General features: G+C 48.9%; 4 long non-coding RNA genes across 5 annotated transcripts in view; all 4 read right to left on the minus strand.

Moving 5' to 3' along the window:
- Positions 1-377, minus strand: part of LOC116792182 — a 1,590-nt gene extending 1,213 nt beyond the window's left edge. The window contains exon 1 of the long non-coding RNA XR_004359023.1: positions 5-377. This is a non-coding gene — a long non-coding RNA (uncharacterized LOC116792182). The remainder of the gene's footprint in view (positions 1-4) is intronic.
- A 30,421-nt stretch (positions 378-30,798) lies between these two features.
- Positions 30,799-32,347, minus strand: LOC116792389. The gene is made up of 2 exons (XR_004359108.1): positions 31,920-32,347; positions 30,799-31,434 (listed from the first exon to the last, which is right to left on the minus strand). It is a non-coding gene; the product is annotated as an uncharacterized LOC116792389 (long non-coding RNA).
- Positions 32,348-33,000: 653 nt separating this feature from the next.
- LOC116792391 lies at positions 33,001-56,267 on the minus strand. The gene is made up of 3 exons (XR_004359111.1): positions 56,257-56,267; positions 54,305-54,311; positions 33,001-33,245 (listed from the first exon to the last, which is right to left on the minus strand). It is a non-coding gene; the product is annotated as an uncharacterized LOC116792391 (long non-coding RNA).
- LOC116792390 lies at positions 33,856-35,456 on the minus strand. 2 transcript variants are annotated; one of them, XR_004359110.1, is made up of 2 exons: positions 35,073-35,456; positions 33,856-34,386 (listed from the first exon to the last, which is right to left on the minus strand). It is a non-coding gene; the product is annotated as an uncharacterized LOC116792390 (long non-coding RNA). The 2 variants fall into 2 exon arrangements; XR_004359109.1 differs by lacking the exon at positions 35,073-35,456 and adding an exon at positions 34,487-34,713.
- Positions 56,268-72,089: the final 15,822 nt, after the last annotated feature.

Below are 72,089 nucleotides of genomic sequence, written 5' to 3' on the forward strand. Positions count from 1 at the left end.
ATACCTCTGGAGATCATCTAGTCCAATCTCTGCTGCTCAAAAAGCGGGATTAGGTAGAACGGGTTGCTCACGACTTTGCCTGAGCAAAAGCGTTTTAAGCATCTCCGGGGATGGAGACTCCACAATTTCTCTGGACCAGTCCAGACGAGGACTTCTGAAGTTATTGTTTTCAGTGGGAAGGTAGGGACAGAAAGAAGCGATCCCAAAACTTCAAACCCATCCCCACAGCGGTCCAGAGCAGCTCGAGCCCAGGCTGCTGCCTTCCCAGGGCCGGGCTCTTCTCTCTGCGGGGCACCCAGCAGCCGGCCACTGCCCTGCCCGGCGGCCCCGAGCGCTTCAGGCCCGGCCCGGCCAACGCCTCGCTCTGCGCGGGCGCCGCTTCCCAGCCCGCCCCCGAGCGCCGGGCCCTGCCTCGCGGTCGCCGCCTGGCAGCGCAGACCCCGCACCGCGGGGGGTGTGTGTGTGTGTGTGTGTGTGTGTGTGTGTGTGTGTGTGTGCGCAATGCCAGGGCACATCCGAACCCGGCGGCACGCAGGTGCAAGTTTCTCCGCAGAGGCGAGAAGCTTGCCTGTCGCTTCCCCTGCCTGCAGTCGCCCATGGCCGCGGGAGAGGTAGAAGAGCGGCCGCCCCCCCCCCCCGCCGCGCCCAGCTTACCCCGAGGACGATCTCCGTCGGATGTGCCGCCGTGGGTCGCTTCCGGGGGGGGAAGGCGGCGGCGCAGCCCCGAGAGCATCTCCAGGGCACGGCGGGACCGAGTGGGGCGGGGTCGGGGTCGGGGTCGGGAGCGGGAGCGGGAGCGGGAGCGGAACGGGGCGGCGCCGCGGAGCGGCTGGGGTCCTCCGCCGCGAGGAGGGGCTGCCCCCGAGAGGGAGCTGCCCGCGCCGGTGCCTGCCGCCGCCCACGAACCTGCCGCCCGCGCCCGGCGCCGCCGAGCGCCCCGCCCTGTCCCCACAGCGGGAAGCGGCGCGGCGAGACGGCGCTACGGGCGCGGGGCGGGGTCCGGGTCGCGGCGGAGGTCAGGCAACAGGATAGACGCCTCTCTGAGGCAACGGGGCCTCTCGCCGCCATCTTGAGTGTGGCATGGGGCTAAGTTGCTGTCCTGGCGGCGCCATCTTGAGTGTGGCCCAGAGGCAAACTTCCGGGTAGGGGCCGCCATCTTTAGTGTGGTCTCAGCTGAGTTCCGGTCTCGGCGGCGCCATCTTTACTATGGGCTTGGCGGACTTCCGGCCCGGGGCCTTGGCGGACTTCCGGCCCGGGGCCTTGGCGGACTTCCGGGCCGGGGCCTTGGAGGACTTCCGGGCCGGGGCCTTGGAGGACTTCCGGCCCGGGGCCTTGGAGGACTTCCGGGCCGGGGCCTTGGCGGACTTCCGGCGAGGGGCCTTGGAGGACTTCCGGGCCGGGGCCTTGGCGGACTTCCGGCCCGGGGCCTTGGCGAACTTCCGGCCCGGGGCTTGGCGGACTTCCGGCCCGGGGCCTTGGCGGACTTCCGGCCCGGGGCCTTGGCGGACTTCCGGCCCGGGGCCCTGGAGGACTTCCGGTCGCTCTCTACTTCCGGCGACCGACTTTACCCAAATTAGCGTCCCTCGCTAATTTCTGTGCTTTCGCCCCTAAAAATCTTCATGTTATTCCCCCCCACACACACCCCGGGAGAGACGGGAGACCGCAAGTCCCGCCGTGCCGCCGGAACCGGCCCTTAACTCTGGTAGGGAGCGCTGCACCGGCACGAGAGCCACTGCGCATGCGTCGCCGTTCCCGCGCCTGGCCGCCCTTACTTACCACGTGATCGCCGGCGTCTTGCCAACGACTGCGCAGGCGCCGGCGCCGCCACCTTGGCTTCCCCGCCGCCTGACCGCCCGGCTTCGCTTTCTTACTGCCGCTCCCCCTCTACTTTTTCGGCTCCCTGGGGTTCCCTCACCCACATTTTGGGGCCCCTTTCTCACATTTTAGGGGTGACCCCGCAATTTACGGTTCCGAGGGGGGGGAAGTTGACGGGGTGCCCAAGAAGGGCGTTCTTTTTTCTTTTTTTTTCTCTTTTATTTCATTTTCATTTTATTTCCTTTTTAGTTTTTTTGCTTTTAATTTTTTTAATTTTTCTTTTGTATTTTATGTTTCCTTTTTTATTTCGTTTATTTTTTATTCTCCTCTCCCAGTGCACCCCAGTAACACCCAGTGCTCCCCAACAACCCCCAGTAACACCCAGTGCTCCCCAAAAATTGACCCAAAACCCACCCAAATCGCCCCAAAAACTGACCCCAAAAACTGACCCAAATCATCCCAAAAGCTGACCAGAAACTGACCCAAAACTGACCCCAAAAAATGACCAGAAACTCACCCAAATCACCCCAAAAAATGACCAGAAATTGACCCAAATCTCCCCAAAAAATGACCAGAAAATGACCAGAAACTGACCCAAAACACCCCGAAAAATGCCCCAAAAACTGACTCAAGTCTCCTCAAAAAATGACCCAAAACTCAACCAAATCTTCCCAAAAAATGACCTGAAACTGACCCAAATTACCTCAAAAAATGACCCCAAACTGACCCAAATCACCCCAAAAAATGACCAGAAACTCTCCCAAATCACCCCAAAAAATGACCAGAAACTCACACAGATCTCCCTAAAAAATGACCCAAAACTGACCAAAATCACCTCAAAAACTGACCAGAAACTGACACAAACCTCAACAAAAAATGACCAGAAACTGACCCAAATATCCCCAAAAAATGACCCCAAACTCACCCAAATCTCCCCAGAAAATGGTCCAAAACTGACTCAAATCTCCCCAAAAAATGACCCAGAACTCACCCAAATCTCCCCAGAAAATGGTCCAAAACTCACCCAAATCTCCCCAGAAAATGGTCCAAAACTGACTCAAATCTCCCCAAAAAATGACCCAGAACTCACCAAAATCTCCCCAAAAAATGACCCAGAACTCACCAAAATCTCCCCAAAAAATGACCAGAAACTGACCCAAATCTCCCCAAAAACTGACCCTAAAATGACCCTAAATTTACGGTTCGGGGGGGGGGAGGAGAGGAAACGGGGTGCCCAAGAAGGGGTTTCTTTTTTTTTTTTTTTTCCTCTTTTATTTCATTTTCATTTCATTTCCTTTTTAGATTATTTGCTTTTAATTTTTTTTATTTTTCTTTTGTATTTTATGTTTCCTTTTTTATTTCGTTTATTTTTTATTCTCCTCTCCCAGTGCACCCCAGTAACACCCAGTGCTCCCCAAAAATTGACCCAAACCCCACCCAAATCACCCCAAAAACTGACCCAAAACTGACCCCAAAAACTGACCCAAATCATCCCAAAAGCTGACCAGAAACTGACCCAAAACTGACCCCAAAAAATGACCAGAAACTCACCCAAATCACCCCAAAAAATGACCAGAAATTGACCCAAATCTCCCCAAAAAATGACCAGAAAATGACCAGAAACTGACCCAAAACACCCCGAAAAATGCCCCAAAAACTGACTCAAGTCTCCTCAAAAAATGACCCAAAACTCAACCAAATCTTCCCAAAAAATGACCTGAAACTGACCCAAATTACCTCAAAAAATGACCCCAAACTGACCCAAATCACCCCAAAAAATGACCAGAAACTCTCCCAAATCACCCCAAAAAATGACCAGAAACTCACACAGATCTCCCTAAAAAATGACCCAAAACTGACCAAAATCACCTCAAAAACTGACCAGAAACTGACACAAACCTCAACAAAAAATGACCAGAAACTGACCCAAATATCCCCAAAAAATGACCCCAAACTCACCCAAATCTCCCCAGAAAATGGTCCAAAACTGACTCAAATCTCCCCAAAAAATGACCCCAAACTCACCCAAATCTCCCCAGAAAATGGTCCAAAACTGACTCAAATCTCCCCAAAAAATGACCCAGAACTCACCAAAATCTCCCCAAAAAATGACCCAGAACTCACCAAAATCTCCCCCAAAAATAACCGAAAACTGACCCAAATCTCCCCAAAAAATAACCGAAAACTGACACAAATCTCCCCAAAAACTGACCCTAAAATGACCCTAAATTTACGGTTCGGGGGGGGGAGGAGAGGAAACGGGGTGCCCAAGAAGGGGTTTCTTTTTTTTTTTTTTTCCTCTTTTATTTCATTTTCATTTCATTTCCTTTTTAGATTATTTGCTTTTAATTTTTTTTAATTTTTCTTTTGTATTTTATGTTTCCTTTTTTATTTCGTTTATTTTTTATTCTCCTCTCCCAGTGCACCCCAGTAACACCCAGTGCTCCCCAAAAATTGACCCAAACCCCACCCAAATCACCCCAAAAACTGACCCAAAACTGACCCCAAAAACTGACCCAAATCATCCCAAAAGCTGACCAGAAACTGACCCAAAACTGACCCCAAAAAATGACCAGAAACTCACCCAAATCACCCCAAAAAATGACCAGAAATTGACCCAAATCTCCCCAAAAAATGACCAGAAAATGACCAGAAACTGACCCAAAACACCCCGAAAAATGCCCCAAAAACTGACTCAAGTCTCCTCAAAAAATGACCCAAAACTCAACCAAATCTTCCCAAAAAATGACCTGAAACTGACCCAAATTACCTCAAAAAATGACCCCAAACTGACCCAAATCACCCCAAAAAATGACCAGAAACTCTCCCAAATCACCCCAAAAAATGACCAGAAACTCACACAGATCTCCCTAAAAAATGACCCAAAACTGACCAAAATCACCTCAAAAACTGACCAGAAACTGACACAAACCTCAACAAAAAATGACCAGAAACTGACCCAAATATCCCCAAAAAATGACCCCAAACTCACCCAAATCTCCCCAAAAAATGACCCAGAACTCACCAAAATCTCCCCAAAAAATGACCCAGAACTCACCAAAATCTCCCCAAAAAATGACCCAGAACTCACCAAAATCTCCCCAAAAAATGACCCAGAACTCACCAAATCTCCCCAAAAAATGACCAGAAACTGACCCAAATCTCCCCAAAAAATGACCCAAAAACTGACACAAATCTCCCAAAAAACTGACCCTAAAATGACCCTAAATTTACAGTTCGGGGGGGGGGGGGGGAGGAGAGGAAACGGGGTGCCCAAGAAGGGGTTTCTTTTTTTTTTTTTTCCTCTTTTATTTCATTTTCATTTCATTTCCTTTTTAGATTATTTGCTTTTAATTTTTTTAATTTTTCTTTTGTATTTTATGTTTCCTTTTTTATTTCGTTTATTTTTTATTCTCCTCTCCCAGTGCACCCCAGTAACACCCAGTGCTCCCCAAAAATTGACCCAAACCCCACCCAAATCACCCCAAAAACTGACCCAAAACTGACCCCAAAAACTGACCCAAATCATCCCAAAAGCTGACCAGAAACTGACCCAAAACTGACCCCAAAAAATGACCAGAAACTCACCCAAATCACCCCAAAAAATGACCAGAAATTGACCCAAATCTCCCCAAAAAATGACCAGAAAATGACCAGAAACTGACCCAAAACACCCCGAAAAATGCCCCAAAAACTGACTCAAGTCTCCTCAAAAAATGACCCAAAACTCAACCAAATCTTCCCAAAAAATGACCTGAAACTGACCCAAATTACCTCAAAAAATGACCCCAAACTGACCCAAATCACCCCAAAAAATGACCAGAAACTCTCCCAAATCACCCCAAAAAATGACCAGAAACTCACACAGATCTCCCTAAAAAATGACCCAAAACTGACCAAAATCACCTCAAAAACTGACCAGAAACTGACACAAACCTCAACAAAAAATGACCAGAAACTGACCCAAATATCCCCAAAAAATGACCCCAAACTCACCCAAATCTCCCCAGAAAATGGTCCAAAACTGACTCAAATCTCCCCAAAAAATGACCCAGAACTCACCAAAATCTCCCCAAAAAATGACCCAGAACTCACCAAAATCTCCCCCAAAAATGACCAGAAACTGACCCAAATCTCCCCAAAAAATAACCGAAAACTGACACAAATCTCCCCAAAAACTGACCCTAAAATGACCCTAAATTTACGGTTCGGGGGGGGGAGGAGAGGAAACGGGGTGCCCAAGAAGGGGTTTCTTTTTTTTTTTTTTTCCTCTTTTATTTCATTTTCATTTCATTTCCTTTTTAGATTTTTTGCTTTTAATTTTTTTAATTTTCTTTTGTATTTTATATTTCCTTTTTTATTTCATTTTTTTTTATTCTCTTTATTTTTCATTTTCTCTCCCAGTGCTCCCCAGTAACACCCAGTGCTCCCCAGTAAACACCCAGTGCTCCCCAAAAATTGACGCAAAACCGACCCAAATCATCCCAAAAACTGACTCAAAACTGCCCCCAAAAACTGACCCAAATCATCCCAAAAGCTGACCCAAATCACCCCAAAAAATGACCCAAAACTGCCCCCAAAAACTGACCCAAATCATCCCAAAAACTGACCCAAAACTCTGCATTTATTTGGCATCATTTCCTCTCAAAAACAACATCTCCAATTTAGTTGATTGCTAAAGCCATCATTTTAAAATCATCTCAGGAATCAAAAGGGACTGGAAAACACACAGAAATCATTCCTACACCCACCAAATCCTTAGGAATTGGAACCAGATTCCCTCATCTCTCTCCTTGTTTTTCTTGGCTGGAAAACCTGCTGATCCCCACTGGCTATTTTTAGGCTGGTTTTCTTCCACAGCTCCTTTCTCCCGGCTGAAACCTCTTGGCCATATTCAGGGCTTATCCGGAGGGAAGCCCCTCTGAGGTATTTCCTCTGGTGGCAATTCTTCTGCTGCAATTCTCCTGCCCCAGGAAGTGTTAAAAGACAGACTGCCCGGTGAGCCATGCCCTGAAACAGCAATCAGTTCCAAGACGAGAAAATCTCAGGGTCACACTTAGAAAGCCTGCCACGAGGCCCCCGGAGAAGCCAAGGGGAGCTGGGATTCCCTGGAGTCCCAGGGAACCGAGGGGAAGGTGGGAAAGGGGCAGAGAGCAAACCCCCCCCAGCTGCTTCTCCCTGCAGCCCCCAGTGCAGGTGCAGCAAACACACGCCGGTGTAGAGTTTTTAGGAGAGCTTTAAAATAAAGTAAAACCCAATCAGTTCAACAAAAAATGCTTCTGCAGTCTGTGCTGTCTAACAACTCAAATTGCTCACCAAGAAAATTAGCTAATTTAGAACAACTGAATTGTAGAACCTCAGTGCAGCTGAGGGATTTCATGCCCCCTGTGCCTCTTGCGTCAGGGAAAAGGACTGGCATGCACTGGGAGGGACTGGGGGTAGTAGGGAGGGACTGGGATGGGACTGAGGGCACTGGAGATGGACTTGGGGAGAAGTGGGCTGGCACTGGGGCACTGGACTGCAACTGGGATTCTCGGGGGAGGGACTGGGGGAACTGGGAGGGGACAGGGGTCATTGGGGAGGGATTGGGGACAGTGGGACTACAGGCACCGGGATGGGACTGAGATGTGCTGGGTGGGCACAGGGATGGGACTGAGGTCACTGGGGAGGGAAGTGGGATGGGACTGGGAGCACTGGGAAAGGGAGTGCAGGGACTGGGATAGGACTGGGAAGGGACTGCAAGGGGACTGTGAGAGGACTGGGGAGGGGACTGGAGAGCGTGCCTGGGCCGGGCCTGAGAATCTCTGGGGAGGGACCGGGAGCACTGGGATGGGACTGGTGTGACTGGGATGGGATGCAGTTGTACTGGGAAGGGACTGGGGAGGGACTGGGAATCACTTAGGAGGGACTGGGATGGGACTAGGCAAACTGGGGAAGGTCTGGGTGGCACTGCAGGAGGACACTTGGGAGGGAAAGGAGGTGGTGGGTTGCAGTGGGGGAAGTGGGGAGAGACTGGGATGAGAGTGGGGGCACTGGGGTGGGACTGGGAGCACAGGTGGCACTGGGCTAGGACTGGGGGAAGTGGGGAGGGAGCAGGGAGGGACTGCGAGGGGGCTGGGAAGGGAACTGGGATGGTACTGGGAGAAAGGAGCGGAATGCACTGGGAAGGGAACTGGGAGCAACGGGAAAGCCACTGCAGGGACTGTCATCGGACTGGGGAGGGACTGCAAGGGGACTGTGACAGGACTGGGGAGCGGGCCTGGGATGGACCTGGGATGCACAGGGGAAAAGAAGCGGGATGCCCTGGGGAGGGACTGAGGTGACGGGAGGGATGGGGATGGGTCAGGGGCACTGGGGAAGGACCTGGGCTGGGACTTGGATGTTTTAGGGAGGGAGGGGGATGCATCGGGGAAAAGGACTGGGATGCACCGGGAGAGACTGGGGGCAGCAGGGAGGGATGGGGATGGGACTGGGGACACTGGAGAGGGACTGGGGGCACTTGGGGGAACTGGGCTGGGCCTGGGATTCTCTGGGGAGGGACTGGAGGCACAGGGATAAGATTGAGAGGCACTGGGGAGGCACTAGGACACACTGGGACACCACTGGGATGGGACTGGGATCACCAGGGAGGGACTTGGGATGGGACTGGGGGCAGTGGGAAGGGACTGGGATGGGACTGGGCGAACTGGGGAAGGACCGGGTTGCACTGCAGGAGGACACTTGGGAAGGAATGGGTGCGCTGGCTCGCACTGAGAGAAGTGGGAAGGGACTGGGATGAGAGGGGGGGGCACTGGGGTGGGACTGGGAGCACTGGTGGCACTGGGCTAGGACTGGGGGAACGGGGGAGGGAGCAGGGAGGGACTGGGAAGCGACTGGGATGGGAATGGGATGCACAGGGAAAAGGAGCCCAAGGCACTGGGGAGGGACTGGGGGCAGTGGGGAGGGACTGGGATGGGACTGAGGTCACTGGGGTGGGACTGGTGGCACTGGGAAAGGGAGTGCAGGGACTGGGATAGGACTGGGAAGGGACTGCAAGGGGACTGTGAGAGGACTGGGGAGGGGACTGGAGAGCGTGCCTGGGCCGGGCCTGAGAATCTCTGGGGAGGGACCGGGAGCACTGGGATGGGACTGGTGTGACTGGGATGGGATGCAGTTGTACTGGGAAGGGACTGGGGAGGGACTGGGAATCACTTAGGAGGGACTGGGATGGGACTAGGCAAACTGTGGAAGGTCTGGGTGGCACTGCAGGAGGACACTTGGGAGGGAAAGGAGGTGGTGGGTTGCAGTGGGGGAAGTGGGGAGAGACTGGGATGAGAGTGGGGGCACTGGGGTGGGACTGGGAGCACAGGTGGCACTGGGCTAGGACTGGGGGAAGTGGGGAGGGAGCAGGGAGGGACTGCGAGGGGGCTGGGAAGGGAACTGGGATGGTACTGGGATGGTACTGGGAGAAAGGAGCGGAATGCACTGGGGAGGGACTGGGAGCAACGGGAAAGCCACTGCAGGGACTGTCATCGGACTGGGGAGGGACTGCAAGGGGACTGTGACAGGACTGGGGAGCGGGCCTGGGATGGACCTGGGATGCACAGGGGAAAAGAAGCGGGATGCCCTGGGGAGGGACTGAGGTGACGGGAGGGATGGGGATGGGTCAGGGGCACTGGGGAAGGACCTGGGCTGGGACTTGGATGTTCTAGGGAGGGAGGGGGATGCATCGGGGAAAAGGACTGGGATGCACTGGGAGGGACTGGGGACAGCGGGGAGGGATGGGGATGGGACTGGGGACACTGGAGAGGGACTTGGGGGATTTGGTCTGGGAGTGGGGACACTGGGGTGGGACTGAGATTTTCGCCGGGGGGGAGGGACTGGGAGCACTGGGATGGGACTGGGGGTCATTGGGGAGGGACTGGGGACCGTGGGACTGGCGGCACTGGGATAGGAGTGAGATGCGCTGGGGAGGGACTGGGCCGGGACTGAGGGCACTGGAGAGGCCCTGGGGACACTTGGGGGAACTGAGCTGGGCCTGGGATTCTCTGGGGAGGGACTGGAGGCACTGGGATAGGACTGAGAGGCACTGGGGAGGCACTAGGACACACTGGGGCACCACTGGGATGGGACTGGGATCACCAGGGAGGGACTTGGGATGGGACTGGGGGCAGTGGGAAGGGACTGGGATGGGACTGGGCGAACTGGGGAAGGACCGGGTTGCACTGCAGGAGGACACTTGGAAGGAATGGGTGCGCTGGCTCGCACTGAGAGAAGTGGGAAGGGACTGGGATGAGAGGGGGGGGCACTGGGGTGGGACTGGGAGCACTGGTGGCACTGGGCTAGGACTGGGGGAACTGGGGAGGGAGCAGGGAGGGACTGGGAAGCGACTGGGATGGGAATGGGATGCACAGGGAAAAGGAGCCCAAGGCACTGGGGAGGGACTGGGGGCAGTGGGGAGGGACTGGGATGGGACTGGAGACACTTCAAGGGAGTTGGATTGCAGTGGGTGCGACTAGGGGCACTGGGCTGAGACTAGGGGCACTGGAGAGGGACTGGGGGTAGTAGGGAGGGACTGGGATGGGACTGAGGGCACTGGAGATGGACTGGGGAGAAGTGGGCTGGCACTGGGGGCACTGGACTGCAACTGGGATTCTCAGGGGAGGGACTGGGGGAACTGGGAGGGGACAGGGGTCATTGGGGAGGGATTGGGGACAGTGGGACTACAGGCACTGGGATGGGACTGAGATGCGCTGGGTGGGCACAGGGATGGGACTGAGGTCACTGGGGAGGGAAGTGGGATGGGACTGGGAGCACTGGGAAAGGGAGTGCAGGGACTGGGATAGGACTGGGAAGGGACTGCCAGGGGACTGTGAGAGGACTGGGGAGGGGACTGGGGAGCGTGCCTGGGCCGGGCCTGAGAATCTCTGGGGAGGGACCGGGAGCACTGGGATGGGACTGGTGTGACTGGGATGGGATGCAGTTGTACTGGGAAGGGACTGGGGAGGGACTGGGGGCACTGATGACGGCACTTGAATGCACTTGGGAGGGACTAGGAGCACTGGGATGCAGTGGGGAAGGACTGGAGGCACTCGGATGGGACTGAGAGAACTAGGATGGCACTGAGGGCACTGGGGAGGTACCAGGGGCACTGGGTTGGGACTGGGCTGCACTGGGGACACTTGGGAGCAAGTGGGATCACTGGGGAGGGAACTGGGATGGGATTGAGGGCACTGGGGAGGGACTGCAGTGGGTTTGAGGCAACTTTGGAAGGACTGGGAGCACTGGGGAGGTTCTGGAGGGAACTGTGCAGGGAGCTTGGTTGGACTGAGGGTACTAGGGATGGACTGGGATGGGACTGGGGTGCAGGGGGAGCAATTGGGAAGGAGTGGAGGCACTGGGGAAGGAACAGGGAGGGGACTGGCTGCACTGGGATGGGGTTTGGGGCACTGGGGAGAAACTGAGAGGGACTCAGGAGGGACTGGGGACAGTGGGGAGGGTCTGGGGACAGTGGGAAGGGACTGGAAAGGTGAAATTGAAACAGACTCACCTGAGTCACAGTCTAAGAAGTCCTGCTACAGCTCCTGAGCCCGAACAACAGCCGAGGGGCCTCAGCCCAAGCCCTGGCCCCTCCTCCCGCTCATTGTTAACACCTGGGCCTTCTCCATAGAACAGCTGACTCCACCCAGTACTCCCAGTTCCCTCCAATGGCTTGCAATAGAATTACTAGACTTCCCAGAGTGCACAAAAATACAATCAAAATCCCACAGTAATTTCTACTCAAAACCAACAGTCCCTGACCAAAGCATCCAGTCCATATCCTAACCCCCAGCTCTTTCCCAGCCCCTCAGTGATTTCAGCTCGAGACCCACAAGCTTTATTGCACTGCCAGCTCTGCTCTCTCAGCAGTAGCTCCAAATCTTGCCATCGCCGCCACGGGAAGCTGCTCCAGGTTCTCGCTGCAGGATCTTCATCTTGCCTCCAGCTCTGTGACTTTCCAGCTCCAGCCTCACACTCCCAATCCCAGTCCCCCAGGTGCTCCTCCAACCCCACAAACCCCATCCCAACTCCAAAGTCCAGATCCCTGCCCTAGACTCATTTCAGCTCTTCCCCCCCACTCCATGTTCCCGCCCATCAATCCCTAGAGCAGACACACAGCCACTTCAGCGACGGTACCAGAGGCCCTATCTCACAGGGATTGCTGTCCTTACTGCCCAAGTGTTACTGTCCCAAGCCCAAACCTTCTCCCTACCCCAGCCCCTCAGTGATTTCAGCTCTACCCACCCAATCCACATTCCCGCCCTTTAATCCCTTTCCCACAGCCACTCAGGGATTTCAGCAACGGTGCCACAGGCCCTATCTGAGCTCCAGACACCCTCCCAGCTCCACAGATGCAATCCTACCACTATGCTCATTTCACCTTCAACCTCTCAGTCCACATTCCCAATTATAATCCAAACTCCACTGCCACACAGGGATTTCAACGACGGTGCCACAGCCCTATCTCACAGGGATTGCTGTCCTTACTGCCCAAGTGTTACTGTCCCAAGCCCAAACCCTCTCCCTACCCCAGCCCCTCAGTGATTTCAGCTCCACCCACCCAATCCACATTCCCGCCCTTTAATCCCTTTCCCACAGCCACTCAGGGATTTCAGCAACGGTGCCACAGGCCCTATCTGAGCTCCAGACACCCTCCCAGCTCCACAGATGCAATCCTACCACTATGCTCATTTCACCTTCAACCTCTCAGTCCACATTCCCAATTATAATCCAAACTCCACTGCCACACAGGGATTTCAACGACGGTGCCACAGCCCTATCTCACAGGGATTGCTGTCCTTACTGCCCAAGCGTTACTGTCCCAAGCCCAAACCCTCTCCCTACCCCAGCCCCTCAGTGATTTCAGCTCGAGACCCACAAGCTTTATTGCACCGCCAGCTCTGATCTCTCAGCAGTAGCTCCAAATCTTGCCATCGCCGCCACGGGAAGCTGCTCCAGGTTCTCGCTGCAGGATCTTCATCTTGCCTCCAGCTCTGTGACTTTCCAGCTCCAGACTCACACTCCCAATCCCAGTCCCCCAGGTGCTCCTCCAACCCCACAAACCCCATCCCAACTCCAAAGTCCAGATCCCTGCCCTAGACTCATTTCAGCTCTTCCCCCCCACTCCATGTTCCCGCCCATCAATCCCTAGAGCAGACACACAGCCACTTCAGCGACGGTACCAGAGGCCCTATCTCACAGGGATTGCTGTCCTTACTGCCCAAGTGTTACTGTCCCAAGCCCAAACCCTCTCCCTACCCCAGCCCCTCAGTGATTTCAGCTCCACCCACCCAATCCACATTCCCGCCCTTTAATCCCTTTCCCACAGCCACTCAGGGATTTCAGCAACGGTGCCACAGGCCCTATCTGAGCTCCAGACACCCTCCCAGCTCCACAGATGCAATCCTACCACTATGCTCATTTCACCTTCAACCTCTCAGTCCACATTCCCAATTATAATCCAAACTCCACTGCCACACAGGGATTTCAACGACGGTGCCACAGCCCTATCTCACAGGGATTGCTGTCCTTACTGCCCAAGCGTTACTGTCCCAAGCCCAAACCCTCTCCCTACCCCAGCCCCTCAGTGATTTCAGCTCGAGACCCACAAGCTTTATTGCACTGCCAGCTCTGCTCTCTCAGCAGTAGCTCCAAATCTTGCCATCGCCGCCACGGGAAGCTGCTCCAGGTTCTCGCTGCAGGATCTTCATCTTGCCTCCAGCTCTGTGACTTTCCAGGTCCAGCCTCACACTCCCAATCCCAGTCCCCCAGGTGCTCCTCCAACCCCACAAACCCCATCCCAACTCCAAAGTCCAGATCCCTGCCCTAGACTCATTTCAGCTCTTCCCCCCCACTCCATGTTCCCGCCCATCAATCCCTAGAGCAGACACACAGCCACTTCAGCGACGGTACCAGAGGCCCTATCTCACAGGGATTGCTGTCCTTACTGCCCAAGTGTTACTGTCCCAAGCCCAAACCCTCTCCCTACCCCAGCCCCTCAGTGATTTCAGCTCCACCCACCCAATCCACATTCCCGCCCTTTAATCCCTTTCCCACAGCCACTCAGGGATTTCAGCAACGGTGCCACAGGCCCTATCTGAGCTCCAGACACCCTCCCAGCTCCACAGATGCAATCCTACCACTATGCTCATTTCAGCCTTCAACCTCTCAGTCCACATTCCCAATTATAATCCAAACTCCACTGCCACACAGGGATTTCAACGACGGTGCCACAGCCCTATCTCACAGGGATTGCTGTCCTTACTGCCCAAGTGTTACTGTCCCAAGCCCAAACCCTCTCCCTACCCCAGCCCCTCAGTGATTTCAGCTCGAGACCCACAAGCTTTATTGCACCGCCAGCTCTGATCTCTCAGCAGTAGCTCCAAATCTTGCCATCGCCGCCACGGGAAGCTGCTCCAGGTTCTCGCTGCAGGATCTTCATCTTGCCTCCAGCTCTGTGACTTTCCAGCTCCAGACTCACACTCCCAATCCCAGTCCCCCAGGTGCTCCTCCAACCCCACAAACCCCATCCCAACTCCAAAGTCCAGATCCCTGCCCTAGACTCATTTCAGCTCTTCCCCCCCACTCCATGTTCCCGCCCATCAATCCCTAGAGCAGACACACAGCCACTTCAGCGACGGTACCAGAGGCCCTATCTCACAGGGATTGCTGTCCTTACTGCCCAAGTGTTACTGTCCCAAGCCCAAACCCTCTCCCTACCCCAGCCCCTCAGTGATTTCAGCTCCACCCACCCAATCCACATTCCCGCCCTTTAATCCCTTTCCCACAGCCACTCAGGGATTTCAGCAACGGTGCCACAGGCCCTATCTGAGCTCCAGACACCCTCCCAGCTCCACAGATGCAATCCTACCACTATGCTCATTTCACCTTCAACCTCTCAGTCCACATTCCCAATTATAATCCAAACTCCACTGCCACACAGGGATTTCAACGACGGTGCCACAGCCCTATCTCACAGGGATTGCTGTCCTTACTGCCCAAGCGTTACTGTCCCAAGCCCAAACCCTCTCCCTACCCCAGCCCCTCAGTGATTTCAGCTCGAGACCCACAAGCTTTATTGCACTGCCAGCTCTGCTCTCTCAGCAGTAGCTCCAAATCTTGCCATCGCCGCCACGGGAAGCTGCTCCAGGTTCTCGCTGCAGGATCTTCATCTTGCCTCCAGCTCTGTGACTTTCCAGCTCCAGCCTCACACTCCCAATCCCAGTCCCCCAGGTGCTCCTCCAACCCCACAAACCCCATCCCAACTCCAAAGTCCAGATCCCTGCCCTAGACTCATTTCAGCTCTTCCCCCCCACTCCATGTTCCCGCCCATCAATCCCTAGAGCAGACACACAGCCACTTCAGCGACGGTACCAGAGGCCCTATCTCACAGGGATTGCTGTCCTTACTGCCCAAGTGTTACTGTCCCAAGCCCAAACCCTCTCCCTACCCCAGCCCCTCAGTGATTTCAGCTCTACCCACCCAATCCACATTCCCGCCCTTTAATCCCTTTCCCACAGCCACTCAGGGATTTCAGCAACGGTGCCACAGGCCCTATCTGAGCTCCAGACACCCTCCCAGCTCCACAGATGCAATCCTACCACTATGCTCATTTCACCTTCAACCTCTCAGTCCACATTCCCAATTATAATCCAAACTCCACTGCCACACAGGGATTTCAACGACGGTGCCACAGCCCTATCTCACAGGGATTGCTGTCCTTACTGCCCAAGCGTTACTGTCCCAAGCCCAAACCCTCTCCCTACCCCAGCCCCTCAGTGATTTCAGCTCCACCCACCCAATCCACATTCCCGCCCTTTAATCCCTTTCCCACAGCCACTCAGGGATTTCAGCAACGGTGCCACAGGCCCTATCTGAGCTCCAGACACCCTCCCAGCTCCACAGATGCAATCCTACCACTATGCTCATTTCAGCTTCAACCTCTCAGTCCACATTCCCAATTATAATCCAAACTCCACTGCCACACAGGGATTTCAACGACGGTGCCACAGCCCTATCTCACAGGGATTGCTGTCCTTACTGCCCAAGTGTTACTGTCCCAAGCCCAAACCCTCTCCCTACCCCAGCCCCTCAGTGATTTCAGCTCCACCCACCCAATCCACATTCCCGCCCTTTAATCCCTTTCCCACAGCCACTCAGGGATTTCCGCAACGGTGCCACAGGCCCTATCTGAGCTCCAGACACCCTCCCAGCTCCACAGATGCAATCCTACCACTATGCTCATTTCAGCTTCAACCTCTCAGTCCACATTCCCAATTATAATCCAAACTCCACTGCCACACAGGGATTTCAACGACGGTGCCACAGCCCTATCTCACAGGGATTGCTGTCCTTACTGCCCAAGCGTTACTGTCCCAAGCCCAAACCCTCTCCCTACCCCAGCCCCTCAGTGATTTCAGCTCCACCCACCCAATCCACATTCCCGCCCTTTAATCCCTTTCCCACAGCCACTCAGGGATTTCAGCAACGGTGCCACAGGCCCTATCTGAGCTCCAGACACCCTCCCAGCTCCACAGATGCAATCCTACCACTATGCTCATTTCAGCTTCAACCTCTCAGTCCACATTCCCAATTATAATCCAAACTCCACTGCCACACAGGGATTTCAACGACGGTGCCACAGCCCTATCTCACAGGGATTGCTGTCCTTACTGCCCAAGCGTTACTGTCCCAAGCCCAAACCCTCTCCCTACCCCAGCCCCTCAGTGATTTCAGCTCGAGACCCACAAGCTTTATTGCACTGCCAGCTCTGCTCTCTCAGCAGTAGCTCCAAATCTTGCCATCGCCGCCACGGGAAGCTGCTCCAGGTTCTCGCTGCAGGATCTTCATCTTGCCTCCAGCTCTGTGACTTTCCAGCTCCAGCCTCACACTCCCAATCCCAGTCCCCCAGGTGCTCCTCCAACCCCACAAACCCCATCCCAACTCCAAAGTCCAGATCCCTGCCCTAGACTCATTTCAGCTCTTCCCCCCCACTCCATGTTCCCGCCCATCAATCCCTAGAGCAGACACACAGCCACTTCAGCGACGGTACCAGAGGCCCTATCTCACAGGGATTGCTGTCCTTACTGCCCAAGTGTTACTGTCCCAAGCCCAAACCCTCTCCCTACCCCAGCCCCTCAGTGATTTCAGCTCCACCCCCCCAATCCACATTCCCGCCCTTTAATCCCTTTCCCACAGCCACTCAGGGATTTCAGCAACGGTGCCACAGGCCCTATCTGAGCTCCAGACACCCTCCCAGCTCCACAGATGCAATCCTACCACTATGCTCATTTCACCTTCAACCTCTCAGTCCACATTCCCAATTATAATCCAAACTCCACTGCCACACAGGGATTTCAACGACGGTGCCACAGCCCTATCTCACAGGGATTGCTGTCCTTACTGCCCAAGCGTTACTGTCCCAAGCCCAAACCCTCTCCCTACCCCAGCCCCTCAGTGATTTCAGCTCCACCCACCCAATCCACATTCCCGCCCTTTAATCCCTTTCCCACAGCCACTCAGGGATTTCAGCAACGGTGCCACAGGCCCTATCTGAGCTCCAGACACCCTCCCAGCTCCACAGATGCAATCCTACCACTATGCTCATTTCACCTTCAACCTCTCAGTCCACATTCCCAATTATAATCCAAACTCCACTGCCACACAGGGATTTCAACGACGGTGCCACAGCCCTATCTCACAGGGATTGCTGTCCTTACTGCCCAAGCGTTACTGTCCCAAGCCCAAACCCTCTCCCTACCCCAGCCCCTCAGTGATTTCAGCTCGAGACCCACAAGCTTTATTGCACCGCCAGCTCTGCTCTCTCAGCAGTAGCTCCAAATCTTGCCATCGCCGCCACGGGAAGCTGCTCCAGGTTCTCGCTGCAGGATCTTCATCTTGCCTCCAGCTCTGTGACTTTCCAGCTCCAGCCTCACACTCCCAATCCCACTCCCCCAGGTGCTCCTCCAACCCCACAAACCCCATCCCAACTCCAAAGTCCAGATCCCTGCCCTAGACTCATTTCAGCTCTTCCCCCCCACTCCATGTTCCCGCCCATCAATCCCTAGAGCAGACACACAGCCACTTCAGCGACGGTACCAGAGGCCCTATCTCACAGGGATTGCTGTCCTTACTGCCCAAGTGTTACTGTCCCAAGCCCAAACCCTCTCCCTACCCCAGCCCCTCAGTGATTTCAGCTCCACCCACCCAATCCACATTCCCGCCCTTTAATCCCTTTCCCACAGCCACTCAGGGATTTCAGCAACGGTGCCACAGGCCCTATCTGAGCTCCAGACACCCTCCCAGCTCCACAGATGCAATCCTACCACTATGCTCATTTCACCTTCAACCTCTCAGTCCACATTCCCAATTATAATCCAAACTCCACTGCCACACAGGGATTTCAACGACGGTGCCACAGCCCTATCTCACAGGGATTGCTGTCCTTACTGCCCAAGCGTTACTGTCCCAAGCCCAAACCCTCTCCCTACCCCAGCCCCTCAGTGATTTCAGCTCGAGACCCACAAGCTTTATTGCACCGCCAGCTCTGCTCTCTCAGCAGTAGCTCCAAATCTTGCCATCGCCGCCACGGGAAGCTGCTCCAGGTTCTCGCTGCAGGATCTTCATCTTGCCTCCAGCTCTGTGACTTTCCAGCTCCAGCCTCACACTCCCAATCCCACTCCCCCAGGTGCTCCTCCAACCCCACAAACCCCATCCCAACTCCAAAGTCCAGATCCCTGCCCTAGACTCATTTCAGCTCTTCCCCCCCACTCCATGTTCCCGCCCATCAATCCCTAGAGCAGACACACAGCCACTTCAGCGACGGTACCAGAGGCCCTATCTCACAGGGATTGCTGTCCTTACTGCCCAAGTGTTACTGTCCCAAGCCCAAACCCTCTCCCTACCCCAGCCCCTCAGTGATTTCAGCTCCACCCACCCAATCCACATTCCCGCCCTTTAATCCCTTTCCCACAGCCACTCAGGGATTTCAGCAACGGTGCCACAGGCCCTATCTGAGCTCCAGACACCCTCCCAGCTCCACAGATGCAATCCTACCACTATGCTCATTTCAGCTTCAACCTCTCAGTCCACATTCCCAATTATAATCCAAACTCCACTGCCACACAGGGATTTCAACGACGGTGCCACAGCCCTATCTCACAGGGATTGCTGTCCTTACTGCCCAAGCGTTACTGTCCCAAGCCCAAACCCTCTCCCTACCCCAGCCCCTCAGTGATTTCAGCTCGAGACCCACAAGCTTTATTGCACCGCCAGCTCTGCTCTCTCAGCAGTAGCTCCAAATTTTGCCATCGCCGCCACGGGAAGCTGCTCCAGGTTCTCGCTGCAGGATCTTCATCTTGGCTCCAGCTCTGTGACTTTCCAGCTCCAGACTCACACTCCCAATCCCAGTCCCCCAGGTGCTCCTCCAACCCCACAAACCCCATCCCAACTCCAAAGTCCAGATCCCTGCCCTAGACTCATTTCAGCTCTTCCCCCCCACTCCATGTTCCCGCCCATCAATCCCTAGAGCAGACACACAGCCACTTCAGCGACGGTACCAGAGGCCCTATCTCACAGGGATTGCTGTCCTTACTGCCCAAGTGTTACTGTCCCAAGCCCAAACCCTCTCCCTACCCCAGCCCCTCAGTGATTTCAGCTCCACCCACCCAATCCACATTCCCGCCCTTTAATCCCTTTCCCACAGCCACTCAGGGATTTCAGCAACGGTGCCACAGGCCCTATCTGAGCTCCAGACACCCTCCCAGCTCCACAGATGCAATCCTACCACTATGCTCATTTCACCTTCAACCTCTCAGTCCACATTCCCAATTATAATCCAAACTCCACTGCCACACAGGGATTTCAACGACGGTGCCACAGCCCTATCTCACAGGGATTGCTGTCCTTACTGCCCAAGCGTTACTGTCCCAAGCCCAAACCCTCTCCCTACCCCAGCCCCTCAGTGATTTCAGCTCGAGACTCACAAGCTTTATTGCACTGCCAGCTCTGCTCTCTCAGCAGTAGCTCCAAATCTTGCCATCGCCGCCACGGGAAGCTGCTCCAGGTTCTCGCTGCAGGATCTTCATCTTGCCTCCAGCTCTGTGACTTTCCAGCTCCAGCCTCACACTCCCAATCCCAGTCCCCCAGGTGCTCCTCCAACCCCACAAACCCCATCCCAACTCCAAAGTCCAGATCCCTGCCCTAGACTCATTTCAGCTCTTCCCCCCCACTCCATGTTCCCGCCCATCAATCCCTAGAGCAGACACACAGCCACTTCAGCGACGGTACCAGAGGCCCTATCTCACAGGGATTGCTGTCCTTACTGCCCAAGTGTTACTGTCCCAAGCCCAAACCCTCTCCCTACCCCAGCCCCTCAGTGATTTCAGCTCCACCCACCCAATCCACATTCCCGCCCTTTAATCCCTTTCCCACAGCCACTCAGGGATTTCAGCAACGGTGCCACAGGCCCTATCTGAGCTCCAGACACCCTCCCAGCTCCACAGATGCAATCCTACCACTATGCTCATTTCACCTTCAACCTCTCAGTCCACATTCCCAATTATAATCCAAACTCCACTGCCACACAGGGATTTCAACGACGGTGCCACAGCCCTATCTCACAGGGATTGCTGTCCTTACTGCCCAAGTGTTACTGTCCCAAGCCCAAACCCTCTCCCTACCCCAGCCCCTCAGTGATTTCAGCTCCACCCACCCAATCCACATTCCCGCCCTTTAATCCCTTTCCCACAGCCACTCAGGGATTTCAGCAACGGTGCCACAGGCCCTATCTGAGCTCCAGACACCCTCCCAGCTCCACAGATGCAATCCTACCACTATGCTCATTTCAGCTTCAACCTCTCAGTCCACATTCCCAATTATAATCCAAACTCCACTGCCACACAGGGATTTCAACGACGGTGCCACAGCCCTATCTCACAGGGATTGCTGTCCTTACTGCCCAAGCGTTACTGTCCCAAGCCCAAACCCTCTCCCTACCCCAGCCCCTCAGTGATTTCAGCTCGAGACCCACAAGCTTTATTGCACTGCCAGCTCTGCTCTCTCAGCAGTAGCTCCAAATCTTGCCATCGCCGCCACGGGAAGCTGCTCCAGGTTCTCGCTGCAGGATCTTCATCTTGCCTCCAGCTCTGTGACTTTCCAGCTCCAGCCTCACACTCCCAATCCCAGTCCCCCAGGTGCTCCTCCAACCCCACAAACCCCATCCCAACTCCAAAGTCCAGATCCCTGCCCTAGACTCATTTCAGCTCTTCCCCCCCACTCCATGTTCCCGCCCATCAATCCCTAGAGCAGACACACAGCCACTTCAGCGACGGTACCAGAGGCCCTATCTCACAGGGATTGCTGTCCTTACTGCCCAAGTGTTACTGTCCCAAGCCCAAACCCTCTCCCTACCCCAGCCCCTCAGTGATTTCAGCTCTACCCACCCAATCCACATTCCCGCCCTTTAATCCCTTTCCCACAGCCACTCAGGGATTTCAGCAACGGTGCCACAGGCCCCATCTGAGCTCCAGACACCCTCCCAGCTCCACAGATGCAATCCTACCACTATGCTCATTTCACCTTCAACCTCTCAGTCCACATTCCCAATTATAATCCAAACTCCACTGCCACACAGGGATTTCAACGACGGTGCCACAGCCCTATCTCACAGGGATTGCTGTCCTTACTGCCCAAGTGTTACTGTCCCAAGCCCAAACCCTCTCCCTACCCCAGCCCCTCAGTGATTTCAGCTCCACCCACCCAATCCACATTCCCGCCCTTTAATCCCTTTCCCACAGCCACTCAGGGATTTCAGCAACGGTGCCACAGGCCCTATCTGAGCTCCAGACACCCTCCCAGCTCCACAGATGCAATCCTACCACTATGCTCATTTCAGCTTCAACCTCTCAGTCCACATTCCCAATTATAATCCAAACTCCACTGCCACACAGGGATTTCAACGATGGTGCCACAGCCCTATCTCACAGGGATTGCTGTCCTTACTGCCCAAGCGTTACTGTCCCAAGCCCAAACCCTCTCCCTACCCCAGCCCCTCAGTGATTTCAGCTCGAGACCCACAAGCTTTATTGCACTGCCAGCTCTGCTCTCTCAGCAGTAGCTCCAAATCTTGCCATCGCCGCCACGGGAAGCTGCTCCAGGTTCTCGCTGCAGGATCTTCATCTTGCCTCCAGCTCTGTGACTTTCCAGCTCCAGCCTCACACTCCCAATCCCAGTCCCCCAGGTGCTCCTCCAACCCCACAAACCCCATCCCAACTCCAAAGTCCAGATCCCTGCCCTAGACTCATTTCAGCTCTTCCCCCCCACTCCATGTTCCCGCCCATCAATCCCTAGAGCAGACACACAGCCACTTCAGCGACGGTACCAGAGGCCCTATCTCACAGGGATTGCTGTCCTTACTGCCCAAGTGTTACTGTCCCAAGCCCAAACCCTCTCCCTACCCCAGCCCCTCAGTGATTTCAGCTCCACCCACCCAATCCACATTCCCGCCCTTTAATCCCTTTCCCACAGCCACTCAGGGATTTCAGCAACGGTGCCACAGGCCCTATCTGAGCTCCAGACACCCTCCCAGCTCCACAGATGCAATCCTACCACTATGCTCATTTCACCTTCAACCTCTCAGTCCACATTCCCAATTATAATCCAAACTCCACTGCCACACAGGGATTTCAACGACGGTGCCACAGCCCTATCTCACAGGGATTGCTGTCCTTACTGCCCAAGTGTTACTGTCCCAAGCCCAAACCCTCTCCCTACCCCAGCCCCTCAGTGATTTCAGCTCCACCCACCCAATCCACATTCCCGCCCCTTAATCCCTTTCCCACAGCCACTCAGGGATTTCAGCAACGGTGCCACAGGCCCTATCTGAGCTCCAGACACCCTCCCAGCTCCACAGATGCAATCCTACCACTATGCTCATTTCACCTTCAACCTCTCAGTCCACATTCCCAATTATAATCCAAACTCCACTGCCACACAGGGATTTCAACGACGGTGCCACAGCCCTATCTCACAGGGATTGCTGTCCTTACTGCCCAAGCGTTACTGTCCCAAGCCCAAACCCTCTCCCTACCCCAGCCCCTCAGTGATTTCAGCTCGAGACCCACAAGCTTTATTGCACTGCCAGCTCTGCTCACTCAGCAGTAGCTCCAAATCTTGCCATCGCCGCCACGGGAAGCTGCTCCAGGTTCTCGCTGCAGGATCTTCATCTTGCCTCCAGCTCTGTGACTTTCCAGCTCCAGCCTCACACTCCCAATCCCAGTCCCCCAGGTGCTCCTCCAACCCCACAAACCCCATCCCAACTCCAAAGTCCAGATCCCTGCCCTAGACTCATTTCAGCTCTTCCCCCCCACTCCATGTTCCCGCCCATCAATCCCTAGAGCAGACACACAGCCACTTCAGCGACGGTACCAGAGGCCCTATCTCACAGGGATTGCTGTCCTTACTGCCCAAGTGTTACTGTCCCAAGCCCAAACCCTCTCCCTACCCCAGCCCCTCAGTGATTTCAGCTCTACCCACCCAATCCACATTCCCGCCCTTTAATCCCTTTCCCACAGCCACTCAGGGATTTCAGCAACGGTGCCACAGGCCCTATCTGAGCTCCAGACACCCTCCCAGCTCCACAGATGCAATCCTACCACTATGCTCATTTCAGCTTCAACCTCTCAGTCCACATTCCCAATTATAATCCAAACTCCACTGCCACACAGGGATTTCAACGACGGTGCCACAGCCCTATCTCACAGGGATTGCTGTCCTTACTGCCCAAGTGTTACTGTCCCAAGCCCAAACCCTCTCCCTACCCCAGCCCCTCAGTGATTTCAGCTCCACCCACCCAATCCACATTCCCGCCCTTTAATCCCTTTCCCACAGCCACTCAGGGATTTCAGCAACGGTGCCACAGGCCCCATCTGAGCTCCAGACACCCTCCCAGCTCCACAGATGCAATCCTACCACTATGCTCATTTCACCTTCAACCTCTCAGTCCACATTCCCAATTATAATCCAAACTCCACTGCCACACAGGGATTTCAACGACGGTGCCACAGCCCTATCTCACAGGGATTGCTGTCCTTACTGCCCAAGTGTTACTGTCCCAAGCCCAAACCCTCTCCCTACCCCAGCCCCTCAGTGATTTCAGCTCCACCCACCCAATCCACATTCCCGCCCTTTAATCCCTTTCCCACAGCCACTCAGGGATTTCAGCAACGGTGCCACAGGCCCTATCTGAGCTCCAGACACCCTCCCAGCTCCACAGATGCAATCCTACCACTATGCTCATTTCACCTTCAACCTCTCAGTCCACATTCCCAATTATAATCCAAACTCCACTGCCACACAGGGATTTCAACGACGGTGCCACACCCCTATCTCACAGGGATTGCTGTCCTTACTGCCCAAGTGTTACTGTCCCAAGCCCAAACCCTCTCCCTACCCCAGCCCCTCAGTGATTTCAGCTCCACCCACCCAATCCACATTCCCGCCCTTTAATCCCTTTCCCACAGCCACTCAGGGATTTCAGCAACGGTGCCACAGGCCCTATCTGAGCTCCAGACACCCTCCCAGCTCCACAGATGCAATCCTACCACTATGCTCATTTCACCTTCAACCTCTCAGTCCACATTCCCAATTATAATCCAAACTCCACTGCCACACAGGGATTTCAACGACGGTGCCACAGCCCTATCTCACAGGGATTGCTGTCCTTACTGCCCAAGCGTTACTGTCCCAAGCCCAAACCCTCTCCCTACCCCAGCCCCTCAGTGATTTCAGCTCGAGACCCACAAGCTTTATTGCACTGCCAGCTCTGCTCTCTCAGCAGTAGCTCCAAATCTTGCCATCGCCGCCACGGGAAGCTGCTCCAGGTTCTCGCTGCAGGATCTTCATCTTGCCTCCAGCTCTGTGACTTTCCAGCTCCAGCCTCACACTCCCAATCCCAGTCCCCCAGGTGCTCCTCCAACCCCACAAACCCCATCCCAACTCCAAAGTCCAGATCCCTGCCCTAGACTCATTTCAGCTCTTCCCCCCCACTCCATGTTCCCGCCCATCAATCCCTAGAGCAGACACACAGCCACTTCAGCGACGGTACCAGAGGCCCTATCTCACAGGGATTGCTGTCCTTACTGCCCAAGTGTTACTGTCCCAAGCCCAAACCCTCTCCCTACCCCAGCCCCTCAGTGATTTCAGCTCGAGACCCACAAGCTTTATTGCACTGCCAGCTCTGCTCTCTCAGCAGTAGCTCCAAATCTTGCCATCGCCGCCACGGGAAGCTGCTCCAGGTTCTCGCTGCAGGATCTTCATCTTGCCTCCAGCTCTGTGACTTTCCAGCTCCAGCCTCACACTCCCAATCCCAGTCCCCCAGGTGCTCCTCCAACCCCACAAACCCCATCCCAACTCCAAAGTCCAGATCCCTGCCCTAGACTCATTTCAGCTCTTCCCCCCCACTCCATGTTCCCGCCCATCAATCCCTAGAGCAGACACACAGCCACTTCAGCGACGGTACCAGAGGCCCTATCTCACAGGGATTGCTGTCCTTACTGCCCAAGTGTTACTGTCCCAAGCCCAAACCCTCTCCCTACCCCAGCCCCTCAGTGATTTCAGCTCCACCCCCCCAATCCACATTCCCGCCCTTTAATCCCTTTCCCACAGCCACTCAGGGATTTCAGCAACGGTGCCACAGGCCCTATCTGAGCTCCAGACACCCTCCCAGCTCCACAGATGCAATCCTACCACTATGCTCATTTCACCTTCAACCTCTCAGTCCACATTCCCAATTATAATCCAAACTCCACTGCCACACAGGGATTTCAACGACGGTGCCACACCCCTATCTCACAGGGATTGCTGTCCTTACTGCCCAAGTGTTACTGTCCCAAGCCCAAACCCTCTCCCTACCCCAGCCCCTCAGTGATTTCAGCTCGAGACCCACAAGCTTTATTGCACTGCCAGCTCTGCTCTCTCAGCAGTAGCTCCAAATCTTGCCATCGCCGCCACGGGAAGCTGCTCCAGGTTCTCGCTGCAGGATCTTCATCTTGCCTCCAGCTCTGTGACTTTCCAGCTCCAGCCTCACACTCCCAATCCCAGTCCCCCAGGTGCTCCTCCAACCCCACAAACCCCATCCCAACTCCAAAGTCCAGATCCCTGCCCTAGACTCATTTCAGCTCTTCCCCCCCACTCCATGTTCCCGCCCATCAATCCCTAGAGCAGACACACAGCCACTTCAGCGACGGTACCAGAGGCCCTATCTCACAGGGATTGCTGTCCTTACTGCCCAAGTGTTACTGTCCCAAGCCCAATCCCTCTCCCTACCCCAGCCCCTCAGTGATTTCAGCTCCACCCACCCAATCCACATTCCCGCCCTTTAATCCCTTTCCCACAGCCACTCAGGGATTTCAGCAACGGTGCCACAGGCCCTATCTGAGCTCCAGACACCCTCCCAGCTCCACAGATGCAATCCTACCACTATGCTCATTTCACCTTCAACCTCTCAGTCCACATTCCCAATTATAATCCAAACTCCACTGCCACACAGGGATTTCAACGACGGTGCCACAGCCCTATCTCACAGGGATTGCTGTCCTTACTGCCCAAGCGTTACTGTCCCAAGCCCAAACCCTCTCCCTACCCCAGCCCCTCAGTGATTTCAGCTCGAGACCCACAAGCTTTATTGCACTGCCAGCTCTGCTCTCTCAGCAGTAGCTCCAAATCTTGCCATCGCCGCCACGGGAAGCTGCTCCAGGTTCTCGCTGCAGGATCTTCATCTTGCCTCCAGCTCTGTGACTTTCCAGCTCCAGCCTCACACTCCCAATCCCAGTCCCCCAGGTGCTCCTCCAACCCCACAAACCCCATCCCAACTCCAAAGTCCAGATCCCTGCCCTAGACTCATTTCAGCTCTTCCCCCCCACTCCATGTTCCCGCCCATCAATCCCTAGAGCAGACACACAGCCACTTCAGCGACGGTACCAGAGGCCCTATCTCACAGGGATTGCTGTCCTTACTGCCCAAGTGTTACTGTCCCAAGCCCAAACCCTCTCCCTACCCCAGCCCCTCAGTGATTTCAGCTCTACCCACCCAATCCACATTCCCGCCCTTTAATCCCTTTCCCACAGCCACTCAGGGATTTCAGCAACGGTGCCACAGGCCCTATCTGAGCTCCAGACACCCTCCCAGCTCCACAGATGCAATCCTACCACTATGCTCATTTCATCTTCAACCTCTCAGTCCACATTCCCAATTATAATCCAAACTCCACTGCCACACAGGGATTTCAACGACGGTGCCACAGCCCTATCTCACAGGGATTGCTGTCCTTACTGCCCAAGTGTTACTGTCCCAAGCCCAAACCCTCTCCCTACCCCAGCCCCTCAGTGATTTCAGCTCGAGACCCACAAGCTTTATTGCACTGCCAGCTCTGCTCTCTCAGCAGTAGCTCCAAATCTTGCCATCGCCGCCACGGGAAGCTGCTCCAGGTTCTCGCTGCAGGATCTTCATCTTGCCTCCAGCTCTGTGACTTTCCAGCTCCAGCCTCACACTCCCAATCCCAGTCCCCCAGGTGCTCCTCCAACCCCACAAACCCCATCCCAACTCCAAAGTCCAGATCCCTGCCCTAGACTCATTTCAGCTCTTCCCCCCCACTCCATGTTCCCGCCCATCAATCCCTAGAGCAGACACACAGCCACTTCAGCGACGGTACCAGAGGCCCTATCTCACAGGGATTGCTGTCCTTACTGCCCAAGTGTTACTGTCCCAAGCCCAAACCCTCTCCCTACCCCAGCCCCTCAGTGATTTCAGCTCCACCCACCCAATCCACATTCCCGCCCTTTAATCCCTTTCCCACAGCCACTCAGGGATTTCAGCAACGGTGCCACAGGCCCTATCTCACACTGATTGCTGTCATTACTGCCCAAGTGTTACAGTTCCAAGCCCAGAAGCCATCCCTACCCCAGCCTCTCAGTGACAGGTCCTATCTGAGCTCCAGACACCCTCCCAGCTCCAGACATGCAATCCTAACACTATGCTCATTTCAGCCCCAGCCTCTCAGTCCACATTCCCATTTATAATCCCAGTTCCACAGCCACACAGGGATTTCAGCGACGATGCCAGTCCCTGTCTCAATCCTACAGTGATTTCTGCTACAGTGCCACAGTCCCTATCCCTGCTCCGCAGTCCCTTCCCGAGCACCACTCTCCCTATCCCATACTCAGACCCACAACCTTTATTTCTCTGACAGCTCTGCTGTCAGCTCCCGGTAAAGCTGCTGCACGTTCCAATCCTAGCAGCTTTCTTTTGTTAAAGGTCTGAGTTTTCCACCCCAGCTCTCAAGCCCACATTCCAGGCCAGGTCTGACTATTTTTATCCCAGCTCCATCCCTGCAGTAATTATGCCAGGTGCATGCTCCCTAATCCAGCCCCACTCTTGTTCTGCCCACAGTCCTACCGTCTTTATGTCTCCACCAGCTCTGCTGCCCGAGCTCCAGGTTCTCATCTTTCTGCTGCCTCTGCCTCAGCTTTCTGCTGCCTCTGCCTCAGCTTTCTGCTGCCTCTTCCTCAGCTTTCTGCTGCCTCTGCCTAAATCTGCTCCTGAGTATCTCTGCAGACGGGGCTGTTGACAAGGTCACAAATCAGTCTTTGTCGTTCACTTAAATATCTCTGTTCCCAACGGGAACAGCAACAAAACAATAGAATAAACAATCAAGTAGTCAAAGATGAAAATAAAAGTAAAATAAAATTATAATAGAATGAAACATCTTTTATTACTTTTCTTTGTAACAATACTTTCAATACCAGCCCCACTGAGAGGCTGCATCCTAGTCCTTCTGGTTCGGGGGAGGACCCCTGAGCATGGGCTGCTCCCCCCCTGAGCACTGACCAAAGCTGGCCGGCACAGCTGCCCGGGACACCGCCTGCCCAACGCCCTGCCTCGGCAGCTGTGGGGGACCGACCCCAGCTCCCCCTGGGATCGGCAGCCGAGGGGGTGCTGCCCCATGGCTCCCCACCGCTCCCTGGAGCGGCAGCCGCGAGGGTCCCAGCCTGGCTCACCGCCGCTCCTCGGCCCGGCGGCCGCGCCGATCCCGGGCCGGCTCCCGCCGCTCCAGCGCCGCCCCCAGCCCCGCCGCCGAACTGCCCCGAGGGCGCCCCCCCCCCCGCCATTTATAGCCCGCGGCCCGCACAGCCCCGCCCCCTCGTGCCAGCCCAGCCAATCCCAGCGTCCGGCAGCGTCCGGCCCCGCCAATCCCCGCCTGCCCCTTCCCGCCCTGCCCGTCCCCAAGAATCCCGCTGTCCCCTCACGCCCCGCTCCCAGGGCCTGCTCCGCTTCCGCCCGCTCCCCGCCTCCCTCCCCTTCTGCCGGGAGAACTCCGGGACGGGACGGGACCGCGGGCCTGCCACCCGCCCTTTCAACAGCGCCTGCGGGCACCGCGGCAGCGCAGGCGCGGCTCCGGCGGATCCCGAAGCAAAGGCGGCGAGACCGGCGCCTGAGGGGAACGCGGGGGGGCGAGGTGGAGAGGGGGGCGGCTCCGCGCCGCAGCTGAGCGGGCAGAGCTTGCTCGACCGCGGCCCCATTGAAAGGGCCGCCGCCGCTCCCGCCCCCTCCCCGCCTCCCGGAAGAACTCCCAGACGGGACGTGAGCGCGGAGCTGTGGCACCCGCGCCTGAGGGGAACGTGGGGAAGGGGGGCGCGCCGCGGCGCGGCTGAGCGGGCACAGCTTACGGGACCGCGGCCCCATTGAAAGGGCGGGCTACGATCGGACGGAGCGGAGAAAAGCGGGCTGGGAGTGGCGGGCCGGGATCGGACCTGCACGGCGGGAGCCAGAACCTCCCGGAGAGAGCGGCCCCTGTGCCCGAGCCAGGCTACGTGCCTGGAGCGGCAGCCGCGGGAGCCCCGCCCCAGCTCACCGCCGATCTCGCCCCGGCTCCCGCCGCTCCAGCGCCGCTTCCACCTCCGCCGCCGAACTGCCCCCCCCCGCGCCCCCTCCCCGCCATTTATAGCCCGCGGCCCGCACAGCCCCGCCCCCCCGTTCCAGCCCCGCCAATCCCCGCCCGCCGCTTCCCGAGACCCCCGCTAGCCCCGCTCCCGGAGCCCCTCCCGCCCGCTCCCCGCCTCCCTCCCCTTCTCCTGGGAGAGCTCCCGGACGGGACGTGATTGCGGAGCTCCCACCGCCCTTCCGCGGTCCCAGCGGCACCTGAGGGGAACGGGGGGACGGGGCCGCGCGGAGGGGCCGCGCCGCGGCTGAGCGGGCAGAGCTTGCGGGACCGCTGCCGGATTGAAAAGGCGGGCTGTGATTGGACGGCGCCGAGGAAGGCGGGCCGGGATTGGCGGGCCAGACGCTGCCTCGGGCCCGGATTGGCGGGGCTTGGAGCCCGCGGGGCCGGGGCCGGGGCCGCGGCCGCGGGTGGCGGGAGGTGCTCGGGTGGTCGGGAGGAGGGACTAGGGCCGTGTCGGAGGGGCCCTTCCCGCGGGTCCGTGGCCGTCCCGGGTCCCGTCCCCGGGACCCCGTCCTCTGCCCCGCCCCTTGGTCGGGCTGTACCCCCGGGGTCCCGGCCCCAAGGCCCCTGCAGAGCCCCTCGGGGAGCCCCCCACCGGCACACGGGGCGCTTCCGGGGCGCGAAGGCGGACTGTGCGGCATGGGGGACCGGGGAGCAGCGGCGACCTGGTGGGCCGGGAGTCGGCGGCGGGGAGCGGGCAGGACGCAGAGCGGCAGTGCGCCTCTGACCGCCTCTCCCCACGCAGCAGTTCTGCTTCTACGGGGACTCAGACTGCCCCGACTGGGTGCTGGCTGAGATCAGCTCCCCGGCCGAAATCCTTTAAGTGCCCGCCCCCCCCCCCATCCCCCTGCCCGCCCCAGGCCCGCTGCCCAGCCTCCTTCTCCTGCGCAGTCCTCGCTGCTGCCGAAGTTCAGCGCCATTTCAGTACTTGTTCTACTTGTGGTTCTGAAAAAAAGTTAGAATCAGGATAGCCAAAGCAACATAGAAAGTCTATTCCATCTTCAACTACATTACAGGGCAAAGGAAATAAGTGATCCTACCCATCAGCGGAACAGGGAAAGAAGGAAGATTAAGTCTGTGAGCTATAGAAGAGAAAAATCACACTGTAACAACTTAGAAGATTGCTCCAAGACCACAGTCACAGGAAAAGGGAAGAGAGCCAGGGCCACAAACTGTAAGGCCAAAAAGATGATGGACACATCTGTGCATCAATCAGGTTCAGAGGTCACTGCATGCCCCAAGCCTAACGAGTTCTCTGGTTTATGTGTGTTATACACCTATTAATTACTCGAATAGAAAATTTACAATTGAACTTTCACAAAGCTTACAGAGTGATATCCCTGCACTGACCATTGCAGCGGAGCTTCTGCTACAGATTCTGACACGTCAGGTGACTGAATGTTTGCTTGTTTGCTAGGCTCTCCTTACAGTCCATCCAGGTCATGAAATATAGAGGGGATTTCTTGAGAGGCAGCTTTTAGACCTCATTCCCTTACCTTCATGGTCAATGCCATCAGCGTCACTCTCCCTGTCTTCTTGCTCTTCATCGAGAGCTCCCCGTGTTAGAATTAGCTCAGAGGGACCCATTGCAGAAGCATCAGGTCCTTGAAGGGAACAGAAACGGCTGTAGACAAACCAGCTTGCTAAAGGTAAGGGAGCGTGTGCACTGACAACTCCATTGCTGTGTTTCTGTGCAGACAGAACACCTGCTCTAAGGGGACAGAAAGCTGCTTGTGGATCCCAGACACAGGACAGACTCCATCAGCACCTACTCGCCTCATCTAAGGAACAGCGCAGCCAACAGCAGAGCTTTCTCCTATTCTGAGCTGACTGTTTCGCCTTTTCTAAAGTATTTCATTATTTCTAGTAGGTCCACTGCTTTAGCTACTCTCAGCGGGGTTTCTTCCAAACCTGTGACTGACACAGGAAGAGCTAAGGGTGACCAATCCCACAGCAACTAAAGCCCCGCTCCTCTAACAGGGAGCTGCTTTCACACTTCTGCTGTGAGGACAAAGAAGCACTGTACTACTTCACAAGGCAAACTCTTCAGAAAACTTCTGCAGTAAACTTGATCCTCCTGGGGAGGTACCTGCCAGTGTGCTGCCCTGCACACACACGCTGCCCATGTCCTTCCACAAGTGTTCCAGCTGCTCTCTCTTTTGTTTATTTTGAGCTTTCTCCCGTAGATAAAGATTTACATGTGGATTCTGAGAACATTTAAAACATCGGGAGAAGAGAAACCTCACCCAAACCCAGCAGCCTGTCCCCCAGTCAGAGAGCAGAAGTCACTGTGCAGGTCTTACATTTCAACTGAGGTTACACAGAACTTCTGACTAAGCGTGGAAAGCAACCTCCGGTCAGGTGGGATTCTAGGACCTGTTCAGCAGCGCCGGGAAGCCAAACTCTGTGGAGCTGTGCCTGCAGAGAACTGTCCTTTGGACAGCCAGAACTCAAGGTGAGCAGAGCTACTGATTTTGGCACTGCAATTCAGTCTTTCTTACTAAGTCAAACTAGTACTCTTCACCGGTGCAGGAAGGTACAGGGATAGTCTCAACAAATCCCTTTGGAAATTTATTTTTAAGAACTCTCTATCCATCTGAATGGAAGACACAATCTTATTTCCCAATCATTTTCACACAATTAGCTCAAATATTAGCACTAAACCAGTGAGCAACATCTGTTTTGCAAAATCTTTATCTTTGTAAAGATATGCTCCAGCACATCTAGGAAAAAAAAGGCAAACGGTGGACTCCTTCAGGACAGGAGTTTTCCCACAGTGAGTACGACTAGTAAATGAAATGTTAGACCCTCTCAACATAAAGGCAATTGTGTGCATAAAAGTGACCCAAGATACACTGTTCAGGTGTAAACCAGCTAAACCCACTTACCAGTGTTTTTCTCGGGCGCTCGTATTGTGGACGATACTCTCTGAAAAGGTGAATAAAGGGAGTGCGTTCAGTCTGAAAAACACATGATCTGTATTGCATAAGGATCATCCTGGAGGCTTCTTTTTACTCAAAAAAAAAAGTTTTCTCTAGGCTTTCATGTTTGAGAGACATTTCAGAAAGACTAACAGTACTTTTCTCCCCAGATTTGGATTCTGAAACCAACGGATGCAAAATCAATGAACATACTTCATTAAAACAGCAACAATTCAAAACCTGGTATGGAATTACAAGAAAAAAATTACTTCACAGACTTGCTGGCACAGATAGCTTTTACTTTTTCACGGAACAGCACAAAAATTCATCTCTGAATAGTTCCTTTTTACTGCTGCTTTTTATGCTGATACTGGACACCCTAGGCTACCTTGGCTATGGCAACTGTACACTCCTTCAAATCAAAGGAGCAGACTCATGAATCAGGACCTTCAGGAAGTGGTCACTGGGTTGCGGACCAGAAGTCATCCCCTTCCCTCTCCTATTCATCTACAGCTTTAGAAAGCTGGGTAAAAAACTCACCCGGTCCTGTGCCAAACACTGCAGAAACACCAACCACCTGGAAAAGAAAACACACCAGAACTAGAGAGTAACTGAGCCAGATTTTTAATACAGAAAAAAAAAACAACAAATGAAAACCAAACAAACGAACAATCCCCCACATCGACAACAAAAAAATCAACACCACCGAAAAACCCAACAACAAGGAACTACTAATCTAAACCTAACAACACCCATTGAATCAGCACAGTGGCCTAAGAGTGGGCAGTAACACTTCTGCTTCTGTCCATCCCGCTTTCAAACTCTTCCTCCGCTTGCTGTTCATGTTTGTTACTTCTGCTTTTTGGTTGCCGGTGATTTTCTGTTTGGTGAGTTGTTGGGGTATTTTGGGGGGTGTTTCTTTGGGGAAGGAGGTTTGTTTGGTATTTTTTAACACTGTAGGGCAATTCAAAAGAAAGGTCAAGTCTTTCTGCTGTTGACTTGTTTACTGTTAATAACCCAAGTTCTCATTCTGCATCTAGGGTTATAAGCGGTTAGCAAGTATCAGCGTACTAGAATTAAAGTGCAAAAGAGACAACAAGAACCGACCTTTTGGCTCTGAAACAGTCTAATACTTTTTATTTAGCCAAAGCACATTTAAAAGGTCCCCAGAACAGCAAGAGAGGGAGAATTTAATCAGTTGCTATGATAATACATTCAAAATGCACATCTACTCTCTAATTTCAACTTGTCTCTCATTACACTTCTGGCCATTTGTTCTGCTTGCGTTAAATCAATTCTCTAAAAATACCTCGAACTAAGACTATTACCAGCCAGAATCCTACATCCTCTAATGAAAATTCTCCCTCTTTTTCATAGGCAAGACAGTCTCAACTACTGACTTCCAAATGGAAGACCTTTCCCAACACAGCCTTGCATTTGATCATTAATACAGTAAATATGCAGACAGCTCTCCAAAGGATTTTAAGCATTAAGGCTAGGCACTGTGCCAATATATATAAATATTTATACTTTCCCTGCACTTCAGTACAAGCTGCCTTTTACTCCGTAATCCTCTTCATATGACCTGCTCTCCATCCAGCGCTCCAACAGTCCTGACAGGCAGATAAATATGACCTGATCAGCAAATAAGGAACAGGAAGTATGTTAGTTCTGTATATGGGACCACTACAATCCCTTTTGAAATTCTGTATATTGTTCCACATAGGACACTTACAATATTTTTGGTTTGGCTCTGTTATCATTATCTACATGAATGGAATCGTTTCGTTCCTGGAATATCCACACAGCCAAGAAGGCTTGCTTTTTCTTTAGTAAAAGCTGATGACAAACACAATCAGCTGAAACCTTTAGCACAGACTACGGGATCATTAACAGCCTCCAATGTATAGTGTTGTCAGAGAAACAATTAATTTGTCCTCTCAAAACCTGGTTGGGTGGAAGAACAATCTTCTTCTTGCACAAGCAAATATAAAGGGGGGTTTTTCTGTTCATTTATTTGTTTTTGAGATTCTTTCCCTTCTTCCTACGTAGTACATTGCCCAACTGTACTTGACACTTTCAGAACAAGGAAAATTACCTCAGGTGGGAAATGCTGCAGCAAAGAACACTGCCTCCTACCAGCCAATCTTAGCTTTCATCCTGTGATTAATCACAGTTCAATATTAAATTATTCAGGCTGCCATTCAGTGTGACAAGCTGCAGTGTAACAAGCTGCACACAGGTCATCAACAGATTACAGTTGCAAAGGGCAGTGCAAAGCTCCTTTACAGAAGGACAGAACGGTGGGGGTTGGACAATACCTCTGGAGATCATCTAGTCCAATCTCTGCTGCTCAAAAAGCGGGATTAGGTAGAACGGGTTGCTCACGACTTTGCCTGAGCAAAAGCGTTTTAAGCATCTCCGGGGATGGAGACTCCACAATTTCTCTGGACCAGTCCAGACGAGGACTTCTGAAGTTATTGTTTTCAGTGGGAAGGTAGGGACAGAAAGAAGCGATCCCAAAACTTCAAACCCATCCCCACAGCGGTCCAGAGCAGCTCGAGCCCAGGCTGCTGCCTTCCCAGGGCCGGGCTCTTCTCTCTGCGGGGCACCCAGCAGCCGGCCACTGCCCTGCCCGGCGGCCCCGAGCGCTTCAGGCCCGGCCCGGCCAACGCCTCGCTCTGCGCGGGCGCCGCTTCCCAGCCCGCCCCCGAGCGCCGGGCCCTGCCTCGCGGTCGCCGCCTGGCGGACACGGCCGGGAACGGCACTGCAGCCGCGCACCCCCCCCCCCTTGGCGAGACGCGCGGCGCCTTTCGCGAGTAGGGGCCTTTCTTCCCTAAAACCTGCCCTCCCCTAGGAAAAGCTGAGCAATTCACAGAGTCGCTGTTTCCACCCCAGCTTCCCAAAGGATTGCTCTCTCCCGGCAGCACAGACAGGGTCCCCGAGGCAGCGCAGACCCCGCACCGCGGGGTGTGTGGGGGGGTGTGGGGGGTGTGCAATGCCAGGGCACATCCGAACCCGGCGGCACGCAGGTGCAAGTTTCTCCGCAGAGGCGAGAAGCTTGCCTGTCGCTTCCCCTGCCTGCAGTCGCCCATGGCCGCGGGAGAGGTAGAAGAGCGGCCCCATCCCCCCCGCCGCGCCCAGCTTACCCCGGCGCAGCCCCGAGAGCATCTCCAGGGCACGGCGGGACCGAGTGGGGCGGGGTCGGGGTCGGGAGCGGGAGCGGGAGCGGGAGCGGGAGCGGAACGGGGCGGCGCGGCGGAGCGCCTGGGGTCCTCCGCCGCGAGGAGGGGCTGCCCCCGAAAGGGAGCTGCCCGCGCCGGTGCCTGCCGCCGCCCACGAACCTGCCGCCCGCGCCCGGCGCCGCCGAGCGCCCCGCCCTGTCCCCACAGCGGGAAGCGGCGCGGCGAGACGGCGCTGCGGGCGCGGGGCGGGGGTCCGGGTCGCGGCGGAGGTCAGGCAACAGGATAGACGCCTGTCTGAGGCTAGGGGGCCTCTCGCCGCCATCTTTAGTGTGGTCTCGGCTAAGTTCTGCTCCTGGCGGCGCCATCTTTACTGTGGGTTTGGCCGACTTCTGGGCCGGGGCCGCCGTCTTTTTGTGCGGCCTTGGAGGACTTTCGGACAGGGCGCCCCCATCTTTCTTTTTGGGTGACCTCGCAGCACTTCCGGCCCGGGAGGGCGCCATCTTTGGTGGTGCGCCGTCGAAAACAGTCCGGTCGCTCTCTACTTCCGGTGACCGAGTTTACCCAAACTAGCGTCCGTCCCTAATTTCTGCGCTTTCACCGCAAAAATCTTTATATTATTCCCCACACACACACCGCGGGAGAGACGGGAGACCGTAAGTCGCGCCGTGCCGACGGATCCGGCCCTTAAGTTGAGCACGGGGCGCTGCAGTGTCACAAGAGCCACTGCGCATGCGTCGCCGGTCCCTCTCCCGGTCGCCCTTAATTACCACGTGATCGCCGGCGTCTTGCCAACGACTGCGCAGGCGCCGACGTTGCTACCTTGGCTGCCCCAAGCCCCGCTTCCCCTTCTGGCTTCGCTTTCTTACTGCGCGCGCCTCACCCGCTTTTCTCGGGCCCCTCCCTGACATTTCGGGGCTCCCCCTCCACTTTTTCGTCTCCCTGCGGTTCTCCCACCTGCGTTTTGGGGTCCCCTTCTCACATTTTAGGAGTCACCTCCGATTTAGGGTTCAGAGGGCGTGGGGGGGCAGTAAATGGGTTCCCAAGAAGGTTTGGGTTTTTTCTCTTTTATTTCACTTTTCATTTTATTTCCTTTTTAGTTTTCTTGCTTTTATTTTTTTTAATTTTCTTTTGTATTTTATATTTTCTTTTTTATTTCGTTTATTTTTTATTCTCTTTATTTTTCATTTTCTTTTATTTCTGGTTTTGTTTTTATTTTTTATTATTCCAGAGTGGGAAACACTGCAGCTCCTCAGGGCCAGAGAAAGGCTCCCCTGCCCTTCCCTTAAACACAACGCCTGCAATGAGTGCCCTGGAAGCCCGCTCCGCTCCTGCCCGGCCCTGGGGCTCACCCAGAGGGGCTTCGCCAGCATCCAATGGAAATTAAAATTACAGCCTGGGCAAACGCACTTCTGGCAGGGTTGGACACTCCTGGCCAAGGTGACCAGTCTGTGCAAGTCAGACCAGTGATGATCCAGGGGGATTTTCAGGGGGATACTTCCAGGTTTTATTCTCCAGAAACTCCAGTTCTTTCTGGCACCGCTTGCTTCAATGTTTTCCTGCTGGAAGAGGTCAATTAGTCTTTTTAGGGGCCAGATTGCCAAAGCCCAGGCAATACATTCCCTCCACACCTCCACACCCCCTCGCACTCAGGGGCCAAGGGGCAGCGGCCTGCCCTGCACAGGCCCCGGGGCTGGCCCTCAGGCCGTCTGTCCTGAGGCTGGAGTGATCCTGCCATCAGCCCGTGGCCACGAGTGGCACAGAAAGCCCAGGGCCAACAGCAACTCCAGGCAGCTGCAGGCAGAGGTTATTCCTTCCCAGCTTTTTGGTGGGGGGGGGGAAGGTGCCTTTCCCCGTCCGGCAGCACTGCAGAGCCCACCTGGAGACAATTCCCCTGTAACAGCCCACTTCCTGCAGAAAAATGGCAAAGATTGGACCTTAGAAGAGAATTCTTCCCTGGGAGGTGGTGAGGCCCTGGCACAGGTTGCCCAGAGGAGCTGTGGCTGCCGCATCCCTGGAAGTGGCCCAGGCCAGGCTGGACGGGGCTCAGAGCCACCCGGCACAGTGGCAGGTGTCCCTGCCTGGGGCAGGTGTCCCTGAACGAGACGATCCTTAAGGGCCCCTCCAACCCAAACCACTCCAGCATTCCATGAGGATTCTGTGAGCTATCTCTGCCATTCGTTTGGCATCGTTTCCAATTTCAATTCTCAAATTCACATGCTTTGTTAAAGGAATCATTTTAAAATTATTCCAGTAAGAAAAAGGGGAGTGTAAAACATACAAGGATCATTCCTATGTCCAGCAAATCGTTAGAATTGGAAGCCTATGACTTCACCTCTGTCCTTGTTATTGTTTCCTGGAAAATCCTATGATCCCACAGTTTCGAAGAGAGATCCACTGGAATGACCAGGTTTGCTCTGACAGAAAGCCAGGGGGATTTAGATCACTTGTTCCTCTGCATCTTTACTGTTTTTCAGAGCATTGCTCTGGATACAGCCCTATCGTTTTCTTGAACTTCTTTTTAGTAGTCTGCTTCAACCCTAACCACTGTTCCAGAGTGCTGTGGGTGGCAAAATATATGGAGCCTTTGTTTAATTCCCTTCTTACTGCTGAAGGCTTGAATTCCTTCACTTACCAAATCTCCTCCTTTTTATCTCATTCTCTATCTTATGCTAGCCAGTGATCCATACCCACAGTGAATTTCCTCAGACGGATATTTTTTTACACTGCTGTGTTTCTTTCACTGGGGAGTATTCAACCATCCCCAAAAATTGCATGTGATGATAAGCAGATATCATTTCTTTAATGTAGAGCAGTTTATATAATCTATTTGCATTATTTACCAAGGTTGCCAGGCTCTCTGATGCAAGAAATGGGAGCTTGGTTTTATTAGTTTGCTTACAGAATTCAGCTCAGTGGAGAAAATGAGATAGCATGACACATCTCATGAGAGCCCAGAGCTCTGCCCCCACACCCGGACACCGTTCAGTAAAAACAGCCCACAGCACTGAGCGCACACCTGGCAATGCACCCGCACGGCCCAAGCCCGCCCCTCGCTCGGGAGAAGTGCTCCCCTCTCAGCCTCCTTCTCCCCCGCTTCTGATCTCCAGCTAGGAAGAATGTCTAGCAATCAGAGAGCAAGATACTAAAAGAAAATAGATCTGAGAGCCCTGAGCAAAACAGGAAAGGGAAGATGTTTAGTCCAAGCCTTTGCATTTATATTTTTTCCTATTGCAAAGCAAGGTTGTTTTTGTTTTGATTTTTTTTCCTTCTCTTTCTTCATCCTGACTGTCAGCAGATGTACGCTGTAGAGGAAGCTGATCTGCAGGGGCTGCGTTTTCAGCGGATATGACTGCAGCAATCACGACCTCCCGAAGCGCATTGGCAAGGATTCCATTGACTGTAAGATGGATCACTTCCTGATGGACAGTTTCAAAGTTAGGTAAAGCAGGAAATTGGGGGAGGGAAGCCCATGTCACACTGAGGTCTGTTTGCAACAGGTTCTGGACTGAGAGAGAAACTGGGTGTGGGTGGAGATGGCCATGGCCATGATAAGGCTCTAGTGATGAAGTCATAACCAGCTTCTTCAGCTAATGAAGAGTGTAAGTGGGCAAGTCAAACACAGGCAAAAATTAGATCTGGTGAAATGCATTTTTGCTCAAGTATTTCAGGTTCTTGGGAGATCCCTGAAGTGCTGTACTTACACAGAAGGGAGAACAAGCAGAAAGGACAGTCTGGGCACTGTCAAGGGTGCCAGCTAACCTCATCTAGCGAGCACTGATTAGGAGGCTCCAGGAGTTGGAGGGGATTTGAAGTTGGTTGGATCATACTGTAGGTTGAGGTTTGTAACCACACCTTATAGATTCAGCCACACATTGGGGAATCATCATCCTGAAGCCTACACTAGCTGAAACCAAACCCTTTATTTTCTTTGGAGTAAATGGAGAACAGAAGTTCTTTACCACACCAAGGTATTTTCCTTGCTGATATAAGGGATCTATAAGGAAAACTGCTTCCAAGGCTGATCTGAGCTCAAGACCATGACTCAGAGGAGATGTAACCATAACTCAGAGGAGACGTACTATTAAGTAGTTACTGTTAGACTCGATTCACCATGGAAAGCTTTTCCTTCTCTAAGCCTCTCTGATAGGCAAATATTGCTCAGGTTTTCCGTATCTCAGGTTACAGTAAAATTATAGTTGGGATTTTGTCAACCTTTTACTGAGTGCATTACAGATAGGGCATTCCAGCATTTCCCAAGAGTGGGATGTACTGGAGCAGGTTGTTGAATCTAGCAACTACAGCCTTATTTGCTGTTTTCTCATCATTCAGGCGGACAAAAGGTGCTAAGTGAGGCATGGCCAAGAGGTGAGGAACACCTCTTAGAACCACTGCTTTGAATACAGACAGGCTTTGGGAGTGGTTAATGCTTTCCAGGGTCTGTGCATGTGCTTGTACAGCTTTGATTATCAATACCCTCTATCCAAAGCATACACCTTTAAGGACAATATTCTTGACAGGAAATGGAAGCTCTTGCTTCTAGTGTTTCATTACCAAAGAACCTAAGTTTTCATTTACCTGCTTTCCAACAGCTAAAGGAGAGTCTAAATCTGAATGTAAATCCCTGAGAGTATTTCAGGAATCTCTCCTTTATTTAGTGGCAGAAATTTAAAGGGATGTGAGCTGAGTCATCAAAAAAAACCAAGATAAAGCAATACATTAAATGAAAGGACAGACTCAAGACAAGGTAAAGCCAGTAACAGCAAGTGGAAGTCAGCATGATCCAATGATTAGTTCATCAATGGGTGGTTAAGTCTTGCGAGGTCTGGAAATGTTGGACTTCCCATATTTTCCCTATGCAACAGACCTGAACACTGAGGATAGAAAACATCTGCATGCCCTATACATATTAAAGTCAGGCTAAGACCGTAACAGAATCCTGCACTTTGGAAAACCTGAGGCAAAATAAAAGATAAAGATATCACTTCAAATTCACCCAAACGAAATCTCTGGATATGCAGTAGCTGCCAGGAAGTATGAGGATGTAACAGAATCCTCTGTTTCCATACATGCTTTCCATCTGCAAGCACATAGCAAGCACAAACTCTGTGGTCCCATGGAGTGCCTTTAGGACACCTAAAGGGGTAATCAGGACTGGTATCTAGCGATGACAGCAACATAAACCCCAAAACAATCAATCCTACAGCACATATTCCTGCTTTAGTGGCAACATAAGCATTCTGCATTTTGACAGGAACCTTGCTCTATTGGTGACTTAACAAGTACTCATTTTTCTATGTGTTGATAATTTTCTGTTAGGAGGGAGCAAACCTCATTCAATGTTCACTCACACAACAGCAGAAGAGCTCCCTCCTCTTCTTTTGCACTCGAAGCTTGCTGCTTTTGGACTAGATGTGGAGACTTCGCTGTGTCCTGGAACCTGGGGCCTTGCACTGGTTTGATAGTAAGGGATGATGCCTGGAGGAGATGGGGGACACCTAATTTTTTTTCCATGACCCTTCTGTGAAGCTCTGCCTCTTGCTAGTCAAGAGCAAATTGCAGTTTGATAAGAGAACTGTCCTGCAGCATAAGCCTGCATTGTTGACAAGGTGACGACGCAAGTCACAACATCAAGAAAGTGAAGCAATGGCATTTCCAAACATACTGGCTCAGGTTTAGGAGCAATATTTCAGTTCGGTATTTCTCTTTTTCTGGAGGATACGTTTTTCCACTGTGGTGGTTTGAAAAACCTTTTCTCTGAGGTGGTAATGGTTTGCCCCACTGATAATAGTGGACCAATCAATAGTCCATGTGCGCCCTGTGGAAATTACATACCCACAGAAACGGAAGAGAAGGTGGTGAAGATAGTTTAGAAGGTAGGTAGCCATGATCTGAGCCACGAGGAAGCAGGGGGCCAGTGAGCCCCTCTGGGGGCCAAGGGCCCCCAGCCCCCAGCTGAGGCTACGGGAGACCCGGTATAGTGTCAATGCTGGACGGGGTCCTGTAATCAAGAGCTGGAAAAGTTTCCTTACTGTCAGCAGCAGCAGAAGACACTGAAAGCGGCAGCGGAGCAGTCCTGAACAGAGACAGCGATGGCTGAAAGCCAAAAGATAGCCAGGAGCAGCGAGATAACGTGAAACCAGCTGAGAGACGCAGAGATGTTCCTGCAGGAGGGAGAGCTGGCAACAAAACAGAGGAAAACTCAACAGAGCTGGTTTGGGGTAAGACTGTATCACTTTCCCAAAAACCAGAGACTTCCTGAAGAGGAGGGGTGGACTTCCAAACCCTTAGGGAGTCCCGAAATGCAGCAGCAGCTCGAGAGAGGGAGAAAGGAGCTGAAAAAACCAGTCATCCCAAGAGCTGAGCCAGGACAGAATGCGGAGGAGGTGGCCTTGCCCTCTGCTCCTGCTGCTGCTGCTTCTATCATGCTAGTGAGCTGAGACAGAGCAGAAGAGCTTTGGTAAGACTGAACTGAAAGCTGCCTTCAATGTTCTAACCCAAGAGGAGTGAAGATCTACAAGGAAATCCCCCAAAGGCTCAGGCTCGGGGTTGGAATTTCCACAAAGTAAGAACAAAATCCTGACTGCCATGCTTAAATGCTGCCTCAGGAAAATGAAGGACACTAACCAGTGCCACAAAAAAAAAAACCTGAAATGAAGGAACTGTGGCCTGAGAAGTGACAGAAAGACTTTTATCCTCTTGGACTTTTATTGAAGAAAAGGAGAAATTTAATTTAATGTAAATATATATGTGTGTGTAAATAAACCTTTGTAAATATTTTCCCCTTCCCTCAATAAGGAATGGTTATGTTTTGTCTGAAAACTCTCCACATGAGGTGAAAAAGATATCAAGTCCATACCGTCACTAAACCCTCTCACAGGGGCAAACTGTGGGAGGGGGGCTTGAACTTAAAATTAGATTCTTGGGAGTTTCAAACCACCACATCCACACAGTCAAATCCACTGATTTTCCCAAGGCCAGATGATAAGTTAGTGGTAACACTGATAATGAAGATCCCTTATCTTTCTGTCCTTTCCAACCTCCAACATCTAAACAAGATGGCCAGCACTTGAACAACAGAGGAAAATAAAGTGGGCAAAGACAATTTCTTGTTCCTGTGGAAAAAAATGTCTAAAATGCATATCTTTGATCCTACTTAGTAGCTCCTGTACTTAAAGAGCAGTAATATAACTAATTTTTTATGTATATGCAAATGAATTGATAAACTGACTACATTTTGTTTATCAGTACAATCCTGCTGAGTCACTCTAGTTCAGACTGTGATTGCTCACATCTTGCTGTTAGCAAGAAACACTCAGTGTCAATAAAAATTCTGTCACAAACAATGGTGCAACCACCAGTTGCATATACTACTTCTGGGAAATTAAAACTTTATCTTGTGATGGCAGTATGGAATATATCAAATTATTTACATGAAGACAGCAAAATTCTCACATATCCTGAGAAAGTAACTTCAAAATTTCATCTCCAGCTGCTAACCTAGGGATAATTTTAGTTGTGGTGACAAGAATTGCTGTAACTAAACATCTCATTACATTACAGCTGAGTTACAATCAGTATCCACATGGACAGCTGAATTGCTGGAATTTGAAGCCATTAGCTATCAAATAGAAAAAGCAGTAGCTTCATGGCACAGCATCACCTGCTGGATGTCCAGATCTCCCCTGACAGTAGAAATCCCTTGGTGAAGCTACAATTCCCTTTCTGGCTTATTGCAAGAGAGATTTCATTTTGTCTTATTAGGACAATCGTAAGTAAAACAAAGCAAGTAATGACAGACAGAATCTATGGCCTCTCTGCCTCTGAAATCAGGTATCTTTCAGCCAGCCTTGAACCTCCACAAACTGTCCTAGAAAGCAATGCAGTAAAAATTACAAAGAAAAAGCTGTCACATCCACTGATGCCACGGGGCCCAATTGATAATTTTTCACTTACTGGGTCAAGATGCAATACAGTCCAAAAGGCATCTAGGTTGCAAAGACTTCACTACACACTAAAACCAAAGGCAGTTGTAATCAGCAAACACTTACAGAAATCACTCCAAGCCTGCAGTTGATCCCAGTGGCTTCTTTCAAGAATGTCTTAACATTAGGACAGCAGATGTTTGCTGGAAATGTGAAAGTAGCAAGATGTAGCAAGGAGTAAAAGTTGAAAAGAGCCCAAGAGAAGAAGAAAAAAATCTGAATCACTCTCAGAACATTTACAGCAATGTGTTCCTTGCCCACCAGGAAAGTAGTGCCAGTAGTACCTCTGTAATGAACTCTAGCACTTCATTGCCTAATGCTATAAGTCTGCATTAATTTTATGAAGTTTCACTTCTAACTTTACCCTTCAGAAAACCTTTTTAACTAGGCTGATTGTATAACTCTCTTGAGGCAACTAGGAGTGTAAAGAACTACTCAGGGAGAATACATATCAAAAAGAAATACCAGAATCAGAATCATTCAGGTTGGAAAAGACCTTCGAGATCATTGGGTCCAACCTGTGACTGATTCCCACCTTGTCAACTAGACCAGAACACTGAGTGCCACGTCCAGTCCTTCCTTGAACACCTCAAGGAATGGTGACTCCACCACCTCCCTGGGCATCTCCTTCCAAGGCCTGACTACTCTTTCCATGAAGAAAATTACTATGTGCAGCAAACCCCAATTTGTGTTGGTTCTCTCTCCTCTCCCATCTCATGTATTATTCTCATTAGTTCTCATGTGTTGTCCTCAACATCTTGTTTTCTTCTCCATAAGCACTGCTCAAACAGAGCACTAAAACCATGCACCACTATCTGTAGCTGTCTTACCGAAGTCCTAGCCATTGTTTAGTTGTCCTACAATAATATACTATGAGTTTCTTTTAATTACTTAATTAACACAGATCCCATAGGGCACTACAGGAATAGATAAACGCAATTCTACCCATTTTACAAGGAGAAGGGATCACTTAGGGTTGCCATGATTAGTCACTGACATAGCCTGAATACCATCCATGTTGTGTTCTCATCACTGAACTTTGGCTCCATCATCACAGGCTCCTGAGAACTCCTGGCAGGATGTTGCCTTGCCTGGGAAGAGGAACAGATTGCAGCTCCTGCCTAGAGGATGAGGCAACAAAGGCCTGGCTTTGTTTTAAATTTTGTAATTGTCTACTTCAGAAAGTATAGCAGTTTCTCAGAAAAGTGACATAACTATAGATACTGAGAGCAATTCAATTTCAAAGCAAATATGGGCTTTCAGTGGGAAAAAGATAACTCAAGATCATAATGAAAATTTTTTGCGTTTTATTTGTTTTGTTGTTTTGAGTTTGGGGATATTTTTTAGTTATGGTTTCTACTCAGCAAAAGTCTTCCTTTTTTTTCTTTATAGTGTCATATGGTCTCACCTCTTGGAGCGCAGAGACAGGTGCTTGCTTGCTTATTTATAGAAGCTTGTATGTAGACACAAGACTCAAAACTTATAAGGAATAGCTGCCTAGTGACATTGGCTCTGAATTATTAGTAACTGCAGTTACAGGGTGGCAGGGGCTCATATGAGAGAGGAGATCAGCACCACACTATGGGGTCCAAGCCACATCTAAACAGACTAGGAAATAGTGATGAGATGCTTAAGGGCTGATGGCAAAACTTGGAAGAAGAACCTGGGGCCTTGTACATCAAACTGGTGGCCCTGTGCTGTGTTTGGAGCTCACTTTGCAGGCTTGGTGTTTTAAGACCAGTAAGAAGGGCTGCCACTTCACGGTCTTCAGGGACCAGCGCTGAAAAAGATGCCTCTGAGAAATAACTTGGCTGAGCAGCAAAGCACGTGGCATGAATGCTTGCAAGACAGGCATGGGTATCCCTCAATTCTGCCAGTATCTCCTTTTCAATTTTCATTTTGATGAATTTTGGTGCTTTGATACTTTCCAAATCTGAAACGAGGTGACTAGCAAATATTAATTACATCATTTGATTCCTGTATTTTTTTCTTTTTTATTGTGTGGCAAGTCCTAAAGAATACAAGCTGCAGAGAAGAATGAAAGAGAAAATAAACAAGCAAAGATTCATCTGGAGTGTTTTGCCTTCGCCAGTTGGCAGTGCTGCCCTTGGGCATCCTTGAAGGAGAGCATAAAGCTATGAAATGTGCAGGGTCTGAGTGAGCCTGGACCATAGAACAGGCTTTCAAAAAAACTGAAAGAAGCAAAGTGAGGATAGCAGCCTGTATGGATAATTCAGTACCAGAGAGCATAACAGCAGATTTAATTCTGTATGAGTGACTGGTCTCAGGACTGTAAAAAGAGACAAGGTGAAGCTAGAAATGAGTTTGTTGAAAGGTATACAAGTGGAAACTCCCAAACAGTGTTTCATGGGAGTCCATATGTACTGGGGGACAAGGCTTACGAGAGTATCAGCACAAGCTGATAGACTTTCCGCTCCAAGCCTTCACTGCGGAATTGCTGCCACAAGGATCTCTGGATAGAATTGAGGTATGTTCTTCAGAAATGTCCTTAGCCTGGGTGGCAGCCTCTGTATGCACCAGGTTATGTGTTGTCTCCCTATCTCAAAGTGAGAGGAAGGGTCAGGCTCGCTGTCACAGAAAAGACATAGCAGAAGCAATTTCAGGGGCAAAAAGGTGAAGGTTATTTAACCCAGACATAGAAAAAGGCCGCAGTTGCCTTTCATTGTGAAACGAGTTCCAAAAGCCACCAATGAATGGCATTTCCCAAAGGACACTGCAACCAGTATACTTTGTCAGACTCCAGTCTCAAGAGGACACAGAAGACTCCTTAGGAGTAAAATTCTGAGCCCTGCTGACTGAATTTCAGCTCTACACATTTGTTATAAACATCTGTATATACTGCCAGCAGTAGCAAAATGTTGAAGTTTCCATTAAACAATCTCTCCACACACAGTCTGCATCCCTAGCCTTCAGCAGCTGGCTTGGTAACAGTGCCCTTTTCAAGTTAATGTATATTCCTATGGGGCTTACTCTATCTCTTCCATCCCTGAACTCTCCCTAGTAACGGATCATCACTAGTTGGTGACATTAAGGTTTTCCCTTTCCAGCTGAGTGCCCTTTACAGGATCCCATGCACTACCCATTTCTCTGGAGGGTGGAGGAGTCTGTGTTTCCTAGGACAGCAAAAACATTTAGATGGAACTTTCTTTCCCATGGCTTCCTAGAAGAGCTGAAATTATCTATTTTTCTTACACGAAAATTCTCATTTTGCTTCCTCTGGCGTACTTTTGGCTGCTGCTTTTAAATGAGGGTCAGTCAAGAAGTGAAAGAGCATCATTTATTCTGATGGTTGAAAGCTGGCTGAAGCCAAATAAGACATTTTTAACTTCTTTTTAATTTGGAAGACTAGAAGTCAGCCATCACCAGCCCTGGTGAGGCTCTATGGTGGCTGTTTGAGAAAGGAGGAGTAAAAATCTTCAGCCATCCTAACTACTGAGCGTGCAGAGACAATTTAGAAAAACCCCTAATACATCCAAGATCGGGGTTCAGGTGCAGAGACCACCCAGGCTGCAGCAGCCAGCAATACTCCACACTCAGCCTCAGATGGGAAACTGAGGCTAAAATATGACTGAAACTAAAGGGAGGTATAACTTGGGAAGGAGGGGTTTGACAGTTAAATTGTTTACTGACCTGAGTTCCTGCTCCATTTCACCACACAGCTACGCAAAGGGCAGCACAGATGTGAGGGCTGGTGCAAGTACAGGGTAAGGGAGCAAGTTGGCTGGTTTCAGCTGCAGCATCAGGCTGATGCTGGCATAAACTATGTGTGGAACTAAGACACTTTAACATAATATTATCTTTGGATGAAGGAGATGGTTAAGGCTCGGAATATCATGTAAAGGGACATTGTTTTTTGAAAACACATACAAAAGATATTTGAAACCAACCTTGACTATCGCATTCTAAAACATCTTTAAAAAAAATTTTTAAAAATTTAAGTAAATATTAGACAATCTTACCTAATTTAGTGTCAGTAATTCAGTCTGATGAGGAAGAATAGTCTTGTTTCATGTAATCATTCCCTAATGCTATGAATCAAAGGAAGGCAACATTGTCTTAGGATGTCTGGGAATCTAGTTAGTGAAACTAGCTGTAAATGGGAAATAAACTGATAAATCTATTGTTTGTAGTTCCAAATTACGTGAAGTCTAAAAGAAAGGAAAACACCATCATTGCAGGAAAAGCACAAAGTTTTCTGGGGCTTTGTTTTGTGTTGCTTGTCTTTTTTCTCTGTTTACAGGTTTTGTTTTAAATGCTTCCCAGATTTTCAGTTCAATTTGTCCCATATTACACACATATACACAATATGTGTATATTACACATACACATTATTACAGAAATAACATATTGTTATTCTGCACTGGCAGTATCCTTTTAATATGTGCATTTAAAGGTCACCAAAAAAGTGAATGACTGGGAGTGGGTGTAAGTGCATTTTCAAAGAGCAAATGTATGTTGTGCAAAAAATAAATGGCTGATGTGCACACTCCTGACAGATCTCAGTCTTTGGGGGTACTCAGCACCTCCATAAAGGTGATGAACTTCTGCAGTAGTCCAAGGGAGACACTAAATGCTCATCACTTTTGCGGGACCACTCAGCATTTCTCAGCATGAGCTCTGTCCTAGTGTTTATAGGAAACTCCTCTGTTTTCATAACCGTAGGAGAGCACAGGGCTGACAAGAGGCACCTGCTGGCAGCTCCTGCTGGTTTCACTCTTGGCTTCATGTGATTATTTTCCCTGTCATGTTTTGTTAGTATCATCAGGGATGAAAATGAGTGCCATAAACTATCCATCAGATTATAAATTGCCTTCTAAGCCGTAATTCTCGATTATTATTCCAGCTGCTACATAGATCCTTCAGGGACTGACAAAGTAGATGGTCAGGGGAGTGCAATACAGTACACGATTGTGTAAAATAGGCTGTGACTTTTATCTCTTTATTACTTTTCCCCCTACCTCTCCCTATCTATTTCTTTTTGGTCCTCAAGGAGTAAAAAAGGAATCTTTAAACAGAATGAAGGACACGCCAATAAATACCTGTCACGGGAAACATGTTCATTGACATGGCACAGTGAAGCACAAGCTGTGGTGCTAGATATTGTGGATTTAAAGCGCTGACCTTTTTAATGATAATTTGCCATCAGCACTGCATGACGAGTAGCAAGGCTGTCAGGCCTATCTGATCACAAAATAGTTTTTAGTATCTATTATTTTGCAATACTGTAGTGCAGCTGAGAAAATTATTAACCCCATTTCACAGCTAGAGGAAATAGATAAAAACATCAGTTCAGATATCACCAAGGTCAAAGTGCAGTCTCAAATCCTGGCTCCTGCTCAGTGGTGATGCTCTGTGGAAGCTCACTGAGCTGGTGTGATAAGTGTCTACCACTTTCTTCTCCTTCCCTTTTCTGGTTGGGTTGTGACCTCAGGCCTAAGCAATAGCAACTGGCGTGGGGCTTTTTTCACAACTCCTCAGACAGACCCCCTAGACACATAGCTGCAACTAATTACATGAGTCCTCCCCTTACCAGGGAATGCTTCACACTGCAGTGAGAACTGGAGAGTAGGCTCTGGGCAAGCCGTCGCTGCCCAGGGGACTGACAATCACATTGCTCAAGGAGAAGGAGGTTGTCCAGGGACATGCTGCATGTATTTGCTCTGTAAGTGCATATCTTAATGGACTTCTGCTAGTCTTTAAAAATACACATTTTTTTGCTCAAAGGAGTACACCTTAAACGGCTTTTTTGGGCCAAAGTCATGCAGTTCCTCACACTTAGAGCTTGTGAAAAGCAGACCAGCAGACTGAGGTGAGTAGCAGTGCCAGTCTTTTGCTATATGGCTGGTAAGGATGCTGGCAAAAATTAGCTTCTGCATTGGGCCTCTGACACCATCATTACAGGGCTGTGTTACCCGCGCAGGAAAATACTTAAACACTGTGGATCCTCATCGCTCTTAATTCCACAAGGGTTTAATTCCAATTTCTCTCAGCCTGGTGCATGTGGAATCCTGGTTCCAACACGCATCGAGAAATACCATCAAGCTCCTGCAGCCACAGCAGGAGACATGGACATGGCAGGGACAGAAGCAGGGATGAGAACGACATCAGTGTGGTCCAAGTTTGCAAATAGAGAGACTGACAGTAAACAAAGTTTTCTTCAGCCTGCTTAGATCCTGAGGCCTTTAGGGAAGTTAAAAGTCACAGACAAATGATTTCACAATCCTTTCCCCATGGGCTAAATTCATCCTCTCAATGTTCCTAAGGGTGACCTTTAATGATCGTTCATATAGAATATTTTATGTATTAAATACTGAAAGTTCTGGGGATGCAGAAATTCTCAGAGAGAAGCCACTATGTAAAAGAAAATTATAATATGTATAATGTATATATTCAGTAAAGACAGCAAATTACACAGGGTGTGAGAACAATTACAACTTTTACAATTACAGCAATTAGAAATGTTTTTGCCATACCTGGGAGCTTTTTTGCTCTTTACCTTTCAGTAAAGCTAGCAAAGCATTTGACAGGGTATCTTGATAAAAAAGTGCTGTCTGGAGAGTGTGAAAAATTAATATGGGCCAGAGAATTGCCATCATTAAAACAACATTTTATTGGTGTGGATGTCTAGCTATTCCCTATGCAGACTCATTACCTAAGAGATGCTGCATGATTTTACTGAACTATATAAATCTGCAGGGCAGGGGGAGAGGAAGGGGAGAGAAATAAAGAAAACAGTAAGAGATCCTCATGGACTTTTAAGATCAGAAGACGACAATACATTGTCTTCTGCTAATAACATCTCTCTTCTCATGGGAGCCAGGCACTGCAATTGTGATAGGCCACAGAAAGGTATTGCTCTTATACCACCCTAAGATCTAACTTCGTTAAAGCACTGGCTGTGAAGTTAATAGGCCTGAATTCAGATATCACTGTAAGGCAGTGAAGAGATATGACTCCTGTGATGGAAAGCTGGCTCTTTGCAAAGTCCAAGCAGCCAAAAGGAGGTGGTTCTATGCAGCTCAGTAACGAAATGGAACTCCTTGCCCCAAGGCAGGTAGGTGGATGCTAGTAGTTTAAGCAGATCTCAAATAGTAACAGAAGTCTAAATAGAAAGAAAACTTATCTGACCCTAGAAAATCCTGCAGCCACAGATGTCTGGAGAGCAGGAAATTAGCCTGGAAGATCATCACTACCTACCTACACTCTTGAGGCATCTGTATTTGCTACTGTGGGACACAGAATGCTGGGTTGCCCAGACCTTTGACCTAAGACCTGCATTGCTGCACTTACCTTCTTAGGCACGGAATGAAAGTCAACAGACTCCAGGAGACTGGCATACCTGAAGTAGGACTGTCCTGCCAGGTCACAGGTAACAATAACCAGAATGATCCTTTGCCATGGGAATGGCGGGCCAGATAGAGGGAACAGACATTTTCTGCCTCTCAGCTGCTCCAACAGTGTCCTCTAAAACATGAGGGCAAGGGAAAGCCCTCATAAACAGGTCATTGCCTCCTAATCCACACTCTCTTGGCTTGCCTTCTTAGTTCTTTTCTAGTTGGAAGACACTTCAGCTGGGATTGGACTTCCTTCCATACAGGAGAACTAAACTGAAAGTAGTCTTTGCAACAGCAGTGCTGTTCTGTAAAATCAACTCTCCCGCCAAGAAAAGCCCCATCTGCCTGATACTAAGAGTATCCTGCATCACACAGGCCAAAACAAGGGATTTCTCAGACCTGTCATGAGCTGCTGCCGTGAGGAAATGGACACAGCTGTAATGGAGATACCCTCACTACCTCTCTGTCACAGAGATACTGACAATGTGGGAGTCAGGAACGCATTCCATAATGGGACCTAATTCCAGATGGAAAAAATGTAATTTACAACCTCAGCAGCAAAAACCCTACTGGAGCACTTCAGGATCATATGTTCTGCAGGCAGCATGGATTATTTGTCCTGAAAATCTTTCATTTAAACTCATTTAAGTGCCAATTTAGTATCATGATGAGAAATTCACTATCTTTTAAAGAGCTTACTCCATGCTCTGTCAACATGGGATAACTTCAGCCAGCAGGATCTACTGATTACAGTGGAAGATGGTGATCCATGAGACATAAGCCTGAGTTTTCCCATCTGTGCTCAGGGCAAAACAATGAGTTATTACGACAGCTAAGGAACAGCTGAAGAGCTGCAAACATAAGTAGTGCCCACAGAGTTCTGAAGTAAACAGTTACAGGATTAGATCCCCTGCTAACATGGAGGACCCACTCTTTCCAGTTTGCTTGGGCCTTAATTTTCTGATGAAACGAGGAATGAGAAATCCTTTCTTTCAAAAAAGGCAGGATGACAGCAGCTTTTAACAGCTGAAGGCTGAGCACTGAAGGCTGCCAATGAGAGGCACCATGGGAATGAAAAGCACCTCTCTCCCTCTTCTGCAGAGCAAAGATTCAGCCTACGTGGAGACATGGAAAAGCGGGCTCTGCTCCAGGTGCAAGGCAAGGGGACAAAGCTCCGAACAGCTCCAGTTCCTAACCCACACTCTTTCTTCTTGCTTCTAGTCTACTCTCTATGGTTGCCAGAGTACACTAGGGCTGGCATCCCTCTCAGCCCTCATACCTCTGGGATGGTGTCTGTGCTATGACGTAGTACACATGCAGCCTTCCTTGTGCAGACCTCCTTAGCCCAAGCAAGGCGCAGGTTTTCCCAACCTCACTATGGCTCAGGCCTCAGATCTGCCCTGCCACTGCAGTGTGGTCATGCACTGCCCCAGGGGACACAACAAAATCTCATTAGCTGCTACCACAACATAACAAGCTCTAGAAAACCACCAAAACCAGTTTTTTAGGGTAGAACTGATCAGGGACAGGGTAATGCACAAGTCAAAATCCTGCATATCTAGGAAAACACTGTTAAGGGACTCCTGCATGCATTTGCTGTAAAAGAGGCTTACACATGGCCTTCACGATCAAATTAGTGTGCAGAACAAAGTAGCATCTTAGAGAGGACTGACCAAAGCCATTCCTGTATCCTGTAGAGAGAAAGGAAGGAACACGGTAATTCGAGGATAACAATATCTAGTTATGCAATGATCTGAGCCAGACCTGAGACATTGACCCAGGAGGAGGGTGGCAATACCTAGGGAAATTTATCTTGGTTTGAAGGATCAGATAGCCAGTGAAAAAAAAGAAAAAAAGTTAAAATAGGTGGAAAAAGGGAAAGCATATTACTTATATACTCCAAGATAGCACTGGTCAAAAAATGGGAAACTGAATAAAAAATCCATCCAGATTTATTTGCTGTAGTAAGCCTGAGAAGTGGGCAGTTAAAGAAGACTTTTTAATCACAGAGACATGGTTCTCTCAGCAGCCATATAGGACACTATTAATTAGCATTTATAGAACTTTAGGTTACCTAAAGTCCACTGTTGGTGATTAGCAGCATGCACTTCAGCTAAGATGCAAAAAACCAGCCAGGCCATTGAGATGAACCTACCATTTCAGCTTGAGAGGTGGATACCAAGAAGATTGGAGACACATGGTGTGCTGGTTTAACAGTAAACCAGCAGGAGAAATGAATCCAACTCGAGAGATTACAAGTCAGAGCTACAATTTACTAAAAAGATTACAATAAATACAAAGATACAGAGAAAAAACCCTGGTTTTAAGCCCCAAGGAGAGCTGTATAACCCAGCACCCTCGGACAAGAAAGGAACGGTGTTAATTAACCCCTGTGCTGAGCACCAATGCCCCCCCGCACGTGCAAAGTAAAAGGAAAGGAAACCTGTTGATCCAGGTGATGGTGGCAGTCCTGCTGAAGTAATGATCACAGTCCTGTTAGACTTCTGGTCCTCCCCTCGATCTGATGAGTGGTATCACAAGTCCCAAAACCCCAAGATTATATATGCTCAGGTTGAGGTGGGAATGCCCAGCACCTCCTCCAGGGTGGGGAGTTTCAAAATGGGTGATTTAACTCTGTGAATCATGGGATATTTTTGGAGTCTCTGGTGGTCTAGGTCGTTGAAGCTGCCTATTACGCCAGCCCAGGATGGCCCATTAGCAGAGACGACCCCTCAGGCTGGGTGTGAAGGTGCTTCCCCCAGAGGGGAGTTGTCACAGCTGAGTCATTGGTGTGAAGACAAAAAAACACTTCAGTGCCTCGTAGGGTTTTTTTAACACCAAGCCCGTAGCCTGAGGTGTCAGGTGTGCCCTGGGCAGCTGCTGCAAATGATCCATTATTAACAGTCCATCAGAAATGACAGAGGGGGGGCAGAATACACAGTTTTGGTTATACCCACCTAGTGATAAACTGGTCCTGCCCCCTGCAACTGGGACACATGGGTAAGGGCACAAGTGGCAGCAAGTGCAATACGACTGCACTCTTTACCACTCTCAACCAGTGTTTGGCTGCCTGTTAAACTTGAGCCAGACACAAGTCTTGAAATGGCAGGTTTAACGGGAATACATGTAAATTGCAGCCACTGTCCTGCCAACGTCATCCCCAAGCCCCAATGTGACAAATACAATAATACAATTGTAGACCCTTCTCCTGCTCCAAAGAACTGGATCAAAACCACTACATCCATCTATCCACTGTGCTTTGCCAGCCTGAGTTGACATATTTCAAAAGGTTTTAACACAGGTTCTGGTATTGCCTACCTACTCTTTCACAGCTGGAATAAAATTATCAAAACTTTTTGTTGTGTACATCAACATCATTCATCTTTCAATGAATCAGCACCTAAAAGAATTTGTAGATTATGCTATTAAAAAAAAAAAATCAGCTGGTAAAAAAAGTCAAGAGTGGTTAAAACACTGTATTCATGCCAGGGAAGGTACTTTAGGAATTCCCAACACACACAATTTCATAATACTCTGTAAATAAGTGTATAAATGTAATGCAACAAAAGCATTCAGCAGCTGTTTGTTTATTTGTTTCATTTAAATCAAAACAGTTGATTTTAAACAGGTTTCTATCATCCTTCCACTCTGCTTACTCCACATTTTTCATCATCATGAACCTGAAAGTGGCTATAAAACAAAATGTGATGCTAGCTTCCTTGCTTTGCCTTTGCAGAGGCAGCCAAAAAAACCAGCAGACACTGATTGTGCACATGAAATTAGATTTCAAAAATTGTGCACTTGGCTGTATAGAGGAAGACATTTGTTATGCAGCTTTTAAATTGACAGTGTTGCTCAAAAAAAAAAAAAGGGGAACACAAAGCTGACACCCCATTTCTATAAACACTTTAAAGTAATGATGCTGCTAATGAATGCTGAATTACAGTCTAAATCTAACAGATCAACTCCTGGCCACCTAGATTATGATGACAGAACTTCATCAGGTGTAATGAATATACCACAGGAGTAAAAAATTATCTCATTATGTTAAAAATATTACCTATTTTTCTTTATTAAGGAAACATTCATTTCATTTCTCCTTTCACCAAAGCAAACACTTGAGGAGCTCCTTCTAGTTTCATACACCATGGCCTGGGATTTCAGCAATCTCCTCTGGATTACTGTGAGGTATCTGAGGAGGTGCAAGAGGTCTGACTGGTTGTTGCTCTCAGAATGAAAGCAGTGTTATCAAATGATGCAATATCTAATTAAGGAGGCTATCTTGATTGCATTGAATAAGTCTCACTTTACTGTTGTGCTTCCTACCCCAACTTTGTGGCTTTTTCTTATTGATTTAGCATTGGTTTTCCAGGAATAGTTGGAAAAAAAAATAGATTTTGTCATAGTTCACAGAATGAGGAGAGCAAAAGTGAGTCAGCAAGAGGCGGCTCTAGCACAGACAAAAGACTCTGAGCTTCCTGTCTCTTCTCCACTCTCCCTGTCTCCGTTAATCCCTGCCTACCCAGATCACACTCTACCGAAGTTCTGTCGCCAACACACTCTGTATAAAAAAAACATGGGTCTGCAAGTTTTGCCTCATTATAGGCAAGCAAGCCAGTTAACTGCATAAGATTCCAGCTGGGAAAAAATACATCACTTTTTAGCTTCTCAGTTTTGCTGGGTTACCTTGTGTTAGAATAAAAACCCAAAACCCTCCCCAACACCAAAACACATTTTAAAATGCATGCAAGTGTTGCAGTAGCAGAGGAAAAAAAGAAAACAAACAGCCTATAATTTTTATAGGCTCCTTTGTCACATCTGTGCCTAAAATAAATCATCCAAATAAAGGTTTTAATTTCACATCAGTGCATACAGTAGTTTATTGAGTTTATGCTTAGCATTTCAGTGCTACAGGGAAGGAAGTGCCAAGCATAGATGTTTGCAGAGTGATAACAGGATAATAAATAACTGCAAGGTAAAGACGAACTCTCAACATCACAGACTTACTGCTCTTATTTATGCAGCAAAAATATCTTAATATATTTAGCAATAATTTGTCAGGAATGCCTGGCTGGTGCTGCAGTGGGCAGAGATACAGCACACTGTGCCTGAGGACTAAGGGATGGTTTTGTCATTGTTTGAGTCAGCCTGGTGGAGGTATTTCTCCTATCTAGTTCTTTGAGTTTTCATTTGTTGACAGCCCCAGCTAAAGTCTGATGATAAAGAAGTACATTTTGGAGATGGCAGAGGCTGGAGGGGGCTGAAGGAGTTCTGTTCTCTCTTGAATGGCAAGGCAAAGCATTCTCCTCATCACTACAACTCAGAGAAACTGAAGGACGGGGAATAAGAAGAGGGTTTTAAAGAAATAGGATGCATGGCTCCTTTACGAACACAGGATCTGAGCCCCTTGAACTTAAGATTAGACCAAGAAAATAAAATTACTGTAGGTTCATGCCTAAATTCTGCCTCTCTTTTTTTTTTACCACCTGTTCCCAGCATGTTCTTGGTCTAGAGTATCAAAAGTAGACAACCTCTTTCTGAGATAGACCTGGATTTCACAGCACATGTTCATCCTGACTAACACCATGCCGCCTGCAAGCTTTCCACGTTCTCCTTGCCAGCTACAGGAAAAAAACACATCTACTCTTAAGACAGCAATACAAGTCAAAACACTGTTCATCCAGTTATAATTTTGTACATTCAGTATTGACCAGGTGCGACAAGGAGGGAGTCCAAGTATCCTCTCTGATATGGAGCATGACACTTCTCACAATCACCTTCCTGCATATTAGCTATTTTCTACCAGGTGAGAGGAGGAGTGAGAATTCTCCTGGGAGCAGCTGTTATGGCACATACCATCTGGGCATGTTCCTCGGCATGCCTCTGGCAACTGCCAGCACTCAGCGCTGCTCATATAGCTCTCTGCCCATAGGAATCCCATAGGAATTTACTGATTTTCTTGTTTTTTCCCAGAAGATTGTAAATGAACCTGATGGAGCAGAAAGTGAAGAGAACACGTCTTCATGTTCTGCTTGGAGCACAAAGTTTAACTTCAGCTCAACACACTTTTGCAAAGATTTGCAAATACTACCACACTACAACAGAGGCTGCAAGTGAGTGAAAAAGCTAATTAGATCTCCTTTTCCATTTAAAAGACAGAAACTCCCTAGAAAACAATTACATTTAGCAAGCACGGGAAAAAATACTTTAGGAGCAATCAACATAAAAAGATCCTCTTCTTTTTATGCCCGGTTCACTACTTTCCTGTTCCTTCTTTAAAATTGCTTCTCTACATTTGAGACGAAATATGAAAATTAAATGAGTTTTCCTGTATTCCTCCTAGGCAGGAAATGGTGATGTGTTTAAACACTGATCTGGTGTACAGGAACCTTCCTTACGTAACCACAGGGACATAATTTATTTATGTGGGTCTCGACCTTCCCAGCATAAGTTATTTTGAAGCCCCTCTGGATGGAAACACAAAAAGACAAATCCAGTCCTGTGCATGTGCTGCTCATTCGAGAGACATTTCCCTCCCAGGAGCAGAAAGTATCACTGTAGGGTCACAAGAAGCAGAAGGTAGTGGTAGTGAGGTGTTGCTGGATTTGGTTTCCAGAACTCACGGTATTACTGTAAAGAGGTACAAGCGTTAGGTGTTTGCTCCTGAAAGCTGCTTTCTCTCCTAGCAGGGACTACCCCTCTGAGAGACTCACAGGCATCTCATGTAGTTGCTTTTATTTAGTGCCTTCCTGTCACTGGCAGAGGTTTTCCTCCTTTGACTGACCTACTTGTATCAGGGAGCCAGAGAAGGAACATGTGTGAAGGCTGCTTGCTTAGATCTCTTTAAAACAGGTGGTAAGGCAGAAGTAGTGAGTGAAATATCTACAATGATTTTGTTCCCATTTTATGACGTAGCTTCTATGACAGAAAAAAACAGGTGGAGAGAGGCTGAAAGTGCTATTTCAAAGTGAAAATGTGTCCATATCTCATACCTGCAATGTCCTCTCATTTTACCACGTTAAACAGTGGAACCCACATTTTAATTCAAACCTATTGATAATGCTGGTAAAGAAGGAGGAAAGCAGCAACTACAAGGTGAAAATAACACTGTGCATATGTTTGTCACAAGTGCATGCTGTGCTGAACCTGAGAGTATTGACTGGAGGGTTGTTTATCCAAAGCTGGCACAGTCCTTTACTCAGTTTATCCATATGATTACACTCTGATCACTAATCCTGGTTTCAGAATTTAGTCAGCACATTAGACAGTCAGCTATTGGAGGGACCTGTCCTCACAATTTTTGACTGAGTAACAAAGTTAGATGAGGATCCATGCAGGAAAATAAGGTAGGGCTCAAACTAGAACCAGGAAAAAGTTAAGCAAAGCAAAGGGGAATTTTCCAGATCTACAGTCAGCTATCCAAGCAGACACCAGGAAATATTGAATAGTCACTGCTGCCCTGTTTTAACTGATGCAATATTTCTCATGCTCAGGAAGAGACACTCATAGTAGGCATTGCAAACTCAACGTTGACACATCCTTCATTTTTTAAAGAACCTTGTTTTGTGGAAAAGGCACAAATTAACAATTTCCACCTTTTTGCCCTCCCTTCTCAAAACATTTCAGACAAACTGGCCTTTTCCAATAGAAATCCGTTTTAACTTGTGGCAATGGATTTGCCATATGCAGGATGGAAGAAGTCCTGTCAGAGATGGACTAGTGAAGAAAACGAAAACAGTTCAAATGTTATAGAAACCGAAGTTTTTAAGGTGGTTTAAACAGGTTTTAAAATGGCTTTTACCTTTTTGCAGAGTCACTGTCTCCCTCTTCCCGACACCCCCTGTGAAGCTATTGTCTCCCATACAGAGTGTCCTGGGAAGGTGTCCTGAGGGGTTTCTCACTGGTCCTTTGTTAACCCCTTCCTACTGGCTGTTGACCCTTTACCTGATGGTTTTTTCTGTGTGACCCTGAACTTGTGATTGGTCCCCTTTTGACCCTCGTGAAAGCCTTATAAACCCCTACCCCACAATAAACTTCCTCTTTCGTCCGTCCCTCCAGTGTCCTGAGTGGCTATTCTTGTGAATAGAAATGTAAGATATCAGGCCATAGTAACAACAAAGTCTCAGCCCAAAGTCTATTAAAATCTTGAATGGAGTTTGATGTCCATCTCAGGCAGCAATGTGCAGGGGCTTGAACAGTGGCATTACCTCTCTCCTTAAATAATTCAGCTCTGGAATGGTGGTAGCCAGGGAGAGGGGTTTCTTAGAATTTCTTATCAGGATCTTGTCACACAAGCAACTAAATAAGGGTCTTACCATTCCCTTTGAAGGGATAATTCATATGTCGGTAATTATTTTCTGTGCATCTTGTAAATATATTGAGAGGAGTCTAAATTTTCTCTTTAGTTCATACCTCTTCTAAGGAGAATTGGTCCAGAAAGAAAGGTTTAAAAATGTCTCAATTTCTACAGTTTAATTTATTTTTCCTCCTTTTGCCTGAGAAGTTTTAAAGCCAAAAGCCTGATTATAGTTCTCCCATTGGGAAAGTAATATAGCATTGGTGGACTCACTCCCAGTCACAGCTATCAACCCAGCTTGAATGTCTCATACTGGGTACTCAGAGCTAATTCTTAATCCACAGTGTTATTGGTTTTAATATTTTAAAAAAATGTTGAGCAATTTGCCATCTGCCCAAAAGACACTGCTCCAATGTATCTGGGGTTTTTTATTATTAATTGGTATATAATACACTGAGGCAAATTTCACATTTGTGCAAAACAGAATATAACAGAGGAGGGAATCAAATGCAGTCCTTTTGGTTCTTTGTTTTCCTACTAAACCTTGATAATTTCTGTCATATGCTTCATTATTTACCTTATAAATTCATAATTTCCACTGTAATCTTGCTGGGTCTTGGCAAGGGTACAGAAAAGGCCTGTGCTCAAACTGAGCAGTAAATAACTGAACTAGCAATCTTGACAACTGATGTCAATATTTCCATGGCCATTTCATAGTCCTTTGTATTGAACCAAGGCATAGATCTCCATTCTTTTATTAGCTCTCCTGAGAGAGATAGGATTGTTAATATTCATCTTCCTCTGATATGATTTTGTCTCAGACACTCCACGGGAACCGGCCAGATTAGAATAATAAAATCATAGTAAATTGCTTGAGGCAAAAATTGTATATAAGCTCCCTCTAATACATACATTCAGTCTCTGGACAGCAACAAGAACATGATAACTGAATTAGACTTCTAACAAGATTCTGACAATTGATGAAGCAAATACAACCTTTAAAACAAAAAGTTCCCTCCCACTCTCCTTGTCATGTCTGAGCTGTCAACAGAGAAATCTGGTCCACTTCCTTCATGAATTAGTCCCTCTATTTATGTATTGCCTTTCTCAGTGTTCCCATTTGCTACAAAACCGGACAACACAGTTTATTTTGTTCCAGCATTATTAAAATTACTATTACCATTGCAAATGCTTCCAAGGGAGATAATAACAGTCTCTTCCATCAGATCTTGTCAGTTCCTGGGGTGATTAATATTCCTGTCTGCAAGAAGCATTATATCATTTAGAGAGAGCATGTTGCTTGACTCGTAGGCTACTCTTTATGGTCTGTGGTGAGTGCATTGTGATCTGCCATTATTGCATTACTGTTTACACAGCTTGAGATACCTCATAAAGCAGTTAGGAATGAGATAAAAGTCAGATAGATTCAGATCTGAGAAATGAGAAAACTTCACAGGAAGATCTTTAGCTGCTTGGGCCTCTTCATCTTTCACAACACATCCCCACTGACTGTTGTTGTCATCCCTTCCCTACCTGGGATGCAGATGGCAGCTGCATTTCTGTATGTATGGCCAGTGAACATCTTTGCAAGGATGATGACAGGCAATCTGCTGGCTCCAAAGCACAATGAGCTCCTGACAATTTTCTTCTACATAAATACCATACTATATCTGTGGGGAGCTGCTACTCTATTTTGAGAGAAGTCTCTTCAACTCCTTGGCAAGAACTGTTTAGGAGGAATCAAGATCAGTTTTTCTTTTCATGGAAATAACCATAATTTGGATTTCCCTGGGAAGCCTCGTGATCCACTCTCACTTGTATAAGACAGACTTAAGTGGAGCAGTCTTTATTTTGAACACAAGCTGTTCACAGAGTCTATTCCTGAACACCTAATGAAGGGTGCGCTTTAATTTGTGCAGATTATATACAGCACATGGGTTCAACAGCAAGTTGCCAAGGCAAACCCAAGGGCAAATCTTGCTTCTACAAAGTCTGGTCTGTGCCATAAATGATGGCCGAAGGTATCTGATTTTCAGTCTGGTCTAAAACAAATATTCAGGAAGATTTGTCTTCCCAGCATCAAAGCCAGCTTTATGGCTTTGATGCATAGGTTGCAGATTATTTAGGTCACCTTGTTTCTCAAGCGTTTCCCCCCAAAGTCAAACTTTCCTGACACTATGGGGTCAAAGCTGCACAGGAAAGGAGTCAGGGAAATCAGGAGGGGTGGCTGGATTTCCATTCAGCGACAGGTTGGATACAGGTGTTGAACACCTTAGGTATGCAAAAGCAAGCTCACTGATTCCCAGCAGAAGAAACAAGACAGCGGCAACAGAAATAGCATCTTTAAGACTAGAGGACTCACTAACTCCTTGGAGTTAGGAGTTTATGCTCTTTGATATATACCCCTACAGACAAGTGCAGGAATGTCCGCCAGACACTTTCCCCTCTAACCCTGCAGCACTGTGCAAACACAGGTTGGAATGCTGGATACAGTGTGTACAACATTTATGGACAGCATAAACTTTTAAGTTTCCATTCAGATTTGAAACCTGCTAGTTGTCCCCTAGTAGCACTATCACCTCTAGGCTGTGCAGAAAGGTGTTCCCTTTTATCCTTGAAGACAAATGCTCCCCCTTTACAGTGGAGGCACACGCCCTTTCTGAGGCAAAGGATTTGATGAACTAGTGAGTATAGAAGGTACTTACAGAATTTAATTCACAAGTCTGTGTATATCAATAATACTTAGGATGAGTATGACATAAAGATTTGGCTTTTACTACAAAAGGATATTAAAAGTTTTACCTCTGCCATGGGGCTTATAGCATCCCCAGGGCTTCCACTGAAGCCTCCCTCCACTGTAAGACATTCAGAGCTGTCAGCAGCAAATGTCAGGCATTTAACAGTGCTCGGGTTGGTGCTGTAAGATGATACTACTCAGAAATCTTAGAGAAAGGGCCTCTAAATTTCTAGCCTGGCTACCTATGCAGCACAGGCAGAGCAACAGAAACCACTGACTTCAGCAGAACTGCTGATACTTATATTGAGAGACATTTCTCTCCACTAGTTGTACGTGAATTACCTGTTTGAAATGGATGAGCTCTAATCATAAACTTTATCCCTAACCTATCAGCTAACTTATATTTAAACACTATACATCTACAAAATCCTATTCAGGTCTATTTTGAATAAATTGCTCCAGCCATAGAAGATGAAAATGCCAGAGAATTCTTCACTGTAAAATGGAATATATGGGCTTTGCTGGGGTGTGAAAAACAGTGCTGACTGCTGGAAAAGCAGTTCTTTTATCAGTGGCAACAGCTTATATCAGTTCTCACTTTGCAAGGCATTGATAACTGCAAATGCAAATTTCCAGACAGTCATCGGCTAACTTTGGCAATCCCCAAATTGTGGCTATTAAGGAAGGCAGCTTTATGAGATTCTAGTTGCTTTGCCACAGATTTTTACTGGTTTCTAAAGGGTCCTTAAAAGACAATGGGGTTCAGCAAACTCAGCTTTGAGATGCAGTAACTTCTTCTAATGACCTACTGCACACACGTATCCCACTATCAAATTTCAGGACAAAAATATGGCAGTTTGTTAACTTTAAGGATGTTTCACGATACTTTGGTGGCAACAGCACAGTATGGAAAGTCATTTCAGTTTTATGGGAAGTAGTTATAGAATCAAAAAATTAATTTTCACAAGGCCTTTTTCTTCCCTGTTTGGTGGAAGAATTCAGACCTTGACTTCCATCTCTTCCTCCAATCCTTCTGGCTGTCTCAGGAAAGATAATTTTTGTGGTGAAGAAATCCCCTTCTCACCAAAATCCTTGAACAACACTCAGCGAAGAGACAAGAAGGAAGAAATTAACATCAAAAGCCAAAAATGAGGCTGTATGATAAACTAGTGAGATACTAGAGCAGAAGAAATGATTTAAAGGTCCAGAGAGGTCTTAGGAGAGAGGACTGAATTCGATACAATGAAGGGAAAGAGAGTTTTGCACCACAAGGGGAGAACCATTGCAGCTTGCAGAGATAGAGGGGAGGTTTGTTTAGCTTCATGGTATCAAAGCCTGGAAAAAAACCCTGTATGTTGCTAAGACATTTTTTAATGGGCTCACACTTCATCTAAATAAAATCAGAAACATTCCACTGCTTAGCCCATGCAGAGGATTTGATCCACGGTGTTTATATTGGTAGCCTCTCCTTTTCATTTCTTACTCCACAAATTAATCTGCTGTGTTGAGAGAGAAACGTGTACTGTACTGTGCTAATGAATTTTTAGTACAACTGGACAGCTTTGGTGAACAAACTGAAATAAACTGGTTGTGTCTGTCCCCTGCACACCTTCATCTAGTGGAATATAGTCCCTACTTTATGATATTGAGCACCTGAACTCAGAACTGGGCTCCCATCCAAAAGTTGCAAATTACTCTTCACAAATAAAATGGACTGTGCAAGAGTTATTCTAGGTCAAGATTACACGAGCAAATTTGGACCTGGATTTTGAAAATGCCTTTGATTGGGAGTCCCAGTTCAGGCTTTGGGTTCAGCTCTTTCTGGAGACATGATCAAACTGTGAAATGCTACCCTATTTATTTTTGCTTTTGTTAAAACTCAGGAATTATTCTTTTTAAGACAAGGAGGCATCAGAGTTAGGACAAATAGAATAATGGCTCTAAGCCTGACAGTTGTTCTTAGGTTGATAAAGAACTTTCCATCAAAGCAAGATTTCTGCATAGAAGAAATTGTGCACGGTACATGCAAGTGAGGAAGGTTTTCTGGGAAGAAAACTTTGTAAATGTTTCTCAGAACATTTTTCCTGCTTCCTGATCATCTGGCTCTAATGTGTCCATATTAATCTCTCTCCCAACAGGTGGGCTGAAATTGCTGGCCTACTTATGCAACAAGTAAATCCTGCACTTAGTCCAGCTTTGTATGCATGACAAGGAGACCATACTATCCAGTAACTGACTGAAAAAATATCTCTGTCAAAAAAAAGAAAGAAAGGAGATAATAAAGCATTAAACAAGATAAAACAGAAAGAAAATAAGAGGAAATAAAGCAAATGCATTTACCTCTGAATTTTGCTAAAACCAAAGCAATGGGGAGAGGAGAGAGAGTATCATCCTTACGGGCATACTTTACTGTAGGAATTGTTTTAATTGCCTTTATTCTAAATTGAGGTGACTAATCACTATCATAGCTCTTATTTGATATTGCATTAGCACAAAATTGTCCCAAATCAGAGATGTTTCTGTACAGTATCCCTTGATACTGTACACAAACATAGCAGAGAGGATCCTTATCTCAAGAGGACCCGAGTATAATAAAGGAAACAAGAAGCTGGTGCAGGGAACCTTATTATTCCAGTGCACAGTGCTCACAGGACACTAGTATGCTGTACAGAACTGATATTTGGTGGTATTTGAAGCATATAGGATTTTCATATTTTTTAAAGTGAAAAATTGAAACATCATAGAAAGCAGAACTTTCACAAGAACACATCTTTTGCAGAAAGAATCTTTTTGTCTGTTTTTCAGCAGAAGGATTTTCAGACAGTGGATTCCAAGTGATAATCGGTGAGGCTACAGAAATGATGCTCTGTGGTCAGCTCTCTATGGAGTCATACTACCTTCACAGCTTTTCCAACTAATGCTTTGATGGACAGACTACTTTGTGGAGTCATTTGTATATGGAAAAGAGGACCCAAAAGAGTTGAGGTATCATGAGTCTAGGTGAAGTATTTCTAAAATGCTAAAATGTAGAGGGCCAATGATTTACTTCATGAAATAGCAATTTCACAATTTGGAAGAATTCCCCATTCCATCTGCACTTTCTCATGCTACTACATAGACAAACACCAGAAACCAAGAAAGACTTAATTACTTTTGTCTCTAGATTTAACCTAAAGGTAGGTACATGCTTTTTCCAAAATGCTGAATAAGAAAAATGCATGTTGGGAAGTCTCTGATAGAAACTGGTAACAGAAAAGCTAAGTTGGATAAGGTGACAATTCAGAATTGGAACCCCATCTGAAACTATCAGAAGTGTGCTTGCATCTTTTCGAGCTTGTTCTTAAAGGTCTCGGAAGAAATGGAAACACATGATGGCTTCCCTTCATCCTATGGCTTGGCTAAATGATCTCATTATGGAAAACAAGCCCTGTTCCAGCCAGCTGTTATCGCTTCATCCCCATCCCCCATGCTTATCTCCTTTGAAGTTTAGCAGAATGTAGAGATTTCCAGAGACAAAAGTGAGCTCGCTATGCTCTCCCTTAGCTAAAGAATGTGAAGGAACAACCTTCCTCCCATACGTAACCCAACCACAAGCATGACAGCTGCTCCAAAGCAAGCCACAGAGTCAGACGAGAAATACTTTTAATGGAACTGTCAGGAAGCTGCTGAGAGACCCAAATGCTCTTTCTGGGAAAACCACATTTCGATCCTTTTTATCTGGATCTTAAAATTGATAGGGCTACCTCGTGTGGCCAGAGACACTGCCAACATACTTAGGAAGTTCACAGCTGTCTTTTAAAGGTCACACTGCATGCAGCACGGCAGAATCAAAATAGAAAATACAACTGGAGAGCAGAGCTATAGCAAATGGGAAAGAGTAATCACACTTTCTATATTTAGTTCATCTTTTCAAGGTGTTAAGTCAGAAAGACGGGTTTAAGCTCATCTGTAAAAATTCCTATCTCATTTGTACTAATTTTAAATTGTGTTCCACAAAAACATATGAGTCACATTCATACACAGTATGCCAAAAAAAAAAAAAATCAAAACACAGAAATATTTGTTCCAGGAAAACAATTTGTCTAAGCTTAACAAGATTACAACTCAGAAATTAAGAAACTTCAGCTGGAAGTGTGGAAAAGGAAAAGAACAGCTTTTATTAACAAAATCTGAATAAACAACAAATGGTGCAATAAAAAATTTCAGAAGAAACAAAAACAAAGTCCCAATTCCCCAGGTGGGGAGAACTGAAGGCAAAATGTCCCGGCAGCTCAAGAGCTGCTCGCAGCCACATGTGCTCACAGCCGCCGATGGCTTCGCAGCCAGCAATGAGAGAGTCTTTTTTCCCACAGGCACTCTCGAAAGCAGAATACCTCGCTCTGAGATGGGTCGGTCTCTCTCTCTCTCTCTCAGTCGTCCTCCGCCAGGTGTCCCGTGGGGAAAAACTTCCTCCCCGGAAAAGAAAAAAAAAAAGGCGGCCGAAACCGCCCCCCCCCCCCCCCCCCCCCCGCTCTGCCCGGTCTGCTGACAAAACCCAACCACGCTCCGAACAAAAGACTCCCCAGCAGTGCCCCACCCCGGCAACCGCGCTGCCAGGGAACCTCCCCTCTTCCCCCGCTCCCGCGCGGATCAGGGCGGAAGAAACAGATGGGGGGGGGGGGGGGGGAAACGGGTCCCTAGGAAAAAATTCCGACATCTCTTTTCAAACCTATGACACAATTATTTTCCTTTTCATTTTCTTTAGGACAGTATATGTATTTTATTTTCTTTAATTCTTCTTTAAAATAATTATCAGTGTGTGCATATTTGTATAAACATGTGTATGTCTGTATATATTCACACAATAATCAGCGTATGTGTATAAAACATATACAATACATACAAGCTGGGGGAGGTTTAGGTTGCATATCAGGAAAAAGTTTTTCACCCAGAGGGTGGTTGAGCACTGGAACAGTCTCCCCAGGGCAGTGGGCACAGCACAAAGCCTGGCTGACTTTCAAGGACTGTTTGGCCAACGCCTTCAGGGACATGGTGGGATTGTTGAGGTGTCTGTGCAGGGCTGAGAGTTGGACTCCATGATCCCGATGGGTCCCTCCCAACTCAGCATATTCTACGATTCTATGATTCTATATGTAAATATCTCTACACAATAAGCATATTATAATTTATATGCCTAACAGTTCAGTTGAACCTGATGAAAAGCTCATAATCTTCAAAACTAGGCTGCCTTTTTTTTTTTTTCCATCATGGCTGGGCTTTGCGAATGAAGATTTGGGAAGGGCCCTACCCACGTTTGGTACAAGCACACTGGTGGCTAATAAGGCCAATACGAGATAAGTGCATCCGATTGCAAAAGGCAGAGCAGAAAGACTCCTTAGGTGGTATCGGCAAGACACGATTCTTTCTGCGTTGTCTTTTCTCTTCGATGGTGATCCTGCTGCGTTCTCAAAGGCATCAGCAGCGTTATAGATGGGGCGTCTGCAGACCTCCCGACTGGAGGCCAGAGTAGACCAGCGATGAAGATCAATATGGCCAAGGCTGAGATGTTGCTTCAGGGAGTCCTTGTCTTGTATCTCCTCTTCAGGGCTCTTCTCTTGGGGCAGCCAGTGGCAAGTTCACCATAGAGCAGGATCTTAGGGAGGCGGTGGTTGGTCCTTCATCCTGGAGACGTGCCCTGCCCAGCACAGCTGTGTTCTCAGCAACATGGCCTCAATACTTGTGACTGCTGCTTGTTCTAGAACAGATGTATTGGTCACATAATCTGACCAGTGGATGTTTAGGATTGTACAGAGACAGCGTCGATGGAAGCGTTCGAGGAGTCGCAGGTGGTGGCGGTAAATGACCCATGATTTGGACCCATATAAAAGAGTGGACAGCACAATGGCTCTGTAATTTATTTTTTTTTTACTTTGTAGTAAATTAACGAGGTTGTGAGGTTGCCTGGTGGCCAGGACATACCATATGGTAAGATAGATTATCTATCAGCTACCATGATCAGTCACTTAAGCTGAGTTGACCCACTAGGAGTTTAACTGAGGTAAGTTACATAATACTCAAAATAATGTAATTATGGGAGCACAGTCCTAGGAGATGGCTGGAAGACAAACAATGGACCAAATTCTCTTTGGGTAATCCAGGTGAAGCCACTGGAAACCTATTAGGACACAAGATCTGTGTACTTGCTCAGTGGCAGACATTCATCCCTCCGGAGGGCACCAGTTTATCCTCCTGATCTTCCCAGGAGTTTACAGAAGGATTTCTGTGAAGCTCAGAGCAGATGATACCCAATTTGCCTATTAAACCTCAATCCATAGTCCTTATGGGCAGGTACCAGTTTCATTGCTGTGGTAGCAAACCTTGCAGGATGACACAGGACCTGCTACAGATGGAACAGTTTCCTCTCTGCCCCTGGATTTTCCTGCAAAGGGCAACTTCAGTAGACAGGCTGCTAAAAAGAAAAGGCTGTGTATTTCTCTCCAGGAAGTGTCTTTTTATCATTCTGCCTTCTAGGCACAGAGTCCACCCTAGGATCTACCACACTGTCCTTTTACAGATGTTCTGCTCAGAGGGTGTGTAAAACTGAGCAAATAGCAACAGAAGTAAAACAAACAAACATAAATTCAAAACCAAACCAAATGGGGAACGGAAAGGGGGAGGTGGAGGTGGGGGACAGGACACTGGGTATTTATCCGTTTATTGCAGTCTGTTTCACTTTTGTTTAAGATGTCAGCTCTTTGGGCAGGAAAAATACATTTTTCCTTGGCATGCTTAACAAATAATAACAGCCAATTGACCTCGAGAGGTCTTCAGGACACATTGTATCTGTACACATGTTCATACTTCATTCCCCCATAGATCCTAGTTGTAGGTTTAAAAATAACATGAGGAAACTATTGTCTCGCTAATGAAATCCACATATGAACCCCTGCTATACAGATTACATTTCAATTGGTTATTTTATCACTTTTTGCATTATATCTGCAAAGAAGGTTTCATGCTAGATTAGTACATATTAAGCAGATTAGGGTCTAGGCATGTGTGGTCAGTGCACCTGATACAAGGATGTGGATGGATAAACATGCACATATTTTTCCTTTGAATTCAATTCTTTGCAAGTCACCTTCCTAAATTCTCCTTGCTGTCCATCAAAGAAAATTATTACTTGATTAGTCTATGTCTGGCCTACAAGGAAAATAGAGGTTGCTGAAAAAAATTTGTCAAGAAACTCAGCTGGGCAGGGGAATTTTACAGGTACATCATATAAATCAGGTGCCTCACAAGTAGGAGAAAACTTTGCAGTGAAAAAAATATTCAGAGAATGGAGACAAAAATAGGAGTGCTGAATCAATGATAATGCATGAATTTGAAGGGGATAGAAGACAAGAAAGAAAGGTGATTACCAGCTTGGTTTCATGCAGGCCACAATGGGAGAACATGACTATTACTAAATCTGAAAATTAAGATGCTACAGTAACCAGCAGAGAAGGTACTAGGGTTACTAAGGTAACTCTTCTGTCTGAAAAGACAAGACAGTTAAAAAAAATCCTAGACATAAAAATTATTACAATTCCCTTGTAACATTCATAAATAGCCTAAATCTTGTTTACAGTTGTAATTTCTATTTGATGGAATTATTATCAAAGAGATTAGCAAATCCTTTCAGTTCAGAGACATTTAAATTTAGCAGCAGGAAAAAGAAGTTTGTTGAGTGTGGAATCCACCCCTGCTGCTCCAAAACAATCAGAAACAGGAAAAAGTAATCAAAAGGGAGTTTTAATGAGTTGTAGAGCTATTGTTTATTGGGGAGGGCTGAAAGCCGGAAGCCCAAGCCTGGAGGACCTCTGTGACCCTGCACTGCCTCTCGGTGGCAAAATATTTGCTTAAAATTACGTCAAAACAACACAATGTGTGTGTCTGAAGGCCAAGGGGTTGGGGGGGGGGGGGGCTCTGAGAAAAATAGTGGAAATTCCCTGAGTCTCTGAACGTACTGAAGGCTTTCCTTGAAAAACAAGGCAATAAATAGCAGCTGTATTCGAACGTTCGCGCTAACACAGGCAGCGTCTCCTTCGGCTGTACAAAGGGGAGGCTCGACTTGCCGGGCAGCTCCAGAAGCAGCTGCAGCCCTTTCCTCCACAGCTGCCGAGGCAAACTGAGGGCACGGGGGCGACTGCCCACGGGGAGGGGGTCGGTGCCCACGGGCAGGGGGTCGGTGCCCACGGGGAGTGGCTGCCAGGGCGTGTGCACGGCCCAGGGTTCTCCGGGGCAGCAGGCCTGCGGTCAAGCGATACTGCCAGGTTCTCATGAGGCTGCCAAAGTGAACGCTTCACGGGAAGATGAGGAGGCTCTTCTGGAGAGGGGCTGAAAACAGGAAGCTAATTTTTCCAAGGAAATAATTATACAGGAGTGCTGGATTTTTGCGGAAAGAGACTTCTGTTGCTTTCCCAGAACTTTCCCCCCGAGGTAAAAAAGCACAACATTTAAGTCAGTGGTCAAAGGGAACAGTTATGTCACTGAGGTTCTCACCAGCAGTTATTTAATCAGTAGTATGTGTCTGAAAGTGGCCTACTGCACATGCTTGGTCAGGGAAAGATAGTCCCTGTTGACTTCTTGGGTGGAAAAATTGCTGCCAAAATGTTCATGTCTTACAATTAATGCAAGTCACGCACCAGGGAATGGATATAGACCCCGCGAGTCCTCCCACAAGAATGCAAGTAGGAGGAAGTCAACAGGAATGAAAATAAGCAAAAAGATGGAATGTTTCCTGTGGAAAATGGGCACATTAAAATGAACAGCAGACCTTCCCTTGGAGAAATAACAATGAGCTCTGTGAACCGCTAAGACAACAGTCGGTGGTGGAAAGGGTGCAACATGTAGGCCTGAGTTACATAAAACCACAGATGACCTGCTCAGCCACACACTGCATGACACAAAGAATTTGTCTACTTGTCCATCAAAGTAATATTCCCAACGCAACAGACCAAGCAGGGTACCAGCAGACCCTTGGGAAAAGCACAGTATGTGTGATGGTCATGAGCTAGCTAGCCTATCTAGGCATTCAGCTCCTGTCTTTTATGAACTGCACTCATTCCGTTAGTGGCCCCATGCACAGTTACACGACATCCCCAGAGATTCCCCTGGCAGCTGGAAGGAAGACATTTTGCAATGTGGAGCTAGATAGGAAGCAACTTACAGTACCTTCCGGGCTAACAGTCCCCATGCAAATTTAGGTTCATGCAATACCCAGCTACAAAGCAAGCTTTGCCTTGGCATACCACACACTGGCCAGCATGATGTCCTTAACAACCCTTAAATTTTGTCATTATTGGCTCAAGTAATCACCTGAAGAAGACAGATTACAGTTGCCCTACAGATAACAGGGAATGATATTTGACACAGTACTCAATGACATTAAAATTGCTGTTGATTTGTATATATGTTTCACCAGACAAACTGTCTAGCCACATCAAGTATTTTTATTTTACCAACACTTACTACATTATGAACAGGTCTGTTAAGCCCTCAGATTTTATTTCACTTTTACCTGTGTTAAAATTCCAAATAGCCATGTTTTATCTGCACAAGATCACTCAATTGCTCCTATGGCTTTCCAGGGAAATGTAACACAATAACTCTGTCTAGAGTCATGTAATTTTCTATTCACTCATATCACTCCACCAAGAAGCCAAAATATTTTAATTAGATATAATATGTAAAGTCAAGCTGCAAGTAAGACTTTAAAAGCAGAAAACACCCATAAAGAGACTTTCAAAGTTGCCACTAAAA

This window comes from Chiroxiphia lanceolata, chromosome 11 (genome assembly GCF_009829145.1).
Source record: "Chiroxiphia lanceolata isolate bChiLan1 chromosome 11, bChiLan1.pri, whole genome shotgun sequence".
In the NCBI taxonomy this organism is placed as follows: Eukaryota; Metazoa; Chordata; class Aves; order Passeriformes; family Pipridae; genus Chiroxiphia; species Chiroxiphia lanceolata.